We start from the raw sequence: 72,089 nt of genomic DNA, 5'->3' as shown, positions 1-72,089 counted from the left end.
TTCTCATGCAATTTTCAACCTGGCTCCATCCCAAAGAGATTAAGGCCATGTCTACACTACAGAGGTCAGTCAACGTAAGTTACATCGATGATCATAAGCCGCTTTAATTACAGAAGTTACTAGATCGCAGGCCCTGGTTCTCATGGGGGACTTCAATCACCCCGATATCTGCTGGGAGAGCAATACAGTGGTGTACAGACAATCCAGGAAGCTTTTCATAGAATCATAGAATATCAGGGTTGGAAGGGACCTCAGGAGGTCATCTAGTCCAACCCCCTGCTCAAAGCAGGATCAATCCCCAACTAAATCATCACAGCCAGGGCTTTGTCAAGCCTCACCTTAAAAACCTATAAGGAAGGAGATTCCACCACCTCCCTAGGTAACCCATTCCAGTACTTCGCCACCCTCCTAGTGAAAAAGTGTTTCCTAATATCCAACCTAGACCTCCCACACTGCAACTTGAGGCCATTACTCCTTGTTCTGTCATCTGGTACCACCGAGAACAGTCTAGATCCATCCTCTTTGGAACCCCCTTTCAGGTAGTTGAAAGCAGCTATCAAATCCCCCCTCATTCTTCTCTTCTGGAGACTAAACAATCCCAGGTCCCTCAGCCTCTCCTCATAAGTCATGTGCTCCAGCCCCCTAATCATTTTTGTTGCCCTCCGCTGGACTCTTTCCAATATTTCCACATCTTTCTTGTAGTGTGGGGCCCAAAACTGGACACAGTACTCCAGATGAGGCCTCACCAGTGTCGAATAAAGAGGAATGATCACGTTCCTCGATCTGCTGGCAATGCCCCTACTTATACAGCCCAAAATGCCGTTAGCCTTCTTGGCAACAAGAGCACACTGTTGACTCATATCCAGCTTCTCGTCCACTGTGACCCCTAGGTCCTTTTCTGCAGAACTGCTACCTAGCCATTCGGTCCCTAGTCTGTAGCAGTGCATAGGATTCTTCCGTCCTAAGTGCAGGACTCTGCGCTTGTCCTTGTTGAACCTCATCAGGTTTCTTTTGGCCCAATCCTTTAATTTGTCTAGGTCCCTCTGTATCTGATCCCTACCCTCCAGCGTATCTACCACGCCTCCCAGTTTAGTGTCATCTGCAAACTTGCTGAGAGTGCAGTCCACACCATCCTCCAGATCATTAATAAAGATATTAAACAAAACTGGCCCCAGGACCGACCCTTGGGGCACTCCGCTTGAAACCGGCTGCCAACTAGACATGGAGCCATTGATCACTACCCGTTGAGCCCGACGATCTAGCTAGCTTTCTATCCACCTTACAGTCCAATCATCCAGCCCATACTTCTTTAACTTGGCGGCAAGAATACTGTGGGAGACCGTATCAAAAGCTTTGCTAAAATCAAGGAATAACACATCCACTGCTTTCCCCTCATCCACAGAGCCAGTTATCTCATCATAGAAGGCAATTAGGTTAGTCAGGCACGACTTCCCCTTGGTGAATCCATGCTGACTGTTCCTGATCAATTTCCTCTCCTCTAAGTGTTTCATAATTGATTCCTTGAGGACCTGCTCCATAATTTTTCCAGGGACTGAGGTGAGGCTGACTGGCCTGTAGTTCCCCGGATCCTCCTTCTTCCCTTTTTAAAAGATGGGCACTACATTAGCCTTTTTCCAGTCATCCGGGACCTCTCCTGATCGCCATGAGTTTTCAAAGATGATGGCCAATGGCTCTGCAATCACATCCGCCAACTCCTTTAGCACCCTCGGATGCAGCGCATCCAGCCCCATGGATTTGTGCTCATCCAGTTTTTCTAAATAGTCCCAAACCACTTCTTTCTCCACGGAGGGCTGGTCACCTCCTCCCCATACTGTGCTGCCCAGTCCAGCAGTCTGGGAGCGGACCTTGTTTGTGAAGACAGAGGCAAAAAAAGCATTGAGTACATTAGCTTTTTCCACATCCTCTGTCACTAGGTTGCCTCCCTCATTCAGTAAGGGGCCCACACTTTCCTTGACTTTCTTCTTGTTGCTAACATACCTGAAGAAACCCTTCTTGTTACTCTTAACATCTCTTGCTAGCTGCAACTCCAAGTGCGATTTGGCCTTCCGGATTTCACTCTTGCATGCCTGAGCGATATTTTTATACTCCTCCCTGGTCATTTGTCCAATCTTCCACTTCTTGTAAGCTTGTTTTTTGTGTTTAAGGTCAGCAAGGATTGCACTGTTAAGCCAAACTGGTCGCCTGCCATATTTACTATTCTTTCTACACGTCGGGATGGTTTGTTCCTGCAACCGCAATAAGGATTCTTTAAAATACAGCCAGCTCTCCTGGACCCCTCTGCCTTTCATGTTATTCTCCCAGGGGATCCTGCCCATCATAGTTCCCTGACTGTGCCAGGACTTCCAGTTCTCCCTGCTTGTTTCCCAGGCTTCTTGCATTTGTGTATAGGCACTTAAGATAACTCATCGATCGTCCCTCTTTCTCAGTATGAGACAGGAGTCCTCCCCTCTTGCGCTCTCCTGCTCTTGCTTCCTCCCAGGATCCCATTTCCCCACTTACCTCAGGGCTTTGGTCTCCTTCCCCCAGTGAACCTAGTTTAAAGCCCTCCTCACTAGGTTAGCCAGCCTGCTTGTGAAGATGCTCTTCCCTCTCTTCGTTAGGTGGAGCCCGTCTCTGCCTAGCACTCCTCCTTCTTGGAACACCATCCAATTTGGAAAGTGTAGGGGACAATTTCCTGGTGCAAGTGCTGGAGGAACCAACTAGGAGCAGAGCTCTTCTTGACCTGCTGCTCACAAACAGGGAAGAATTAGTAGGGGAAGCAAAAGTGGATGGGAACCTGGGAGCAGGGCCATCCCTAGCTATTCTGGGGCCATACGCAGCCCCCCTGCGGGGGGGGGAGGCAGGCTGGCCTCTGTGGGGAAGATCGGGGGGGGGCTGACCCCAGGCCTCCACGGGAGGGGGCCGGGCGAGAAGCGGGCCCCAGGCCTCTGTGGGGGGGGAGTGGGCTGGCTTGGGGGGCAAGGGGGAACCACCCCCCAGCACTCACCAGCGGCATGGCTAGGGCCGGGTCGCTGCACTCCCACTGCCAGTGAGTGCAGTCCCGGCCCTGCTGCAGAGCTCAGGGGAGTGGGGGCAGGGCTGGGCAGGGGTGGGAAGAGGTGGGGGTGGGGCTGGGGCAGGGAAGGGGTGGGGGCGGAGCAGGGGCAGGGACCCTGTGGAAGAGCCGGGGCAGGGGCTGGAGCAGCACGTAGCTGTGCAGGGCACCAGGAAATTTGATTCCCCAAATTTCCTGGTGCCTAAGCAGCTGCGTACTTTGCGTATGGGTAAGGACGGCCCTGCCTGGGAGGCAGTGACCATGAGATGGTCGAGTTCAGGATCCTGACACAAGGAAGAAAGGACAGCAGCAGAATACAGACCCTGGACTTCAGAAAAGCATACTTTGACTCCCTCAAGGAACCGATGGGCAGGATCCCCTGGGAGAATAACATGAGGGGGAAAGGAGTCCAGGAGAGCTGGCTGTATTTTAAAGAATCCTTATTGAGGTTGCAGGAACAAACCATCCCGATGTGTAGAAAGAATAGTAAATATGGCAGGTGACCAGCTTGGCTTAACGGTGAAATCCTTAGAGTAACAAAAAGGGTTTCTTCAGGTATGTTAGCAACAAGAAGAAAGTCAAGGAAAGTGTGGGCCCCTTACTGAATGAGGGAGGCAACCTAGTGACAGAGGATGTGGAAAAAGCTAATGTACTCAATGCTTTTTTTGCCTTTGTCTTCACGAACAAGGTCAGCTCCCAGACTACTGCACTGGGCAGCACAGCATGGGGAGGAGGTAACCAGCCTTCTGTGGAGAAAGAAGTGGTTCAGGAATATTTAGAAAAGCTGGACAAGCACAAGTCCATGGGGCCGGATGCACTGCATCCTAGGGTGCTAAAGGAGTTGGCGGATGTGATTGCAGAGCCAGTGGCCATTATCTTTGAAAACTCATGGTGATCGGGGGAGGTCCCAGAGGACTGGAAAAAGGCTAATGTTGTGCCCATCTTTAAAAAAAGGGAAGGAGGAGGATCCAGGGAACTAGAGGCCAGTCAGCCTCACCTCAGTCCCTGGAAAAATCATGGAGCAGGTCCTCAAGAATCAATTCTGAAGCACTTAGAGGAGAGGAAAGTGATCAGGAACAGTCAGCATGGATTTACCAATGGCAAGTCATGCCTGACTAACCTAATTGCCTTCTATGACAAGATAACTGGCTCTGTGGATGAGGGGAAAGCAGTGGACGTGCTAGTCCTTGACTTTAGCAAAGCTTTTGATACGGTCTCCCACAGTATTCTTGCCAGCAAGTTAAAGAAGTATGGGCTGGATGAATGGACTATAAGGTGGATAGAAAGCTGGCTAGATCATCAGGCTCAATGGGTAGTGATCAATGGCTTCATGTCTAATTGGCAGCCAGTATCAAGCGGAGTGCCCCAAGGGTCAGTCCTGGGGCTGGTTTTGTTCAATATCTTCATTAATGATCTGGAGGGTGGCGTGGACTACACCCTCAGCAAGTTTGCAGATGACACTAAACTGGGAGTAGTAGTAGATACCCTGGAGGGTAGGGATAGGATACAGAGGGACCTAAACAAATTAGAGGATTGGGCCAAAAGAAACCTGATGAGGTTCAACAAGGACAAGTGCAGAGTCCTGCACTTAGGACGGAATAATCCCATGCACTGCTACAGACTAGGGACCGAGTGGCTAGGCAGCAGTTCTGCAGAAAAGGACATAGGGGTTACAGTGGACGAGAAGCTGGATACAAGTCAACAGTGTGCCCTTGTTGCCAAGAAGGCTAACGACATTTTGGGCTGTATAAGTAGGGGCATTGCCAGCAGATTGAGGGACGTGATCATTCGCCTGTATTCGACCTTGGTGAGGCCTCATCTGGAGTACTGTGTCCAGATTTGGACCCCACATTACAAGGAGGATGTGGAAAAATTGGAAAGAGTCCAGCGGAGGGCAACAAAAATGATTAGGGGGCTGGAGCACATGACTTCTGAGGAGAGGCTGAGGGAACTGGGATTGTTTAGTCTGCAGAAGAGAAGACTGAGGGGGGATTTGATAGCTGCTTTCAACTACCTGAAAGGGGGTTCCAAAGAGGATGGATCTAGACTGTTCTCGGTGGTACCAGATGACAGAACAAGGAGTAATGGCCTCAAGTTGCAGTGGGGAAGGTTTAGGTCGGATATTAGGAAAAACTTTTTCACTAGGAGGGTGGCGAAGCACTGGAATGGGTTACCTAGGGAGGTGGTGGAATCTCCTTCCTTATAGGTTTTTAAGGTGAGGCTTGACAAAGCCCTGGCTGGGATGATTTAGTTGGGGATTGATCCTGCTTTGAGCAGGGGGTTGGACTAGATGACCTCCTGAGGTCCCTTCCAACCCCGATATTCTATGATATTGGTTGTGCACGTCAACACAATGCAGCCTTGGTTGGTGCTCTTGTATCAATAGAGTGTTGCATCATGGGAAGCTATCCTACTGTGCAACTCACCACCCTCTGCTACTGGGAGCCTTGGGAACAGATTGCGGTGAATCATGGGGGCCTGCTCACTTCCCCATGATGCAGTGCTTTCTGTCCCATTATCCCATGGGCTTCCAACTTCGTTTCGCACCATTTTTATCAGCCTCTGGAAACCGTGTGCCCGCCCTCTCTCCCTAAAAGCATGGCTCCTGAACTGCTTCCCTAGTCTGGTTATGTGTGTTAGGAACACAACGCGGCTGGTCCTGCAGTATTTCATGAGCTGCGAAACAGAAAGTGAATCCATGGTGCCTGCCCTGCTGTGTGCCATGGAAAGAAACAATTCAAGATTGCTGCTGGTATTCATAGAGCAGCTGCACAAGGTGGACCAACAGTACTGGGCTCAGGAAACAAAGCACTGATTAGTGGGATCACATTGTGATGCATGTATGGGATGACGAGCAGTGGCTGCAGAACTTCTAGATGCACAAAGCCACCTTCCTGGCGGCACAAGGACACCAGAATGAGAGCTTTCCTCACAGTTGAAAAGCGAGTAGCAATCACTGTGTGGCAGCTGGAAACTCCAGACAGCTACCGGTCAGTTGCAAATCAGTTTGGAGATGGAAAATCCACCGGGGGGTTGCAGTGATGCAAGTGTGCAGGGCCATTAATCACCTCCTCCTGTGAAGGACTGTGACTCTTGGTATTGTGCAGGAAATACTTGATGGCTTCAAGGCAATGTGATTCCCTAACTGTGGCGGGCGATAGATGGAATGTATATCCCTGCTCTCATTCCTTCTCTTCCTCCCCCCTCCCCCACCCTTTGTCCCCTCACTATGCACTCATTTTCAGAGCCATCTCATTTCATGAGCAAATTAATGTACAGTGCCTTGCATGATGAACAATTTTAACTTCATCCCCTTGGGACCAGCCCTAGGTTGATAGCTCCTTGATAGTAGTGTGTTTTTCACATTAACAGAGCATGTCAGTAAATTCCGATTACCAAGCTTAAGGGGTTAACAAAAATGATGGAAGTGATAGCAGCTTAATTCCCCGAGGACAATAAGTCATATCACAATTTGGCTACACAACAGAAAAGAACTTATGTTCTCTTTCAGGGAAGCTCTAGGACTCAGCTGGCATAAGGACACAATTACCAGCTTTTAGCCCAGTGAAAAGAAAAATATCTCCCCAAACTGAATAGTGCACTTTATCACTCTTGGGAATACAGGACTTCACTTTCCAGACAAAAGCAAAATGTGATACTTAGTCCAAACAGACAGTGCTATGAAGATGGAAGAATATGGATCAAACTAATGGAAGATTTTCTTTTTAAATTAGGTTCTTGCTGTATTATACTCTTATTATTTAGAAGTTCTTTAAAAACTTTATTCCTGGTTAAATTGTATGCTCTTTGGAACAGGGACTGTTGGGCCAGATACAGCACCAAGAACTTTGTTGGTACTTACTGAATAAAAGCATTCAGAGATGGAAGATGACTTTATATGGCTATCTTGAAACAAAGGAAGGTGAGAAAGAAATTTATAGACAGGCAAAGACCCCAATAAGAAAACTAAAGACAAAGGTGACATCAAATTCATTAAAGATGAAAGTGGAAATACATCAAACAATTAAAACAGTGGAGAAATTACTTTGAAAGACTTACGAATGAAGAGAATTCAAGAGAACTATGCTGTATGATAAAACCAAACCAAGGTCTGGTGCACTAGTCTGAAAGAAGCTGCAGAAGCATTGAGCAACATGAAAAATAAGAAAGCTCTCAGTTTCTATGGCATACCTGCAGAAGTATGGAAGTGCCTCAGACAAGAATGCATGAACATATTGATAACTGCGTAATTGCATCACGGGGATTGAGATGATGCCTGGAGAAAGAGCATATTACTCCTGAGGGAATTCTGGGTAAAAAAACCCTAAAAATTCTCAGCCAAAAAATTAAAAATTCTGCATACTATATTTTAAAATTTGGCAAAAATCTGCATATTTTGTCAAAATAACACAATTTAATCATGCCAGTTTCAATTATTTTGGTAACTTATTTCAAAATACCTGTCAACAAGTATGTCTGTAACAATACAGACAACAAGAGAGATTCAGGAAATGTTTTTTGACAAATAGATTCCTTACTACACATATTAATACAGAACTCTGAGTAATAATTCATTTAAACTACAATACAGAAGCAGGGTCAGCAAATTATATGGGCCCATGGTGCCCAGGCTCCAGGAATATTCAGGGCATGGGGGCCTGGCTCCACCAATTTTCCGGGCCGGGTCTTTCCCCCGGCCCCACCTGCCAGCCTCATGCGCCTACCCCGGAGCGGCCCTGCCTGTGCAGCAGGCGGTTGCCATTCTGCTCCACGCTGCGCTCCCTTGCCAGCCACTGCTGGCTACAAAAGGGAGTGGTGCCAGTGGCAGGCTGAGGAGGGAGGAGGCGCACACGTGATGGCAGCCTGCTCCCCCCCGGCACCCACCACAGGGGAGGCAAGGGGGCTTCCTGGACCTGAGAGGGGCCCGGCCCCTAGGAGCACATGCAGTGACGGTGCCAAGTGACAGTGCGGTGCTGTTGGGCGGGGAGGGGGGCCCCTCCCCCAGAGCTTGCTGCTGCCAGCGGCGAGAGGGCTGGGGGGACTGTGGAGTCCTCCTCTCTGCCCCAGCCCCAGGGCAGCCTGCCTGCACCCCAAACTCCTCATCCCCAGCCTTGCTCCACCAGCACCTCAACCCTTTGCCATAGCCCTGGCCCCACCTTGCAGCCCTCACACCCAAACCCCAACCCTCTGCCCTAGCCCTGAGCCCCTCCCACACCCCAAGCCCCTCAGCCCCAGTCCTCAGCCCCCAGCACACCAACCCTCTGCCCCAGCCCTGAGCCCCTCCCACACCCCTCATTCCCAGCCAGAGCCCTCACCCCCCCACACACACCTCAACCCTCTGCTCCAGCCCTGAGCCCCCTTCCACACTCCAAACCCCTCAGCCCCGCCCCATTAATTTTGTTATGTGCACCAATATGCAGGTGGGGTGGGGTGGGACTTGGACCCATTCTGGGCACCACCAAAAATTATACAAACATGTACAGAAGCATATTTCCTGCACCCCTCAAAAGCAACGCAATGGCTTAGGAGGAGTCCGAGGTAATGGAGGAGCTGAGGGAGAGGAAAGTAATTGCTGTGAAGGAGCCTGGGTGTGAACTTGGAGGGTTGTTGGGTGTGGGTGGGAGAAGTATGGAACGGGGGGGTTGGGCAGGGAGGGATTGATAAGGAACCTCCACCAGACCCTGGCTGACCCCTAGCTTCTCTCATTCAGTCAGGCACATCTTCCCCTGTCCCCGTGTGTCCTTGCACCCCCACTCAGTTACCCCTCCTCCCCCTCACCTGGAGAAAAGTGAGCAGAGTATGTGTAACAGAAGAATGCCTATCAAATTGAAAAGTGAAATCTACACTATGGTAGCTAGACCTGCAATTTTATACAGCTTTGAATTCTGGGCACCGAGGAAGAAATGGGAGCAGAACTTGAATATGGTGGAAATGAAAATGTTAAAATAGATGCTTGAAGTTACAAGGATGTACCATGTTCAGAACAAACAAATTATGGGAAGTGTGAAGGTGGAAGGAAAGCAGAAGGAATCCAGGCTTAGATGGTTTTGGCATGTGAAAAGATCAGAAGAATATATAGAAACAAGGGTGCTAAACTTAGAAGAAGTGGAGGGTAAGGGAAGGGTTGGAAAACCCAAAATTAGATGAATACAAAAAGGATTTGATCAGCTGTGTTGTTCCCAAGCAACTGCTTCAAGACAGACTGGAATGGAGAAGAAGGACTCAAAGGGCTGACCTGAGCTAGGACTAAGGCTAGAAGAAGGAAGGAAGGAGCGGGAGGAAGACCTAGCAGTTAGGACATTGGAAAGAGTTTCAGGAGAACTAGGTTCAATCCCCAATCTCTGTCAGAATCTTTGGCCTTGGGCAACTAACAACTTCACTTTGTCTCAAGTTCCCCCTCAGTAAAACATGAATAATATTTCCTACCTTTTGTCTTTGCTATTTAGATTGTTAGATCTTCAAGATTCTGGGTATATGTGGAGCATCTACCATAATCAAGCCCTGATCTTGACCGCGACCATAATACAAATTATAATTAAGATTGCAACCATAATTGCTTCCTATCTGTTTCCATTTGAATTCTCTGTTTTGTTTTCTTATGCTCATAATTTCCTAAAATATTTTCCTTTCGGGCTGATTTTCCAGGACTTTTCAGCTCAAATAGGGATTTTTGTGAATATGAACAATTTGATGAAAATCCCTGTAGCCAATTTGGAATTATGACTTTTTATTCACACAAAGCAGCATAACTTTTAAAAATTCAGAATTAGCATTAGAGTTGATCAAAATTCATTGAGCAAAAACAATTGTCACCCTTTTTTCTCCCTCCCCTGTAGGTCTTTCTTTTGTTTCAATATGAGATCATTCAAATATACAGTCAATTTTGAAAATTTCCCAGGCCTTGCCACTAGCACCCAAGATACTTTCAGATAGACTTTGAGGGTACCATTATGATTCTGATGAGCCATACTGTGTGTACAGTTGAAGGAATGTATACGTCACAGAAACACCATTATGATATTTTCAAGAACTGTATCATTGCCTCCAGGAAATGAGAACTAAAGAGATTTTCTGAGAGGGGAGAGAGAGAGAGAGAGACCTACAATTTCTTTGCATTACAATTACATGGGTATCCCAGATTATTTTGGTTCAGGCTATGAAGCTGAGTGAATCAAACTTAGAGTTCCTTTCTAAGCACCAAAAGATATAATACAATGAAAAAATGCTGTACAGGGCTTCATCTCTCCCTCACTATAACCTTAAAATTAGGATAGTCCCATTAGCTAAGCAGTGAATGATAGTTGCACATGAGCTATACAGAAATAGACCAAGGTCTTCTGATGATATAAAAAACCCCACAAGATCTTGAAGTGTTAGTCCATTTTGATATTGGCAGAACCCTGAGGTGTAGTTTCCCTTCTACCTGGGTCACATTTATCCATTCTCTGTAATATAGGGAAACTCACCACCTCCACACCTCAGGTATCTTCTGAATTATTTCTGTTTTCCCTGGACCTTTTCTCATGCTCCTGATACAACAGTCTTTCAAAGTTGTGCTCTTTTTCCATTCATACTTTAAACAGATCCTCTTGGAACTGCACTATTCTCACACCCCAAATTACCTCTTCTTGCAAGATTTTTTGTTTTGTTTCTGCCAACGCTCCCCCCACAAAGTACAGTATGTCTACACAGCAAAGGAACACCCACAGCTGGCTCATGCCAGCCAATTCAGGCTCGCGGGGCTCGGGCTGAAGGGCTGTTTCATTGTGGTGTATACTTCTGCGCTTGGGCTGGAGCCCAAGCTCTGGGACACTCGCATCCCACAGTGTCCTAGAGCCCAGGCTTCAGCCCCAGGCTAGAAGTATACACCACAATGAAACAGCTCTGCAGCCCGAGCCCGCGAGCCCAAAGCCAGCTGGCACGGGCCAACCGTGGGTTTTTCTGTGCTGTGTCGACATACCCACACACTCAGCAATAAAAATTTAGTCTGACAATTCCATAACTCCACTTGCAGAAGCTATTGCTGTCTACATAGATTTGATTTAAGGAACTTATTTAGAAGCTTTGTGATTTTTTTATAGTGTGCAGAGCTGTTGCTCATGATAAAAGACTACTTGATGTTTACTGTTTTTCAAACATCAATTAATGTTCACATCCTCGCTGGGAGGTAAAGAGTTTTTTTCTCAATTTTACAGATGGAGAAATGGAGGCAGAGACGTTAAGGCCCAGATCCTCATAGGTAGTTAAGTGCCGAACTCCTATAGATTTCAATGAGAGTTAGATGCCTAATTACCACCTTTGAAGATCTGGGCATATGTGACTTGTCCAGGCCACAGAACAAGTCAGCATTCGAGCCAAGAATTAGAATTCAGAAGTTCTTGGTTCCCAACCTAAACACTATGTGATGTTACACCCCATATTCTTTATGGAAATATGCTTATGATATGGTTATGGCATAACAGATATATTTTATGCAAGATGGGTCTTGTTGGGTATCATCCAAAGGTTATAATTTACTGAAAGTGATTATCCAGTTTGTATGCCTGTATCATTTCTGTATCTAAAGTTAGGAATATTGACTACGTAACAATTACAACTACATGTGTATTTGGGAGACACCCACCAGACAACAGGCCATCAGCTTTGATGGGCCATTAGGAAGAAACAATAAGACTTTGAAGATACTAATCTCTCTCCTTCCTGAGAGGCGTCCTGGGATGTAGCTGTGACACTACTAGGTCAGGTGGTCCTGTCACTTGGTACTAAACACCATCTTGGACTTCTAATAATTTTCCACTAAAAGAAAGGGGAGGTCAAGACTGGGAAACAAAAAATTCCCACCTTATGTAAATTCTATTTAAGGTTGGGGAGTAAAGCAAACAGGACTCCTCTCCATTGTCTTCCTGCCCAAAAAGACTGTGAAAGTACCTGAAGAGACAAAGGAACTGAGCGGTGGGAAAGGCAAGGGTTGAGTCCAGACTGAGACAGGAGTCTAGTCTGTAAAGTGAAATAACTGGAACTCTAAGCTACAGAAACTCTGCAACTTGCCTAAAACAACATTGAGGGTGAGAAATTATTTCTTGAAACCAGTCTCTTTAAGATCTTAAGCTCAGTATTCGTGTTTTGTTTTATGTGCTTGGTAATCGGCTTTGTTCTGTTTGCTATCCCTTATAATCAGTTAACATCTGCCTTTTATAGTTAATAAACGTGTTTTGTTGATTATTAAACCCAATTTGTGCAATTTCTAACTGGGGGGGGGGGGGTGGAACAAGAAGTTGTGCCTATCTTCCTCCACATTGAGGGAGGGAATGTATGAGCTTACGTTGTATAGATTTCTCTACAGCGCAAGACATTATTATTTTGGGTGTACTTTCCAGAGTGGAGCTGCACTTGAGTGCTGGGCCATTTCCTAGCTGAGTCTTCTCATAGAGATCTGTTTGCAGACTCTGTGTGATCCTACAGCTGGTGCATCCCTACGTGTGTGTGTGTGCGCGCGCGTGCTGCCAGAGATCCTAATTCAGCAAAACAGGGAGAGGGAGCCCAGGCTAGTGGAGCAGGCAGGCTCAGTGAAATCCCAGTACATCAGGTGGCATCCCAGACGGGGTGGGGGGGTGAGGCGGAGGGGGGGTCCAACCAGTCATACACTAGATGTTAGTGAGGACGCTAGAGCCAGGCATTAACAATGGGTATTAAGTAAGCTTTCCTGCACAGTTCTGCTAATGGAATTCTGCTCTAACCTGTAACAGTCATTAGTTTCAATGCCAGGCCTCTCTGGAGGGCAGACTGCTTATCGTGCCCTACTACAATGTTGTTTTGTGATGTAGGGTGTCTCCTAAATAGCAGGAACTAGGATGAGATTTTCCACTTGCATCCTAAAACAGCTCTGTATTGAGATCTATTGTGATTTAAGGGCAAAATGTTCAGAACTCCCAAGTGACCTCCATTTTCTCTTTGAATCTGGCTATCCATAAACAGGTCAGCAGGTGACTTAAAGGGCCTACTTAATAATTTACCCTAGTCTGCTGCAGAAGACAGGATGACCAAGGCCTGGACTACACTTAAAAGTTTTGCTGGCATATATATGTGTCAGCTGTGGGTAGGGGAAATCGTATCCCTTAACTTACCTAGCTATGCCAACAAAAACCCTAGTGTGGATGCAGTTATACTGGCGAAAGAGGCCTTTTGCCCCTATAGATTATTTCATTCTAGTGTATTGGGTCTAGTATAAGATATACCAGCAAAAGACTCTTGTTGGTATAATTTGCATCTCCACTAGGAGGGTTTGCCAGTATAGCTAAGTAGACAAGGCCCAATTCTGCCTGCATTCTCTTGCCAATGAGGAGTACCTGCTCTTGCAAGATGTAGGAAGAGGGACAGCTGTACTGCCTGTAGGAGAAGTCAGGCAAATTACAAAGGACACTTATCTCCATTTTATGGATGGGCAACTGAGGCACAAAGAGATTAAGTGACTAGTCCAAAGCCTCACAGGAAGTCTGTGGCAGAGCCAGGAATTGAACCCACATCTCCTAAGTCCCAGGCCACTGCCTTAGCCACAAGATCCTTCCACTGCTCAGCACATTAAAAGACACCCTACAACCAAGTGCTTGGAAACATCTTTTACTGTTGTCACAGCAACAGATGACATCAGATTCAGATGCACACGGTAAAAATGTATTCAGACCAATTTCATAACACTCCTATATCTCTATCCTTATTTAAGAACCAATGAAAGAGTACACCTTTGATAATACCTGGCTTTTCTGCTAAGTGCAGCCATTTCACTGACTTTTTGCACTGAAAGACAAGCTCTACGGATCGACTAACAATGATTATAACACAAATAAACAAGTAAACAGATAAATTAGGAATTTCACTTCAGAATGGATTTTTGTCTACAGGTAGACAGACTTATCAATTCTCAAGAAAGCACTAATAGCACAAATATATCAACACTCCCGGACAAGGAATGCAACTGGACAAATGAATTTGTATGTATATTATTGTCTGGGACTGCAAGTAGTATTTCAGTTAAGAGTTCCTTTCAAAGAAAATAGACAAGAAAATTAGTACTGAATTTGGTGACATATGTAGAAAATCTAAAGATCCAATTAGGATGCCTTAAGGGGAAAAGTTGATGGGTCTTATAAGGCATTATGCATAATCTACCAGCCACTGAGATATTTCATGCATTGAATAGTGGTCTCATCATTTTCTGCTTTCACATTTATTAGATTAAGTTTTTAGCCCTTTTGGTTGCAAAAACCTTCCAACAACGGATTTATGTTGCTGAATGACTGTGTTCAGTTACGTGATGTCTGTCAGATGAGATATGGGAGACAAGGTGTGGTACTTCACCTAAACTCTGCCCACATTCCCAGCATATCTGAGTGTTTCTGCTACAATGACCAGCAGTCAAATAGTTAACTCTGACATTTAAATAACCACAAAGCCTCAGAAGTGACACTCCGCTGGGATGAACCAGGGAGTTTTTACTACTCAGTCATTTCTGAGTCATATCTACAGACTCTGTCTGCAGTTTCAATAAGGTAACACTGCACTAGTCCAGTTTCTGCTGTTTAGAAAGGCAAACCATATGAAAACAAAGACTGTATGCAAATAAATCAATAAGCCTACATGGTATCTATGTGAAGTAATGTTGCCAGTATATGAATTACTGCACAGAAAAAAGCACAGGTCCAGAAAAAAATTCAGGAATGTCTCAGACTCAATAAATCATTAAAACATTCAAAAAGTAAATTCCACCAACGTATAAAACCAAAGCATGTTATTCCCCTTCCTGTCCCATTGACAACCAAGAGTGAAATCCTGCCCCATTGAAGTCAATGGCACAGGATTTCATCCCAAACCTCCACACCTCCATCTTCCGAAGCAATCATGTCCCCTTGAAATCGCCAGCAAGAAGATATCATGTATATTGCTGTAATATTTGGGGAAATTGCTAAAAAAAACAACTTCATTGTATCCCTATTTTATGATTTGTTGTCTCTAATTTTACATTTGCTTCAATTTTCCCATCTGTGTTCGAACCTCTCTGTTTTCCCTCCAATTAACTTTTTCACCCCTTCACCATCTAGGTCTCTCCCCTCTTATCTACTCCTGGACTGGGCCCAGGTTATACCTTGTAAGACGTCGTCTTAAACTCATTGGTAAAGAGAAGAGGATTTTGTCCTGTAAACCACTGTCTTAGTACAATATTGTTCCTCTTTTGTGAAACTGAACAAACGCTGCAAAATTAAACATATTAAAAAAAGACCCCGTCTGGAGAAAGGCAAGGGAGAATTGTGGGATAACACTTTGATGAGTTTAGGATGGCTGCATGCGGTAGCTCCCAAGTGACAGAGCAAGTCTCAGCCATAAGCCACTTACGGTAGGCCATCCCAAATGAATGAAGATTAAAAGCTGCATTCTGCTCCCCACATGTACCGCCGAACAATCTTAAAAAATCCACTTCAAGCCACGATTACTTTGTTTTTTAAAGGCTGTCTCTGCTAGTAACCGCAGTGAAAATAACATCCTAACAGTGACAATAGCATATCATTTTCACAATCCTATTATTTTCACACTTTAAAGAAAGTGATGTTTTTATTGGATGCTTATTTCCACTTAAGTAAAACTCAGAGCCTGTTTTCATTTGTGGTATTGAGGCTTGGGTTTGGTGTCATCAGAAGCTTAGCAATTATTTACAACAGCAGCTACTGCCTTATTTATGTAAAGGAAGCATTTACCACTACAATAAGCACCCCCTCCAAACCTAAATTAAGTTGGTGTTTTCCTAGAAAGTTGTCCTTAGAAGAAATATACAATAGACCTATCACCCACAAAAGTTTATTATAGCTTGCAGAATACACATGTATTCTCTTAAAGACTCCTTTCCAGGAAATAGTCTAGTTTTGGGTTTCATTATTTGTTACCAACAGTTTTCATATGTAATGGCTACAGAGCAGTGGCTGGTGCTGTACAATAGCTAAGCTTCCCACCACATTGAATTGAGTTTTAAATACAACATTCAAGCTCCTTATTAGAATATGAGAAGGCTTTGACTAGACGAACTGTTTAGAGGAGGTAAGTCTGTAGTGTAGAGAGATCTGCAAATCTATTCCTGAGTTTTTATCTCCCATCCCCTTACACCTCTCACAAGCAGATAGATGTTCTCTCCACAACTTTTCTAATCTTTTCATTCTATTCACTTCTGAAATAGATTTTTATTAGGAGCATTTAACCTTCTTACTAAAATTTACTGCATGTCTTTTTATCGCATCTGGAAAAAAAACCCAAAAACTTTAGAAAACCTATACAAGCAGATGTTGAAAGCAGTATGAAGAGACAATGCCATATCATCGTATTGTTCTGTATGTATAAAATATTTTAATGTTTTAAATAACATTTGCCACAGCACTGGACATTGCAAATAATTTTAGTTGTGCAGCACTCCACTCTCCTAGTTTAGTATTATTTACTTGCAGTCTAAATAGACTTCCCCAATCTCTTTTATTCCCTTCCCCAGTAGTTTGGTCCCAAATACTCCAATCTGGCTCCTTATGGCTCATCTAGTGAGGAATTTTATTACTAATAAAAAGCTACCAAAATCCTTGTGGAGGGCTAAAGAACGGAGTTCTGACAAATTCTGTTTATACTGATTATGGGATCTACTTTTGATAGTTAGGCCATAGGTATTCATTTATAACCAATACTTCACCTATGGTCTTTGTATTTGTTTACACCCTGTGTTTTCCTTTTCGAGACTCAAAAATAATTTTTAAAAATTACAACTGATATATGGAGTGTAATTTGATTTTATATAGACCCTTTCACAGTCCAGCTGTCCCTAAGTGCTTTATAAGACATGTATGCAGTGTAGTTGTAGCCGTGTCAGTCACAATATATTAGAGACAAGGTAGGTGAAGTAATATCTTTTATTGGACCAACTTCTGTGGGTGAGAGAGACAAGCTTTTGAGCAACACAGAGCTCTGCGTGACCTGAAGAAGTGTGTGGCTTGAAAGCTTGTCTCTGACCAACAGAAGCTGGTCCAATAAAAGATATTACTTCACTCACCTTATAAGACCATGTCAGATACTGTTACAGCCACGGGTAGGCTACAATAGCTCACCTATAGCAAATGGTTTTACATTAAGAGGAGGAATGTGGGCCCAGGATACTGGAATGAACATGTTATTTTCAAACAGTGGCCACTGAATATATAGGTCTAACACATTCTGCTACAAGATCCCTGAATAATTGACCATACTGGAGTTCCTGTATAAGAATGTGTCAGATGCAATATGCCTTAACAATGAAAAAGCTTTATGTAAGACATGCTAATGATAATATTACCTAGCTCTTATACTGCACTTTTCATCAGTAGATCTTAAAAAGAGTTTTACCACAGAGGACAGTCTGATTATCTCCCATTTTCCAGATGGGGAAACTGAGGCACAGGGGTGACCCATCAGGCCAGTGGCAGGCCCAGGAATAGAAGCCAGGTTTACTGAGTCCCAGTCAAGCACTATCTACTAGGCCACACCACTAAAATGATTTTAAGCCAATGAAATGACTCTTTGCAATCAGAATTTGCTGAGTAACAAGGGATAATATAAATCTACCTCATCCTTTATATTAGCACCACTGTCTCGCAGGCTGTGTCTACACTAGCAATTTTCTGTAAGTTTCACCCTCTTCCCCTAGCATCAATGCAACTTCAGCAAATGGTGGCAACCGGAGGAGTGCTAATGTTGCCACTGTTTTAATCACTGTGCCCTCTAACCCTTTTCACAGTAGGTCTCAATGACACGGTGGTTAAAACACCAGTAGTTTGTCTACATAGCACTCCTTCCGTTCCACCAGTGGAGATACAATGATAGGAATTTTTTTTTAGAAAAAATGCTAGTATGCTGTACATGGCCTTGCCTATTGAAGCAGGAAATCTGGCAGGTATTTTTACCCTAACAAAGATACAAGGCTTAATTCCACAAATTTTACCAATCTTGCCCCATTGGATAATGAAGCATTAAAAGCCTCCCAACCATGAACAATTCTAAACAGAAAAGTTTGCCAAGAGGTAAAAATCCTTCCTGGAGGATCAAGTTCAAAAATGATCAAAACAGGATGTACTATACTCCACAGAACACACGTTTGCACATCCTTGCTGTGCTTCATCATGGAATTTGCACTTCCTAATTCAATTAATTTTCTGAAGTGCTGTTATTTTCATCTTTTTTTTTTTTTTTTTTTAAATAAGCAAATATGCTGCACCCAAACTAGGTGAAACTTGCAAATAGGAAATTGTGGATGTGAACACATTATGGGCATGATCTGTTGCATATTTGCATAGACATTTAGCCCAGTGTAGGCGATACTGTCTATTTACAAGGGATCACGGCCAGGACATCCCTATACCCTTGTTACCCCTGGTTGCCAGAGCAGCCCCTTGAGGGCCATGAGCAGCTGGCTTATGTTAGAGCAGTTTGAGGGCTGCTCTAATGTTCAGCTGTATATCAGACCATCCCAAATCAACCTCTACATCTGTAGGATGTAAATGTGTACAGGTTGGATGGATAGAAGGAACCACAGAGTTTTCAAGAGTAGAAACAAACAAAACTCCACACAAAGAAACACGCAGAAAGGAAACAATTTAAAAATATCAGTTTATTTACATGATAGAGGGTTTTTGTTACTTGAAAAGTTGTTCCAACAGGAACCCAGCAATTAGGAACCAAGCCTGTCTTCAAAACTCAGGAAAAAAGGGATGATTTAAGATTTGATGATGTGACTTCAGAACATTCCGATGATCACTTGTTAAGAAAGTGCCACACATCAACTAAAACAAAAATACACGTCAAGAATAGTATTAATTCTACATGGATAACCAGATGCAAACACTTGGAAATGCAGTAGTCTACACTTTCAGCTTCTTTCGTATCCTCCCTTTCCAAACACATACAGTTCCTTGAACCATATCACCAATCCATGAAAAGAGTGCCCCCAAAGTAAACATTTTATTTTATGATACAACTTTGTTGAAAATTACATCCTGCAACAGTGTACAGCCCTGATGTATTGCACACATCAAAGATGAGGCAGACTGTGGCCAGTTCTGTGTCAGAGGCTTGAGATGGAATATTTTAGTAAATAAATGCTATTTATTGGCATACCATATAAGGGCAAAAGGAATGCAACTTGCTTTCCCATGAAATTGATTACACAGAAGTTATTTTGTGAAGAATTTGGAACTAGACTCAAGATTTTAAGTTCCTTCTTGTCTTTCCCTTCCCCCCTCCAATTTGTAGTAGTGCATGTTCCTCTCTCATACAGTGCTTTTGGCATTAAAAAGTCAACGGCTTTTTTTTTTTTTTTTTTTTTTTTTTAGTAAACCAAGCATATTGAACAAACTTAGTTCAGAGTCCTGTACTTCAACTAAAACTATCATTTTTGTTAACTTGAAAACCAGTTCCACAAGAATGGGGAAAGTCAATTTTGCTTTAATTAACACTGAAAAAGTAAGTTTGGCTTAGTTTTGTTGGATAGTTTGTTTTGTTTCATTTTTAAAGTTACCACAAGGAAGAAATCAAAGCAACATTTCTTAAAAGGATAAATATGGCCTTCCATAATTTCTGAAACAGAAAAATATTAGTATGACTGCTCATCTAATTCTAGACTGACACAGGCTAGACTACCCTTATCGACACCAAGTAGGTATTAGTACTTTATGCCACTTGACTAGTAGTCCCTTTGACTTTAGTAGAACTACTCATTGTCTAAGGTACTATTCAAAAGAAGTGAGGGAAGCATAATCTGGCCCTATATAAGCATTTTTATCAGTTCTCATGCTTAGTATGTTTAGTTCACAAAAACTTTTTCAACTGATCTATTTTTGTCTCATTTTTTTTCCAGCAAATGAAACAAAAATACATGTTGCCATTTGGAGTAAAAATAAACTGTACCTTCTGCAGAAACAGAATCTCCACTCGCAGGAGGTGGTGCCTACAGAAAAAAAACACAATATTAGTAACACTCCATATGTAGTGTGTCCAAACTCTAGGTTATTTTATTGTGAAAGTCAACAGATGATAGCACAAAAGAAACATACCACTGGCACCGTAAGACAATACTCCTCCCTCTCACACCTCCATTTTTCTTACTACCTATATAAGTATCTGTCTCACTCAAACGCAGGCACAGACCTACCAGTAGCAGATGAATACCTGTTTAGAATAAAGATGATTTACTCTTGTAGGATAAAGAGGATTTTTTGATTTGCAAACAGCAAAGATGAAAACATCTTTGCAGCAATGTTACTAAATGATTAAGTTTCTTATTAAATTTCCACAACTATGTTTTTTTTGGGGGGGGGGAGGGGAGGGGGGGAAACAATCTCTATAACAGGGGAGTCAAACTCATTCTGTAGAAGGGATACATTCTATATTTAACTGTGGTCCATGGGGCTTTGTATAACTTTAAAGCTACATATATCCCTCAGCCCACACTGAATCTCCCATTTACGTTGGTTCCACAAAGATCAATGCTAGGAAATATAGCTTAGTGCAACTAAACTTGGTTGTTAATTTTATTTGTCCACCTATTGTCACATCTAGCAGCACTCAGCGAGAAATATTTTCACATTTAGGACCAGTATTATTTCTGTCCTTAGTCTCACTTCCTTTCCCATCCTTCTATTTCTCTCCTCTTTTCTATTTCCTACCCTCTGAAATTCCTTCTCTCCAGCAAATCTCAATTCCATGTGGGCTTCACTCCCATCCCATCTGCTAAAATTATCAGCAATTAAATACTGACATTTAAAGTATCAGCATCTGGCTGTAGAGTTAACACCCCATGAGATTAATAGGGAAGGGGAAGGGAGGTCACCACTCTTAGGGCTCTTACCTGGGTTTTAGCCATAACCCTCCTACTGTCCACACGCAACATCATCAACATAACAACCTGGTATATTTTCTGTAATTTTGTTTGGTTGGGTTTTTTAAGTTCTCAGGGGAAGACTGCCCCTCTTCCTCTCTCTTTTAAAAGATACTTCTGCCTGGAAAGTATTCCTACCAAAGTACTTTTATCAGATACCCCTCCCAGCAAAGCCCTTCTACCACATTTTCTTTCCAGTTTTCTAAGGGAAGAATAATGTCATAAGTCTGAGAAAAACTGTTCTGCAAGCTATTTATAGTTCATCTTGGAGCTTTTCCAACTTTATAAAAACATTTTAAGCAGCTTCCTTGTAGAGTGAGTGAGCAAGCAGTTCTTGGGATTAATGTTAAACAAAGGCTTGGCTGCCCAGGTCAGTTTTATAGATGGCAACACTTACTGTAAAGTAAATGGTAGATTTTAACATTGACATATCCAGCAACATGTTCTGGTGTTTCCAGAATCTAATTTTCAGTGTGCACCAACATTGGTGCTGAGAAAGAGACAGCACAAGATATCAGGAAACACCAGAAACTTTCACCATCTACAGACAGTTATAAACTCTGGTGTATGTCTGGCTACAGATGCCAGGGTAATTTTGGGTATTTCAAACGTTCAGTACCTACTGCTGTCAGACACAGACTACCTCTTCTGATCTCTCTGATTGTACCAATTTTACTCGGGGGTAATGCCATCAACCGCAGTGGAACACTCCTGACTTTCACTAATGTCAGAGCACAGTTAGGCCAACTGTCCTGAAACTCAGCTGGGAGAGAAGAGTAAAGTGAGACAAGGAGGAAAGATCAACAACATAAAACACACTTAAGAGACAGAGGACGCAGAAACACACTCTTACAAAGTGGTCAACGCTGGATACTTAAAAGGAAGGCAGAAACCAGCCAAACGTGCACCCATTAGGGTAACAGAGCAGAAATTAATTCCCAATACTGACAAGTCATTTGCGTCTCAAATATAACACTTGTCAAATCATAAAGGCCCAGATGCCAACACCCTAAATCTGTTGAAGTCAACAGGTCTACCCATGGAGTAAGGTGTCACCCAACAACAATAGGGGTATTAGAAAGTGGCCCAGCCATAACTATATATGCAGAAGCAGTGCAATAAAGACTTCTTTATCATTTGCTTTTTACTTTGTTCTTAGGCATGGAAATTCTAGGCATTCTACTCTCCGTAAAAATACATGAGTTATAGCAACAGAGTATGCCTTTTATTTTTGCAGTTAATATATCTCATGAAAATAAAAGGTATATACCACTCATCCAATACAAAAATCTTCTCTCTAAAATGGGTTAGAAACAAGATGGCAGCTGTTCCAAAGAGTGCAGGTGACTCAGGAATATGGAAATATGTTTCCAATTATACTTGTAAGTCAACACTCCACTATAGCATTGATTTCTCTTGTGCCTATCCATAAGCCAATGGAAGGAAGTAAAAGAAACCACAGAAAACATTTTTTTTTTAAATTTCCAGGTACATGTGAAAACCTCACAGCCATTAAGACTTTGCAGTTGATCTCTGTATACTGTCAGTTCAGCTTGCAAGAGCTGAATGTCTGACAACTGAATTTGGCAATGCAAGACTGTGGAAAAGACACCGGTTTAAAATTTAATATCTAGAATTTGACGTTCTGCTCTCAAGAGAATATTAAAGGCTGTACTGTTTCCACTTCAAGTTACTTTTGATTGGAAATTAAATACATTAAAAATACCAATTAAAACATATTGTGCATTTTACTCAAGGATAAATACGTTAAGAGTAATTGGACTACCTAGATACACAAAAAAATAAGGACTGTCGATTAATCGCAATTAACTCGCGTTATTAACTCAAAAAAATGAACCGCGATTAAAAAAATGAATCACGACTAATTGCAGTTTTAATCGCACTGTTAAACAATACTAATTGCAATTTATTAAATATTTTGGATGTTTTTCTACATTTTCACATTTATTGTATTCACTGTTGTAATGGAAATATTTTTGATTGCAAATATTTGCACTGTAAAAATGATAAACCAAAGAAATAGTATTTTTCAATTCACCTCATACAAGTACTGTAGTGCAATCTTTGTCGTGAAAGTGCAACTTACAAATGGAGATTTATTTTTTGTTACATAACTGCACTCAAACAAAACAATGTAAACGTCAGAGTCTACAAGTCCACTCAGTCCTACTTCTTGTTCAGCCAATCACTAAGACAAACAAGTTTGTTTAAATTTACAGGAGATAATGCTGCCCTCTTCTTATTTACAATGTCACTAGAAAGTGGGAACAGGCATTTGCATGGCACTTTTGTAGCCGGTATTGCAAGGTATTTACGTGCCAGATATGCTAAACATTCGTATGCCCCTTCATACTTTGGCCACCATTCCAGGGACATGCTTCCATGCTGATGATGCTCATTAAAAAAAATGCGTTAATTAAATTTGTGACAGAACTCCTTGGAGGAGAATTGTTTTACCCACATTCTGCCATATATTTCATGTTATAGAAGTCTCAGATGATGACCGAACACAAGTTCATTTTAAGAACACTTTCACTGCAGATTTGACAAAACGCAAAGAAGGTACCAATGTGAGATTTCTAAGGATAGCAACAGTACTTGACCCAAGGTTTAAGAATCTGAAGTACCTTCCAAAATCTGAGAGAAACAAGGTGTGGAGCATGCTTTTAGAAATCTTTAAAGAGCAACACTCGGATGCGAAAACTACAGAACCCAAACCACCAAAAAAGAAAATCAACCTTCTGCTGGTGGCATCTGACTCAGATAATTAAAATGAACATGCATTGGTGAGCACTGCTTTGGATTATTATCAAGCAGAACCCATCATCAGCATGGATGCATGTCCTTTGGAATGGTGGCTGAAGCATGAAGGGACATATGAATCTTTAGTACATCTGGCACGTAAATATCTTGCAACGCCAGCTACAACAATGCCATGAGAATGCCTGTTCTCACTTTCAGGTGACATTATAAACAAGAAGCTAGCAGCATTATTTCCTGCAAATGTAAACAAACTTGGGACTTGCAGGCTCTAAAATTTTACATTGTTTTATTTTTGAATGCAGGGTTTTTTTTGTTTTGTTTTTTTGTTTTTTTTACATAATTCTACATTTGTAAGTTCAACTTTCATAATAAAAAGATTGCACTACAGTACTTGTATTAGGTGAATTGAAAAATACTATTTATTTTGTTTTTTACAGTGCAAATACTTGTAATCAAAAATAAAAATAAAGTGAGCACTGTACACTTTGTATTCTGTGGTGTAACTGAAATCAATATATTTGAAAATGTAGACATCGAAAATATTTAAATAAATGGTATTCTATAATTGTTTAATCATGTGATTAATCGCGATTAATTTTTTTAATCACTTGACAGCCCTAAAAAATTAAAGAAGAAAAATCTGTAAAAGCAACAGAAGCAGGGGAGGGTCATGGATGATTGGGGTTTAGTAAAATACTACAAAGAAATAGTGAAACCATTCAAGGAAAAGAAAGTGAGGAATGGGAGCAGGAAGAAAAAAAAGTTTAAAACATTGGTGGCTACTATAAGACAATACCATGGAACACCAATACAAATGAGATTTAAAATTTTTGATTTTGTAAACACTGCAGTAGAAATATTTCCACTGGAATTTTTGTTTTAAAAAAAACACACAAACAGTTGTTTTAAAACAAACAAATTGACCTGGAATGTTTCAAATGCAAACAGTGCAGCGTAGAGGACTTGAAACTGACAATTATTTCATTGATTTTCATTGTCCAAGCTGATGGTATGTCTGAACTTGAATATTTAGTTGTGTTTTTAATACATGTTTATGAAAAATGATTGTAAATTCTAGCACAGACAAAACACAAATGTTTGCTGATAGTTGCATTTAATCAGATAAATGTGACTAGGAATGAATATGTGAGTACTGAAACAAACATTTCTTTATTTCTACATTAAAATTTTACAACTGTGTTAATTAACGTGTTAAAAAAACATGCCTAAGAATTCATGTGTAGACATACTTTGAGACAAATGCAGAAAGAAACTGAACAGAATCAAGACTGAAAAGTTTGATTTTGAAATTTCTTTCAGTTTAACCAGCTTTGTTGTGAGTAACAAAGACTTATTAGCTTAAAATACAACATTTTAAAGAAGACAGTAACCCTTTTACAGTAATGTTAGTTAAGACTTTAAATGCACAGAAATGGGAAATTCAGTTCTAAGCTTCCCCTAGATAGAAGGTATAACTGACACCTTACTATATTTAATCTTCTGGCAACACTTTTTAAGGGAATTCACTTTTAACTGCTTATTGCAGATACAATTTCATAAGCACCCATCACAGGGAAATTTATTAGTCCTCAACTAGCTAAAATAAACAGGAGTATTTGAATCACTATCCCAATACATAAAAGGTCCTGGATTTTGCATCACTGATATATTACTGGTGTAGCTACTCAAGATTTTAGCCTGTATCTTACAAGTAAACAATGAAAAAGTGAGGCAACTAGGAAAGAAGCCTCCAAATATGTATATGGTCTGTATGTCTGGTTTTTGAAAGTAAAAACATTAGTTTTTTTCAGAGCTTAGTTTTAAGAGGCCTGAGGTCTCATTTGACACTTACACTTGCACAATTGCTATAACTGTGCGCACAAATCAAGCAATTGAGAGAGTTTGAGTTAAGGCTAGTTAGTTGCCTATATAGCCACATCCAAGTGCAAAACACCCGATATGCTCATGGCGAAAGCAAATACATGTGAGAAATGTTTGGGTTTTTTTTTGTTAAATCAGGCACTTTACATTGCTTTTTTGTTGTTGTTGCTTAAGTTGTGGTCTCCAAAATATAACATTTAAATGGAATAACTTCTCCTCCAATTACATTTGCACATGTAAGTATAAAACCTGCAGGACATTTTTCTAGTTTAAACAGAGAACCCGTGTATTTGAATTTTACATTAATTTGTATTTGAATTTTACATTAATTTGCAGAACAAGGCGCTATTCTTTAACAAGCAGTTAGAAAAACATTTCTCCCTTCCTTGTACAGCGATGCATTTAATTATGCAAGTAGGCAAACAAAGGATCCCCTTAGTGATTAGAGAGTACAGTCAGCTAGTCAATGAGTTTTAGCACTGGGTGGTAACTCATGGCAACAGGGCAGACAGAGAAGACAGCATGCTAGATACACATAGTCAGTCTTGCTATTTAGCATCAGAAGAAATAGCACCATAGAAAATCAGCAAAACGGTAATGAACCTGCCAGAAAACACAGTTATTATACTGCAGCAAAAAAGGTTTATATTATAATAGTTATATGTCCTCCATAATCTCTGTATTCTACATTTTATTTTTTTTAAACCTCACATCTTTGTTTAATGCAAGGATGCACTTTGTTTACCTATTTTATTTCAATGCTGGATTTTTGGATCTTTTGCTAGCATTAGTAACAATTTTTAAAAATAAAAAAGTTCTATTAAAAGCGTTTTGCCCTTACTGATTGCACAATTAACCTGGCATCCTCTTCACTGCAACAAAAGGGGCTGTCATGCACCAAAACATTCGTACTGAAAAATAAAAATTAATAAGATAGTTAACAATAAAAAAAATGGAACAGAATAAAACCTACCTATGATAAACAGCCTCTGCAAAGAGCCTAAATGTTCATATCTACCAAGAAGTGAGTCAGTCAAAAATGAAGCAACAATAACCAGCATTTTATACATTTAATATTTTACGTTTATATAGTGCCTTTCGTCCTTAAAAGGATCCCAAAGTTCTCTATAAATATAGACACAATGGCATGGAGACAACCCTTGGGTAAGGAATCCAATAAACTGACTTCACAGCACACTGGTGGCAAAGGAGAAATATTGATCAAAGACCTGGGGAAAACCTCTGCTCTTTCAAAAAGCGTCCAAGATCTTTAATGCTCATGGACAGCAGACGAAAACATGGAGCCAAATCCTCTGCTAGTGTAAATGGCTGAAGTTCCACTGAAGTTAGTGCAGCTGCATCCATTCATACCAAGACTGAATTTGGACTTTGGTTTGTAAGGTCTCATCTAAATTATCCGATAGGATAAACTGCATAGTATTCGATTCCTCAAAGTAAGGCTGGGATTGATTTATAAATTATACCAACATGTAGCCTAAGTGCTTTGGAATCAAAAAATATGAAGCTCAATATTACCAACTTGGGACTTGCAGTCCAATAAGAATGCTGGCTAGGAGAATTGGGGTCAATTTCTGGCTCTGCCACAGACTTGCAGTGTGACTTTGGGCAAATCACTTAATCTCAATGTGCCTCAGATACCCCATCTATAAAACAGAGATAACAATACACTTGTTCTCCAACTCTTTGACTGTGTCCTATTTAGACTGTTAAGCTCTTTGGGACAGGGATTGTCTCTCTCACTATGTGTTTGTGCAGTATCTAGCACATTGGGGCCCCAATCTCAGTTGGGGACTCCTGGTGCTACTGCAAAACAAACAACAACAACAGTATGGAATAAATGATAGGCAGAGGATTCATTAGGGCTTTGTATGGAATATGGAGGCTCTCAGGAAAATCCCAAACAGTATTATGGGGGACAGGGAAATTCATAGTTGAGGACTAACTTGACAACTTAATTCCTTTGTTGTATTTAAATACTGCAGGAATTTTAGAATAGAAGCTGATCATAAATTCATGTGCAGTGATACACAATGGGGTGGTAAGGACAAAATGACAGCAATAACTCTGCTTTTCCTTAGGTTAGATTAGGTTACTATCTTTAACATTTTAAAGAATTCATAAATTTCATTTTACAGTGTAACTGTATAATGTCACCATAATAAATCGCTAATACAATCCTAACCTTCTTTCTCTAGTTCAAAGTGAATACTTTTAATTAAGTAATTCCTAAATATTAACAAGCTACACTTGGCTATATTATCAAATTACATAACAGGACACGTTCAAAGAAATTAAAAGTTATCAGTATTGTGCAAAAAGCAGCAGATTACACAATAACTGGTTTTTGAGCGGTTACTAAAGTTTACTTATAAATAATCTGCAGGACTCACATGATCAATATATATTTTCTAAGTAATTTCCAGTAAACCCTGTGTAGTTACCATGCAAGAGCAATTATCTATCGGGATGCTGTAAAAACAGAAATGTTACTGCCACCTCAAAGCAACAAATGTAAGTGGTTCATACACAGCTGCCACACTGACAGAATGAATACAATACAAATAGGAATAGCTTTGAATGGACACTTACCATTCTATAGCACCTCGGTCAGCCTTTTTATGAAGCAAAGCTTTCCAGTATTCATGGGTGGATTTAATAATTCCAACAGCAAAATCCTAGTTTATATCAAGAGATATAAAAAGCTATTAACTAAATTCCAAAGAATTAATTTATTAAAAATGCAATTTCACATGGTATATTTTCCAAAATTTTTAATAAGGCTTCACAGGAGGCTTCCTACAATCACACTTTTCTAAGGTGAGAAACAGGCCTCACTACCCACCAAGTACATTGGCATCATACTGAGGATACTTTTGGTTGGTGGCCAGACACAATAAGGAGGATTCATGAAAAAAGGCATCAGTGTATGTGTACAGGAATAAATCATCATACAGGATTCTACATGTGTAACTACAGATGTAGTAACATTGTATGATGCATTATTATTTGAGAAACAACACATGACCCTTATTAAAGATTGTATTATAACACATATACACAAGGGTCAAAGTTAATGTTGCTCACACAGCAATATATTGGCATTTCCTGATTTGACTGCTTAACCATCCAACCTCAGTGTTACATTAAAACGGTATATTAATTGCCTAGTTTTGTTTGGTGGGAATTTAATTTCGTGTTGGTTTTTGTTGTTGTTGTTAAAAAAGGAAATACAGGGAGGAAATTAAAGAGCTCCAAAAAGTTTTAAAGTTTTGGGCATCACAGCTCTATGGGCTAACACACACTTGCAGACAGAGCATGCACATTTCATAATTGGACTAGGTGGCTAGATACCACTGAGATGTTGCCACCCTTCACCAGTGCCACTGGAACATTTCGGGGAAGAGTAACTCTCTTACATCCTGGGTCTCTAGAAACAAATGAAGCATGTCCAAGTTGGTCAGGGGGTAAGGTATTTAGTGCAAACTCTGACCCAAAATTCCAGCAGTTTTAGCTGCAGCTTTCTTCAAGCCTCACTGAATATGCTTTGCAAAGTACAAATTTAACAAAGGCAGACGGTGGAGGAGCTGGCAATAGAGCTTCAGGTTGTCTGGCCTTGCAACACTGGGTATTTTCCACCAGGCTAATGATTCATTTGAGGGAGCAGAGTAATAAGAGGATCTTTACACCCAGACAACATTGGAAAGTTTGTTTGGGTTGGTTAGTAGGCATTTTATAGCTTAGACAGTTTATAGCCAATTTGTGTACGGGCATCATTTCTCTGGAACCCGTTTATAATGCTTAGGGGGAAAATCCCTCTATAGATTGTACATAATGTGTGATTTTCAAAATATTTTAAACTCAAATCAAACCCAATTTCACCTGGAAAATGGCCACTGTGAGCACTACAGTGAGCACAGTCTCTACAGGGAGCACTATTCCCATGTCCACTGCACTTCCAATCACCAGCTATTTTAGCCACAGGTTGTCAAAAACTCATGAGAATTTTTCTTAAGATGGGAAAAGATCTTTAGTCTTGAAGACAAAAACTGCTGAAACATTTTTACTCAAAATTACCCCAAAAAAATCACCTCTGAGCAAAGACCAAGCATGGAAAAGTCTGCAACCTACCATACTGCTTCTTTTAAAACATACAGTCTTGCAAAACTGTCATGAAGATTTGCCAGTCTATGCACAAAATCTATTCCCCATTACTTTCCTATGATGACAAAGATATTGAAAAAAAACCCCACCCCTGATCCTGCAAAAACCATATGCATGTGTGTAAATCTCCACAGGAGTGGGACCTAATATTTTACCCACTTGTTCAAAAACCATTATTTTCTTGAGATACATTTAATCTTGCAAGTTTTCCTAATTATCTACACAGACAAAAATACAGCTATTCAAAATTCTCTATATGGATTAAGGTTTTCATTTTACAAACACATGAAAATAAGCCAAATAAAGTTCTGATGTTTGATAATATATTCCTACCCCCTCCATATTGCATTTAAAGAATGCTGACATAGCTTTATTCCATTATGATGGACCAACCACTTCCTTGCAAGCAATTCCAAAAAATCTAGGATAGATCATCCCAAAAACCACATATGCCAGCAAGATGCATCTTTAAATCCATATCATCTTCACCTTGTCTTTAAACTCTCCATTAAAAGCAAACTGATTTTCCGGTTTGTCATCTGGGACCTTATATAATCGGAACCACTCAGCTGTAGCCTCAAGATAACCCGGTTTGTGTTTCTTGACATCATCAATATCTGTAGATATATATAAAAAAAAAGTATCACCTTTTTACTCACAGTTTTGGTAACATCAGTTTTTAGAAGTCTTGTAAAATATTTGCAAGCAATTTGATTTCAGTGAATTCTTTCAAAGTCATCAGGGAATTTCAGTTTCTTCCTCAGTTGCCCATAGTTGATATTTTAGGATTTCACCACCACACTAAAACAGATAAGCCAGTCACCTCCTGGTCTTCATTAATTAAGACCCAAAGGGCCAATGAATAAAATGACCATCTTTATAGCAGGTGGGGAAGAAAATTCCATATTTATAGGCTTTTATCTCACTAGATACCTCATATGAGACTTGGATTACTTTATACATTTTATTTCCCAGCAACTGTGCCAATGCGTCTTTTTGATAATGGAAAAATAACTGGCAAAAACAATTTTAGCTCATGGATTTTAAACTAAAACCTGAAAACAAAGTATAAACTTGGTGTAGCAAAGGAAAACCTAAAATGTATATTAAAAACACACCTGACAGCACATATGTCTGAGTTTGGCCCATTAGATACAGAAAAGATAAATGATACTAGCATTAAGTTCTCTAACACCTACTGCTAGTTACTTGCACTAACCACATTCTACCCTAACCTCTGCAGGTGCAGAGCACCTGGCAGCAGAATGAGAAAGTTCCTGCCGCATAAGTATAGGACAGGGCATGAAGAGGGATGCATGCCGTTGGCAGAGCATGATGAATTTGGAAAATGGCTGTACAACTTATGAATTCTGGTTGCTATTGTGAAATTGAAAAATTTCCATAACATGAGTGCCTGTATATATATATGGACTCGTCACTGCTGATAGGTCCTGTAGCAGGTACAATGGGAAATACTTAGCAGACCTGAGGAAGATCTCTATGTAAGCTTGAAAGCTCAATTCTCTCTCACCAGATGAAGTTGGTCCAATAAAAGATATTACCTCACTCCCCTTCTCTCTCTAACATTAACAATGGTACTTAGACCTCACAAAAGTTATACTAAAGACAGCTGCGTCCATAAAAAAACAGTTTTAGTTTAACTCCTCAAAGGAGACGGGTGAGGTCAGAGCAGTGGAAAGTTACCTGAAAGATAGAATAAAGGAAGCCAGATGGGTTTATAGCAAGCCAGACAAGAAGCAGCCGCTTGGGCAGGAGAGGAAAAGGTCACACAGCATGTGGTGGCCTCATGTGGCAGAAGGGCCCTTCCTGCTTTCTTGAGTCCTAATGGCCCCAAGTCCTCTGAACAACCCAGCCAGGTCCAACTAGGTCAAATTACGAAGAATGACTATAAACAAACACCACAAACATGTAGGGACAAAATTAGAAGGCCAAGGCACAAACCGAGATTAAACAAGCTAGAGGCATAAAAGGTAACAAGAAAACGTTCTACAAATACATTAGAAACAAGAGGAAGATCAGGGACAAGGCAGGCCCATTGCTCAACGAGAGGGGAAAGATAACAGAAAATGTGGAAATGGTAGAAGTGCTAAATGACTTTTTTGTTTCAGTATTCACCAGAAAGGTTAGTAGTGAATGGACGTCTAACATAGTGAATGCTAGTGAAAATGAGGTAGGATCTGAGGCTAATAGGGAAAGAACAAGTTAAAAAAGTACTTAGACAAGTCAGATGTCTTCAAGTCGCCAGGCAAGAGAGAGATTTCCTGGGGAAATATATGAGCCATTAGTGATTATCTTCAAAAACTCATGGAAGATGGGAAACATCCCAGAGGACTGGAAGAGGGCAAATATCATGCCAATCTATAAAAAGAGAAATTAGGACAACCTGGGAAATTACAGGCATCATTGAATTTCATGGCCCATGACCTTCAGTAAAGGCATCTGGGCTAGCTTGGCTTTTCCTCCTTGTTTCCACTTTCTCTAATAGGCTCCAGAAGCAGTTGGAACAGAACAGGAACATTAGCACCATGTGATTATCCAGCTTTTTAAAAAAAATTATTATGTTTTTCTTCTTAATTTGGGGGAAGTGTTACAACCGTAAAGTCCTGTTGTTGTGAAGCCAGCACTCAGCCACAGGAAACGGGGAAAAGAGGGCCTCATCACTCAACAGCGACCCACCCCAGTCACTTAAGAGACATCAGGGACAAGCTGGAAAGACAACTTGTTCAGTCCACTGAACACTAAGAAAATGACAGCTTCCACACAGGACTTGGGAGGTGGATGTAAAGTCGGGGGGAGGGCAGGGAAAGGAGGAGGAATTTCCAGGGTTCTGATAAGGGAGCAGAAAAATAGGAAGAAAGGATAGCAGGTGCAGTGATTTAATACACTACTCTCTAGAAGCTGGGTTTCACATCTGTATTAGAATCAAACAAATAGGAGTCGGCTGATTTCTGCCTTCCCCGCATCACAGTCATTCGGTGCCATACTCTGGTACTCGATATGTACACGTTGTCTCCATTGAAACTATGTATTCAGACTGAAGTCAAAGGGAACTAAACATGTATAGAATAGCAAATGTATTGCCCAATATAATTTGGTCCTATTTATCTATATTGTCAATCTCTGCTCAGAAGAGGCTCAGGATGTGAATGCCAGGAGCCTTGCAGGTCAGACAGTATTAACATGATTAACACAGGTATGGGGGTGTGATTTCTGCATATTGCTGGTATGCATTTTCCAGTTCCACTTTTATAAGCATCGAAGTTAACCCCAGGGTTAAAAAGCAGATGAAATAAAGTTAGCTGTTATAACAGCGAGTGTAAGCAGCTTGGTTTGAATAAGGAAAATCTCTAGAGGCTGGCACGAATGATTATGGCTTGCTTTTTGTCAAAGGAAAGAACCAATGAAAATGCAGCTCCCAAATCTATTGGGCCTTACAAAAGGAAGCGATAAAAACATTTGTACAAAACTACCATTTTTAGTACAACAGATGCTGTTTCTTGCAAGCAAAGCTAAAACAACATGCTTGCAACAAGCTTTCTAAACAAGGTCTGTGGGAAGAGAAGACATATGTTTTTAATAACATCTTATAAACATTTACAGGAAGCAGCAGCTACATTCCATATAAAGGCATTTGTTGTATTTTCTGCAGCAAGGGGGGAAAAAAGCACTAGTACAGACAATTAATTTCTTTATGTTGAATGCTTACACAAATTCCCAACAAAAGCTTTCATGGGCCTCTTCTGCTGTTCTGCATATAAATATACCCATGCATAGAGAAAGGGAATATACAGGGTACATGATACCAAGTAGTGCAATATACTGTACTTCACCATTCAGCAACTGACCACATAACTCAAAACTAGCTTAAAGCCACCACATATGGTCATCATCTATAATGAATAAAAACAACCCAAGACACTGCCCATTGCTATGTATTATGTTTATAAACAGCAGAGAGCATTTTGTTTGGGGAGAGGAGAAGGGTGCTGATATTGTACAGTAACTATATAATAAGTTATATACCAACATTGATAGAAATTATTTACAGATATGTATATATACAGGCATCATTCTAATGACCAACAGAATAAAACCAACTGGCCAAGATTTCCAAAAATGACCAGTGGTTTTGAGTTCCTTGGTTTTTATGTGCCAACCTTGAGACACCTTTAAGGGGCCTGGATTTTAGAGGGGAAGTGCTCAATACTTTCTGAGAGCAACTTTAAGACACCTCAAACCCAGCACCCCAAATCACTAGTCACTTTTAAAACACTTGGCCAATATGAATCTCATTTTAGGCCTTTGTAATTGGGGCTAAACATAATCATGCCCAAATATTTCTCTGAGTTTGCAGGAAAGGTTAATTGGTCCTGATCTGTATTTGAACTTCAATACATAAATTAAATCCCACTATGAGACAAGTGGTCAAAAAAAATTTCCATTTCAAGAATTTGACTCTCTTCTTGGCCAAGATATTACACAAAGCTCAGGCCTAGTTTAGAGATTCAAGAGTGGGGAAAACAAATTTTAGATCCACACCAGACCCACTTCCTTGTTTTTAAATTGCTTCACTGAGTCCAGTGATGGTTATCTGGCTAGCAGCTGCCTGGACAGAAAATGGCGCTCAGGTATGTAAAGGGCAGAGTTAAACCAAAGCTGATTGTATTAAAACAGGTTCTTCCCTTGCACCAATGAAAATTTCCAGGTTAAACTTTTTAATTTACGCGCACACTTAAGAAGCCGGTGTCTGAACTGCAGCTCGATTTGAAACAGGGTTTGTCCCCACCCCTTCCAATATTAAAAGTTGTAATTTTATAACCCCAACATAATACATAAGGCCCAGCCCTTTGAAACTGTGTCTCCTTAATCCCCAATGAAGTCAATGGGAGTTGATGCCAAGCACCTCTCAAACCCCAGATCATGTCATTCAGGTATTGCAAATACAAATTACAGCTTTTTCATTGCTCTATATGAGAGAGTTCTAGGCAGAGTTTCCAGTTTAAGCAGTACTTATCAATAAATGCCTCCAGAATTGGAGGCCTATATATTGGGAGGACTCTGTATAAACAATGGGAAATGCTCTGCTTTAAATTGTGTTTTGGAAATCAATTGCAGTTATGAGAATGATCAAAAACCCAGAATGGGGAAATATGATGTACCTGGTGTGTGTTTAAATCAGTAAGAAAAAATTAATATATAACACAAGCCCAGGACAGGATTTTCAAGCATTTATGACATTACTGTCCCCAAATTATTTTTTCCAGATTTACCATAACTAATCTTCATCAGAAACTATGATGCACATGCCTAGTTTGAAATTTTAACACAAAGTGGCCTGAGTCACCCAAGCAAAAAAAATAATTAAACACTTTTCACAAACGTTAGCGTAACAAAAAAGACTGACCAGATGTTGTTCAGACTTCTGAAGGGGACAAAGGAAACAGGAAAGGTCTTTGCTGGGCAGAGACCAAACATAAGAACTCTACACCCAATCAGAAATATTAAGTGAATAGTACAAAGTGAACAATGCCAATAGCATAATTCAATGATATCAGCTTGTCAGTTATTAGAAGAGGTTTCTTAGTTTTATCCACAGCTACCGTCCATCTGAATAAAAAAAAAAGTCTCATGGGGAGGAAGGAAAAACAAGTATGAAGGGACATATTGTACTGCACATTCCACCAGATTTGTTTATTTTCAAAACGAAGAGGGATTCCTGTTAACCACTGCAAGCAACAGTTATGTTTTGTTGAACCAGATGGGGGACATCCTCTCCCCTCCAAACCTTGGACTACTCAGACAATCTCTGAAGTGACCATTTCTTATATTTAAGAAATGTTTTCCGCTTCACCCTCCGATTGTTAGACGGACGCTTCTCAGGGTATGTCGCCACAGCAACCAGACACCCGCAACTGGCCCGTGCCAGCCAACTCAGGCTCATGGGCTCGGGCTGCAGGGCTGTTTCTGTTGTAGCCCAACCTCTGGAACCCTTCCACCTTTCAGGGTTGCAATGGACCAGGCGCCAGCCTGAGCCCAGAAGCCTACACAGCAATGCAACAACCCCAGAGCCCAAGGCCCGCGAGCCAGAGTCAGCTGGCATGGGCCAGACACGGGTGTCTGGTTGCTGTGGCGACATACCCTCAGAGTTGTGTATTTCCCATCTGTCAAGCTGCCCTGCAGTGGCTCAAGAGTGAGAGACCCAACCTCAGGGCAGACTGTTAGGAACCAGGGCACAAACCCCCAATTGGTTGTGAGTTCTATACTTAAATTTCACCAACCAACCAATCATCAAGCGTGAACTCCTCAGACACTATAACAATCTTAACATGGAGTCACAGACATTCCTCTTGAGTACTCTCTGTCTTGCCACCCAGGTTAGCCTACCTTTGTGACAGATGGACCCTTACCCCAAGGATCACAGCAATATTCAATATCAGAGGGGTAGCCGGGTTAGTCTGGATCTGTAAAAAGCAACAAAAAGTCCTGTGGCACCTTATAGACTAACAAATGTATTGGAGCATAAGCTTTCGTGGGTGAATACCCACTTCGTCAGTCATGCGTCTGACGAAGTGGGTATTCACCCACGAAAGCTTATGCTCCAATACATTTGTTAATCTATAAGGTGCCACAGGACTCTTTGTAGCAATATTCAGGTTACTTTGAGTCCCAAAAGACCAGGCACTTAGCCCAGGTCAATTGCACATTGGATCTCACACCAAAGGCAGTTTATTAAAGGACTGGCTACAAGCTATCTAAAGATTTATTTATATGGGACAAGGAAACGAGAGTGTTATTTAGAAGGTCAGAACAGGTAAACATATATACACACACATGAATTCCAATCTTAAGTTTCAAAATGTGATAGAAGCTTGTATAATAAACAAGCGCTATATGTCCTGTATAGCTAATCCAGGCTAAGCACTGGGGATCTTTTGCTTATGCCTAGTAATTCTTGCCCCCCACAGTCCAAGAAGCATAAAGATACAGTTCCTCTTTGTTAGGGGTTTTTATTCCCCCCACCCTTCTACTCTGAGCTTCAAACTCAGATGATGGGAACAATTCACTTGCAAGACTCATCTTCATGGGGAATAAACAAAGAAATATTTTGTTCTCTTTAATGTTCCACTGTAGTCTGTCTGGTGTCAATGGGCCTTCCTTGTCGGGCAGGACATAACAGCTTCTGTTGGAGATTAGCACTTCATACTAGTTAATGCCTCTCTTCTGTCAGGTTATTTACACATAGAGGCTTACAATGCGAATGCTCAAATGTTACCTTACAACATCGGACACAGATGTTATAAGTGAGATTAATGCATGCATCAACTCACAAGCATTCAATGAAGTCTAAGCACTCAACACATTATTATAATTCTAATACCTATTTTAACAATCCGTACACAGAGGTGAGCCAGAGAGTCATTTCAACTCTGTATTTGTCAGTAGTCAACTGAGGCAGGGGGACCCTGGCATGAGCTGACACCTGCTTGGCCAGCGTCACATTATCAGACAATTATGCTTGCTAGATTAGGTTCCTTCTTGTGGACAAGAAAAAATGGATGCATGAGATTAAACTTGAGGGTTTAAGAAATACAACTAGAAAACCATGGCTATTCATGCAAATATATTCTCAAATGAAAAATTGTGTGCGCGCGCACACATCACATGCCACAGTTCATATTTTTTGTTTTTAAAAAAAAGAGATAAATATATTTCCAAATAAATTGGAGTTTTGTCACCAAAGCACCCAATCCTTTAGGGCAAGAATGTTACTCAATAAAACAAAACCAGATTTAAGACAGCACTAGTGCACTAAGTGTTAAACAGTGGCTCAGTTTTTTTCCATATTTTACTTTTGTCATACTAAACTATTTCTTAATCAGTTTAAGTTATGGTTAAAAAAAAAAAGTATAGGAGATTAAAAAAGAAAAAACATTGTCTAAAAATATATCACTAATTGCTTGTCAAAATCACTTAGCCACCCACCAAGTGGTTCTTATTTATTACAAAACGTATATTGATACCCATTGAACATTATGGAACGTTGTAAACTTGGGTGCAAACATTGAGGGCAATTCCACAGATCTTAGTTCCTGTGAGAAGGAGGAGGGGAAGAAGACAGAGAGATGCTCTCAGATAAGGGCTAAATAATTTGAGATTCAGTTCTTACAAGTTGTGCCTTTCCATTTACAAGCAACTACACTGTGGCTAGCTGAAGCTTCAGAGTCATTTCTAAGGGCTGTCAGATGTTCTGATCATGGGGGCAAGGTCCATGGCAAAAAGCCAGGTGTCACAGCCTCCAAACCAAAAGTAGATGGAAAGAGGATCTATGTGCTACAGCTGTCACCTGAAAATCCAGGGCTAGTGATGAATCCAAGATGACCCAGTGACTATGAACCATACCAGCAAGCCCCTTAGACAGAAGGCACTAACATCACCTATCCATTCATGTAGATGCTTCCTTATGCCATTAGCATCAGTTCTATCTCATCCTGGTTTTGATGAAAAAAAGAGTCATAGATCTGAGTGACATCTTCGCACTGATGAAGCTGCAGGCTGAGACATCTCACTGCTTCTCTAAACTAAGCTTCAGGATCTCTGTAACAAACACACAGTATAAGAAAGCAAAAACATTCTGCTGCAATTGATCTGCCTCGGTGATTTTACCAGCCTAAGAGCTTCCTTATCCCTTCATCACAGGTAATCTGTCATGGTGACCTGTGGAAACAATAAAAAGGGGAGGGCCATCTAGGTAGCAGCCCACTGATGCAGATAACAACTTGCCTTAATATTGCATTCAGCCGCCAGGAAAATGGTTCAATGGCTGAGCAGCATAATTCCTCAGACATCTGGAACGCTATTGGACACATCCGTTACTACAGACAGACCATTAAAACAGGTACTATCCCAACAAAAGGATAAGTCCTGACCTTGTGTACTTGAGAGTACATAGGATATTTAGCCTCAGAACATAATTATTACCTTGACAAAGATTGTCCAAGACTTGCACATGATTTTAGCCCTTGGATTCCCAATGATTTTATTTTTAAGAATGAAGCCCTGTTAGCTACAGGAAAGGTAGAGCACAAGCACAGTGTGAAACACTGACAACACACCCTTAACTCTTCTGAAGGGAACACCTGCAGGAATGGGAAGGTAATCTAGTTACCATGCCACTTTAAAGCAACCCTGCCAAGCTGAAATCTAGTCAATTTTTAAAAAATAAGTTAAAGGTCATTTCAGGCGCTAGACCTGCCTTGGAGTCCTGCCACCCATTTTTTGTGGCTACACAAATCACACTTTTTTTGTATTTTTTTTTCTTCTCTATTACTGTGCAAAGGACCCAAACAAAACAAACTAGTGGATGAATGGCTGTTGGGGAAACAAACTAACAATACTGAAAGTAAACACTTAAAAAGCTATTTTTTTCTTTTTGTTTCTTTCAGCAATAGTACAAACTATTTCACAGTTGCAAGTAAAAGCTTTTCAGACAAATGTGATTTTATTTTTTAAGTTAGATGTGTTCCTTTAATCTCTACCTTCTCTCTGCTGACACTAACATCAAGGCTTCTGTTAGAGTCAACTGTGATCATGATTTTGCAATGTGAACTACAAAAAGCTAAAATGAGCCCACCAACTAATTTCACATGTGCAAAAATTCTCAATTACTTGGGAATCATGTTGTCAAAACCCTGCAGGACACTTTAAAAATGTAGGGGCATCTTCAGAGTGCAAAACTATACCTACCCAAATACCATGAACAAAAAACACCTCATACAGCCAATGGAAATTAGGGCTGTTCAAAGTAAATTACATTTGCAAGTGTTTAAACTTTACAATTCTCCCAACTACTTACAAAGGCAGTCATGTTTCAAAGATCATGTTCTCTCACACAAGGTTCTCTGTGTGACAGGTCATCTGAGGAAGTCCGGAGATAGCTGCTAGCCTTCCTAAAGCTTAGCGTGAGATACGTACGTGCATTCCCTAAAGAAGACGTTTAAGTGCAGACAACAGCAAATAGATGAATACATGCTCCCTTTTCTTTAGGCTGTCTGCCTTGCCTCATCCTTTGTGCGTCAATGTCAAACACCACTCTACTGACCATGCAATTAAAAGCAAGGTGCAAATATTTAAATCTGGAGCTGCGCAGTTAGTAATCTAGGTGACATTTCTGTATTACCAATTCCAAATTCTAAGTTTATCCTGTTCCTCAAAGTTCACTTGCTGAAATGGATGTTTGAGGACAGGTAAAGATACTTGCCATGAATTTTCTGGGCTTCTGGGTCATCCACATTGATGGCAATAATCTTCCAATCTGTCTCTCCTTCATCAATAAGAGCCATAACTCCAAGAACCTTTACCTGAATGATCTCACCAGGAGAGTGAACCTGAAAGCACAGCAGCACAATTTCTGTCTCAGAAAGGTACAGAAAAGGCTACACAGTCGCAACCTCTTTGTTTTCCTCTAACAGACCAAAAAGTTGTTCTCCTCGTTCAACTCTTCCACATTCCTGTCCAGAGTTTTACTTCCAGTCCCTAATAGATTCCCAGGTCTACTTCCCCCTCTCCAGTCTTTTCTCACCTTTGATTCTCTCCTTCCACCTCTCTGTACAGGATCTCAGTAATTTCTTCAAGGAGAAAACTGACATGTTCTAGCAAGAATTTTCTTCCCTCCCCTCTATATTTACCCCAATCTGTGATCCAGAGGCACCACTCATTCATCTTCTAATCCCTTCTACCTATCCTTCCTGTCCCCATCCCAAGTCCTCATCTCTTCTCTCACTCTCCTGGCTCCTTTCTCCTAGCCTTCAAACATACACCTATCCCCACACTCTAAATTCACCCTGGCTTCTCCAAATAACACCTCATCTCTCTCCTCTTCTTTTCCTCCAAGCCCCAGGAGTGTGAGGTTTCTTCCTGCTGCAGCAATTTCCTCTCCTCCAATTCCTTCTTGGATCCCTTGTCATCCAAATTCAGGTTCCTCCTTTCCACTGCCACAGCCTTTACTTAGGTCACTAGCAATCAGTCTCCTTCTGGCATAATCCGAGGGGCATCTTCTGCAAACTCATTCTCCTTAATATATTCACCACCTTTAGCACAACTGATGATTGCTACCTCCCTTCCTAACTCTGTGGACTTTCAGAATTTTTCTCCCTCCATGTTGTTACCACCTTACCACTCCAAATGAGCCTTCGGAGTCTCCTTCTCCTCACATCTCAGTCAACATCCCATAAGCGCTATACTAGACCCTCTTTCCTTTCTCTATCTCATCTCTGGGTGGCCTCAATCTACCACCTCTAAACAGGTAACTCCCAAATCTGCCTTTTCACCTAATCTATCCCCCTCACTCCAGTCTCACACGTTTATTTTTCTGATTCGTGTTCCTAGATTTCCCCACTGGCAATTCAAGCTCAACATGGCAAAAAAAATAAGTTCTCTCTCTTTTTTCTATTGCCGTTAAGAATTGCACTGCCCTTGTGAGTTATTCTAGCCATAAAACCTGCCATTTTTATCTCCTCTTGTCTCTCTCACTCAATACCCAAGCTTTTGTGAAATCCTGCTGGTTCTTTCTTCCCTCTCCAAAATCCACCATTTCACTGAGTTTAAGGCCAGAATGGACCACAAAGTCATACAGAAGGTCAGACTAGATATCACAGGCCATCACTACCTGCATACAAAACCCAACAACTGAAATTAGGCCAAAGTATTACAGGAGACTAGATTATTGTGTGCCAAATACAAGGGACCAAGGTACACCAGTGCCCAACGCCCCCACAATGGCAGTGAAATGATTAAGTGAGATATAACCTTATAATCCAGGCAAGTGAGTTACACCCACTCACTGCAGAGGAAGGTGAGCCCGCCGCCCTCCCCTCCCCCCCCCAAGATCAATGCCAATCTGAAAATTTCTTCTCAACCCCACATCAGTTAGACCCTCAGCATGTGAGCAAGAAATAACCAGTCAAGAACTGAGAGAGAGAGAGAGAGAGAGAGAGAGAATCATTGGTGCCACCTCAAAGTTCTGGCCTTCCCCATCCAAGGTGCCATCTCCAGCCATGGCCATCCCTGATTATTCAGAAAAAGAAGATAAAAACACTTCCAGAATATTTGGGAGGCAGTGGGGGGAATCCCTTCCTGACCCCCTGCCAGTGGCTGGTTGAAACCCTGAAGCATGAGCTTTTAGGAACATAAGACATAAACCTGAAGTGAGCCCCAGGGTTTTTAAACCCTTCCCCTACCAACACAAGCAACCCTCAGTTTCCTCTCAGTTCTAACAACAGAACCTTGCCCATACATTGGCAGGGCTGGCCTTTGGGGTGGGCTGTCCAGGCCCCCGCCCAGGGTGGCCCACCAAAGAGGGCGACGTGTGCAGGGTTTGGATTCCCACCTGACCTGCTGAGGGCCAGCTGGGCTGACAGAGGCGGCAACCAGGCAGGCAGCAGCGCTGGAGAGGGGGTAGGGGGGGAGAGACCCAAGCTGCAGGGGGCAGTTGGACGACCAACCACGAGCCAGGTGATCAGATGACTCCCCCGGAGCAGGGGTTCCCTTCCTCTCCCCCCCCACCCCCCGCTCCACGTGTGCAGCCGCTGCTGTTCCTGTCCCCCCACTCCTCCTCCTCCTCCCTGGAGCCGCCCCTGGCCACTCCAGACTGGGAGCATCCTCCTGTCTGCTGGGGTGGGGGGGGTGGGGGCTGATGGCAGGGTGTCCCCCTGACCCATGCACCCGATTTCCATTGAGCTTGGGTGATGGGACAGGGGGAAATCTGTGTGTGTGCTGCTGCCTCTCTGGGTCCAGAGCTGCTGGCGGCTTGTGTCTGAACACAAGCCTTCAGGTTCCTGACCCTGAGTGCTTTCTTAAAGAGACAGCGCACTCATACACTCAGGCAACACACACAACACCAGGGCTCCCTGCATTCAGGTCACTTCCCCACCTGGGCTGTGCTGAGGCATCAGCAGCTGCTGCTCTCCTGCCCTCTCCTTACGCAGCCCAGAGGGTGCATGGGGCAGAGGAGCAGCAGTCCAGTAAGGGAGCAAGCAGCAATGCCAGCTGCTATGTGCATCCAGGTCAATTTCCCAACGTGGGTGCAGGAGGGGGATGAAAGGGTTAGGGGCACGGGGGCACAGTGTAGGGGTTAGGGGTTCAGGAAGGAGGTGCAGGGGGTAGGAGTGAAGGGGGCACAGTGCAAGGGGCAGGTGTTGGGGTGCAGGGCTATGCACTGTGCAGGGGTTGGGGTACAGGAAGGGCAGGGGTTGGGATGAAGGGGACACACTGCAGGGGTTAGGGGAACAAGAGAGGGCAGGTGTTGGGGTGAGGAGGCGTGCACAGTGCAGGGTTAGGGGCTCAGGAGGGAGGTGCAGGGGGTAGGAGTGAAGGGGTACAGGGATTAGGGCACAGAAGGGGAGTGCAGGGGTTGGGGTGAAGGAGGAACAGTGCAGGAGGTAGGGGCACAGGAGGGGGCAGGTGCTGGGGTGCAGAAGGGGGAAGAGGTTGGGAGTGAAGGGGGAGAAGGAATTGGGGTGAAGGAGGGGGAGCAGGCATTGGGGTGAAGGTGGCACAGTGCAGGGGTTAGGGGCACAGGAGGGGAATGCAAGTGTTGGGGTGAGGGGGCATGCCAGTGCAGGGGTTGGGGTGCAGGCATTGAGGTGAAGGTGGCACAAGTGCAGGGGTTTGGGGGGAAGGCAGGGTGGGAAGCCCATGGGGGACCAGGGGCAATGAGGGGGCACCACACCCACAAGGCCAGGGGCACCAAAATGCAAGTTCGCCCAGGGTACCATTTTCCCTAAGGCCGGCCCTGTACTTTGGTCATCCCCCAACCGCAAATAAATAGTGTAACCTCTTCCCTCTGGTCAGTTGCTTCCACCTTGCCCCTCTCCATTCTACCAAAATATTAAAATAACCGTGTTTATTAAGACAAACCTTTGTGCCTATTTCACACACATCAATGGGATCATTATCACCACAGCATCCTGTATCCTTATCTTTATGGTGTGGATCTTCCCAAGTCTGTTAAACACAATAATTAAACTCCAATCACAATTCCTTAGTTTACCTATAAATTACAGAGATTAATAAAACACCAGTAAATAAAGTTACAGCCTCTCCTTTTTCTGGCAATAGGCATGCTTAGCTCAAGAAAGATGGTAGATTTTATGAGCCCAGATAAAATAGCTGGTAGACCAGCCTTTTAATCTGAGGGTCTGGGATTTAAGTCCTTCTTCAGGTACAAATGCTAAGTCAAAACTGGATGTGTTTCTAAAGATATGCTCAACATTTTGTTGGTGGGTTTTCTTAATTAAAGGGGATTGTTTTAAAACTTAGTTATTTCCACTTTTAGAAAAAGTTTGCCATCAGTAGCTATTTTCCTGCTATAAGTGACTTTGTTTTTTGTGACTTTTATATACTCTGAAGTAGGTAATTGTTTCACTTTGGGGATTTTTCTTTTCCCTGTTTGAAGTAATGAATCTACTAGAAATGAGAGGGAAAAAACACGCCCACACCCACCCACCAAAAAATATGGATTTTGGGAAGAGGTAAAAGAGCCTTGTGGTGAAATTTCTTCCAAGGCACCCTCAAGTACTTCCCCACTGGTTGCTGATGAGCAAACATCTAAATCGTGAGCAAACATCTAAATCCTTATTGTCACCAAATATGGAATTTCAGCCACTGTTTATAAACACAAAACAAAATTTTAAATGAAATATGATCAAACAAGTCTGAAGATTCAAAGTGAAATGAATCAAAGTAACTAACCCAAAAACAAAACTAGTTTAACCCAAAAACAAAAGTCACTATATTTTTTTCCTTTGTCAAAGAGATTAAGAGATTCCAATTACACCTCTACCCCGATATAACGCTGTCCTCGGGAGCCAAAAAATCTTACCACGTTATAGATGAAACCGTGTTATATTGAACTTGCTTTGATCCACCGGAGTGCGCAGCCCCGCCCCCCCGACGGAGCGCTGCTTTACCGCGTTATGTCTGAATTTGTGTTATATCAGGTCACGTTATATCGGGGTAGAGGTGTATTATTTACACTGCCAAATATGAATGGCCTACATGAATTTACTACCTCAACTTTGTGTAAGGGGAAAAAATGTTACTACTACTTGGTTTAAGTACTTTTGAATGACAGGAAGATGACAGCATAATCCTGTCACATAGTACAGGGAAGTAAAAAAATATAAATTCAAGGTTCCTTAAATACTTAACTCCTTCCTGAAATAGCACACACATTTATACATACGCCCCAATTCTGATAAAAATTTATGGACACACTAAAGCTCTGCATAAAAAATTCCTAATTTACAAATCTATCAAACAAAAACGTCGTTCTTGCAACTTATTTGCATTCAGGCAATGCTCAGGATTTATAAGGCAATTTACTCAGAAGACAGGAAGGTTTCACCATTATAACAAAAATGTTACCTGAGGGAGGGCACCATAATTCCATATATAACCCTTGTGAGGAAAGATATTGGCCACATATCGAAGCTTGCCTCTCTTTATATCTTGTTTAATGGGATTCAATGGTTCCTTGGTGGCAATCTAAGCAGATTGTGAAAGAGAGAGAGTGAGAAAAGAATTCTAAAATGCACAGCAATTAATCCTGTACCCAACTGGGTAAGAAGTTGCATTTTGGGCAGTGAGGAGAGGATGCTTGAGGTTTGGAAAGTGTGATAGCCTCACTAACTCTCCAGGGTCACGTTCAAAAATCTGACTTGCTATTAATGTTTTAAGCTTTGGTGTGAAGTATTCATGGCAAAAAAAAAAAAAAAAAAAGCTGGACCCAGACAAGCAAAGGCGTATCATTATAAGGAGTCTGTCATGGTCAGCTACAAATACTGAAGGGGACCTAGGTTTGAAGCTCTGCACTTTATGGGCCAAATTCGGCAGTAACATAAAAAGGGGCCCAAGCTGATCAGACAACAGGGGGTTGACAATGATGGGAAAACTGCTTTAACTGTTAGTTGTTTTCCTCCATCTGTTTTCTCTACCCATAGTATAGAAGTTACACTTGTTCTGTACACTCATTCTGCACACCCAATGAACACCAAATTGGTGCAAGATTGGAAGCAGATTAAGTTAAATCAGAAAAAGGCACTCTTGTTCTGAAATAAGTGTCTCCGCATGGGGATCTATTGCAAAATAGCTTATTCCACAAGAGCTATTCTGGCCAGTTTCCCCAAGTAGACGAGTCTGACTTTACCACCTACACATGTTCTCTAAGCATGTGACATACACCACCATTTAAATCACCACTGAAATTGGCCCATAGATTTCCAAAGGGGTTGCACCCATTTACACCAGGTCAGAGCTGGACATTGTGCCTCTAATTATAGGTCTGCTTCTTGTATATACCCAAAGCATGCTCCAAAAGTTGTGACTGATTGTGCAATTCTGGTTTCAGTCAGGATTTTACCCTGCATTTGGCCAAATCCTACCGGTGAAAATATGGAGTAACACCACCGAGATTGGTGATGTTTCTCCAGATGTACAGCGATGTAACTGAGCAAAATAATTTGGCCCCTGCCTGATGTTGCCAGAGTGTCTTGGAAGAGGCTGCTGGCAATGCAAAAACGAGAATGACCTCAAGGAAGTCAAGGAAGGCCAACAGGAAACTATGTGAACTGTTGGGGCAGAGTGACATGCAGGAAATGTGGTCTAGTAAGATGGAGCAGGGGAGGCAAGTTTCAATAACTTTGTTTCTTAAATTCTTTAGATCAGATAAGAAAATCTTCCCATGAAGGGAGGAGCAGTCCAGGAGTCACAAATGTCTGGTGATCTATGTCTAATTTTGGCTTCCTACCATGGTCCAATCTGAAGGATGGTGTCTGGGACCAGGGAAGGGGTTAGGAAAGGAGTGGGCAAACTTTTTGGCCCGAGGGCCACATCTGGGTATGGAAATTGTATGGCGGGCCATGAATTCTCATGAAATTGGGGGTTGGGGTGTGGGAGGGGGTGAGGGCTCTGGTTGGGGGTGCGGGCTCTGGGGTGGGGCTGGGGATGAAGGGTTCGGGGTGCAGGAGGGTGCTCCAGGCTGGGACCGAGAGGTTTGGCGGGTGGGAAGGGGATCAGGGCTGGGGCACGGGAGGGGGTCAGAGGTGCAGGCTCCAAGCGGCGTTTACCTCAAGCAGCTCCCAGAAGTAGCGGCATGCCCCCCCTCCGGCTCCTACACGGAGGCGCGGCCAGGCAGCTCTGTGCACTGCCTTGTCCGCAGGCGCTGCCCTGCAGCTCCCATTGGCCGTGGTTCCTGGGTGCGGAGCCCTCTGGCTGCCCCTACGTGTAGAAGCCGGAAGGGGGACATGCTGCTGCTTCCAGGAGCCTCATGGAGTGGGGCAAGCCCTGGACCCCGCTCCCCGGCGGGAGCTTGAGGGCCAGATTAAAACGTCTGGAGGGCCGTAATTTGCCCACAGCTGGGTTAGGACAGAAATCTGGTGGGCACCAATATAATCTCTGCCAATGTGGTGTTCTAAGAATTTCCATATCCTAGCAGTTATTTGATCAGCTGGCATGGCAAAGTAAAGGCAGCTATTTCTTGTCTCTTGCAAGAAGTCAGAGGTGGAGAAGCCAGACAAGGATGTCAAGCCACATTGGAACCTGATTCTAATGGGATGGCAGGTGTCTCTTTACCACCGGAGGTCAAGTGAAGTGTTAGGTAAGAAAATAAAGTATGTTTAAAAACAACCCAGATTTCAAGTTAAGCCTTTAAATGGTGCAGTGAAATTAGAACATTTGGCAAGTGGACTCAACCTTCCCCTGACATCATCTTAAAATGTAAGGTGATTTGACAGAAGAAAAAAAAAATAGCAGCATTATTCCTACAAGTATGAACTGTCATAGTGAACATAGTTTATAATCCAACTTTCGAAGTCATTTCAGGATCAGGAAAAAAATTAGGTTCTGGACAGGGCACCAGCACAGGTAAGACTTAACAGCTTACCCCCAAACTTTCATAAAACCTTGGGGAAGGGAGCCCTGAAATTAATATATTACCAAGGGAACAAGCTAGTTCCTGTACAATCTAGGAAATGTTTTACCTACACTACAAATAAAGCACGCCTAAGCCTTTGTATTGTCACACCGCAGAGGAATGCTCCAATCAGGCTCTACTTTTAAAATTTCAAAAGCTCATTTCCAAGGAAGAAAAAAAAACTTCAAAAGTAACTAAGTGCCAACAACTACTCTTAGATTAAATATGATGCTTTTCGATCACCAATACAGAGAGGTCAAGATTAGGACTGGCACACTATAATTTATTCACCAGTAAAGCTCATGGAGGGATTAAATCCAAAATTAAATAAATTACGGTACCTGTGTGTTTGAGAGGAAGATTGAGTTCAGGACACTATCCTGCAACTATCCTGTTCTGCCCCTCTTATTCATGTTGAATAGCACCGTACTCTGCGCCTTGAAATCAATGGGGTTATTGAGGAATAAGGAAATACTCAATGCGAGTAAGGGAGACAAAACTAGGCCCCTAATTTTTTTTAGCTACAAGAAAAACGTCAGCATGAATAACCACAAAAGAACATTCTAGTAGTAAGAATTTTACTTATAAGGATACAACTGAATAAACTGACTTTCTAAAATGTTGGAAACCATTACATCACCATCAATTCTGCAAATATCTATATATTTAATAAACCAAGGTTGTTTTTTTAATTACCTCCATTTTAGCATTTGACCAGCGAGGCACTTCTACAACCATGTTAAACACTACCTAAAAAGAAAAAAAATTCAAGTATTTAAAATAAAGCTAAGTTGGTGATAAACATTTTGTGTGATAAGTTATTTCTTCTGTATCTGACAGCAATACTTGCAGACACTGACAACTCAGACATTTAATTTTCTAGATGCAACATATTTACAACACTATGGTTTCCTCACATTATTCCATCTTCCCCAAAAGTAGAAGACAGGGTAACTATTAAGGAAGACTTAGAAATCTCCATGATGCTTTTCAGTCTGGTCTATGATATATTTCTTCACACAATGCTCAATTTGCCTGTGGAACCCATGGCCACAGAATATCATTGAAGCCCACAGCTTAGCAGGATTCAAAAAGGATTGGACATTTTAGATAAAATGGATATTTAAAAAATAAACAGGCGTTTTGGAAGGAATATAAACTCAAGCATAAACACAGAACAAAATAACCCCACATACTCTGTCAAGACACTACAGTGCAAACGCTTCGCCCTCTGGGGAGAGGGTAGGAGAACAAACAACACGTGACAGATGGGTAGTTACAGTGCTAAATGCACTACTGGAAGATGCTCATATCACACTCATCTCCGTAGTATCTAAGCTCCAACAGAGAATAGAATAGGGCAAAATTTAACCTCTAATTAATGCAGGTTAAGAGGAAATTATCCCTGGGGGCAGGTTATCACATAATTGCTTACTGCGGGGTTTCTTGCGCTTTGCTTTGAAGCAGCTGGTACCAGCCAGTGTTGAGTGTAGGATACTGGGCAAAACTGCTCTGATCCATATGGCAATTCCTGTGTTCCTATGCCTTATTTTCTGTGTGACAAGGTGGGTGAGGCAATATCTTTTATTGAACCAACTTCTGTTGGTGGGACAGACAAGCTTTCAAGCTTACACAGAGCTCTTCTTCAGGTCTGGGAAACTAAGGCCAGGTCACACTACAAACTTACATTGGGATAAATACGTCACTCAGAGGTGTGAAAATCCCCAACCCTAATTGACACAGTTATACCAACCCAACCCCTGGTGTAGACAGTCGATGGGAGGGCTTCTCCTGTCAACACAGTAACCGGCTCTTGCGGAGGTGGATTAACTATGCCAACAGGAGAAGCTCTCCCATCAGCATAGTATTGTCTTCACTGAAACGCTACAGCAGCACCGCTTCAATTTAAGTGTAGAATCATAGAACTGGAAGGGACCTCGAGAGGTCATCTAGTCCAGTCCCCTGCACTCGTGGCAGGACTAAGTATTATCTAGACCATCCCTGACAGGTGTTTGTCCAATCTGCTCTTAAAAATCCCCAATGATGTAGATTCCACAACCTCCCTAGGCAATTTATTCCAGCGCTTAACCACTCTGACAGTTACAAAGTTTTTCCTAATGTCCAACCTAAATCTCCCTTGCTGCGAGACCTGTAGACCTGCCCTATCTCAAAGTGTCACTGCTAAATATAAGGCCTGAATTGATTGTTTAGCATAAGTAGTTAATATATATCTCAAGGGATGATTCAAAGTGAAGTGGCCCAATTACACCCCTCTAGTCATAAGGAGAGAAAAGGTGGAGGGGGAGGGGAGAGCAGCAGAGGAAGGACTGTTAGTGGGTGATAGAGTGTTATAATATACCATAAATCCAGTGTCTCTATTAAGACCATGATTTTTAGTGTCGACCAAAGTTATGAATTTAAGCTCCCAGGCTCGTCTTTTGAAAGTGTTGTGCAGGTTTCTTTTGAGGATGAGGACTGACAGGTCAGGTAGAGAACAATCACTTTGTGAGAAGTGTTCACCCACGGGTGATGTGGTGTTTTTGTCTTTTAATCATTTTCCGTGTGAGTTCATTCATTCTGCGTAACAGAAATGTCAGAAAACATAAAGCAACGGCAAAAATAAAAATATTTATTCATGGTGTATTATTGATTATAACATTTCTGTTTACATTAAAGATGCATCACAGTGCTACTGCTCCACTCAACGACAGACACACCACTCCTTTGCAGAAACTAAGATTATGTCTACACAACGCACCTTACAACGGCATGGCTGTGCTGCTGCAGCCGTGCCGTTGTAAGGTGCACTGTGTAGCTGCTCTTAAATTGCCAGGAGAGAGCTCTCCTGGCAACAAAATAAAACCACCTCCAACGGGGGGCAGTAGCTTCCTCATCGGGAGCGCGGCTCCCGCCGATGAAGCACTGTCCACAACAGTGCTTTTCATCGTTAAAACTTTTGTTGTTCAGGGGGGGTGTTTTTTCACACCCCTGAGCGACACAAGTTTTAACGACGAAAGTACCCGTGTAGACAAAGCCTAACATGATTTCTTAAAAAGAAAGATGAACCACCAAACTGACTTCATTGGAGTTGCACCAGGCTTGAATTTGTCCCAAAATGTCACCTTGCCTAGGACCCTAAGAGACACTTCTTACATGAATGTAAAATGTGTAATAGATATTGCAACCTCATGCAATATCTTTGGGTACCACATTGTATTGAGTTGAGGTATGGTTTTTGTATCATTGTGGGCCAAGGGCTGTATTCAACTCCAGGGGGATGGGCTACCACAGTTCCTCCAGGAAATAAAAACAGTGGGGTTGGTGATTAAGGTGAATCACTCAGGTTGTAAACACCTCCAGAAAGATACCTCTCCCTGAGAAGGTTTGCATTTACCAGTTCAAACTGCTTTTTCCAGAGACCAACAGACAAAGAAAGGGCTTTTGGTACAAAAAAGGCTGAGTTTAAACTAATGCATGGCTTTCTTTTGATTCAGCAAACAGACAGGACCTTGGATCCTAGGAGAACCCAACCCCTGGAAGGATTGCAAAGACTGACATCTACTAGAGCTCTATGCTGGAGTTGGAGTGATCTCTGATAAGCATGTAGGAACTTTGATTGTTTTTATATGTTTCCTCTGTGACGCTTTTACCTTAAGAATAGCTGTGCTTACTTAGAAAGAGCTGTGAGATAACTTAACTGCTGGCAATATGCTGTTCATAGCCTTTGGACAGAAAGCAACACAGGTTCTGGCTGTGAGCCAGACTGGCTTGCTGGGGATATCACAGTGAGGTGTAGAGGGACTGCAAGCCTAACCCCCAGTCTGGACGGAGAGACACACGGGTCTCCACACAAGAGAGGTGATTGCTGGGAGCCTAAACCTTAAGTGGGTGCTTCAGGAAGACTGGGTTGGCGGGGGGAAATAGTATCAAAGGTGCAGTTAACCCTGAAACTGACATGAAGCACCCGGATTTTTGCTCCTAGTGATCTGCTATATTAACGAACAAATACATTTCCAGAGCTGGTACAATAGTCTGACCAACGCCAGCCTCTGCAGTCCCAAATGTGCACCCTCTTCCCCAAATTTGAGAGATGAACTAAAAAGTGCAAGAGGGAATCTCAACAGTCACCTCTCACTGATTTTTCCTCAAGGTCACAAGTAATTCACAGTCCTCCCATAGCCAGAAGATCCCAAAACACATTCTATATTAATTTGTATAATGGACATGCCCACAATGTGCTGTCCAAATTGATAAGACAGAATCCATCTCCTGAAAAGTCCACAACCTAAGCTAATAAGCAAGGAAGAAAGCACAGAGTCCTTAAGAATCAGTTCAGTGAGAATATTCCCTGGGTAAAGAGCATCTTGAAGAAAGAGAACATAGTTATGAAAGAAGTTAAAAAAGAACATAGTTCAAACCTGGCAGCACTGAAGGAGACAAAATTGGGATGGAAGTGTGATAAGAGACAAAAGCAGATAAGGACAGGAATGCAAGGAGTCAGTTATGGGGGAGTGTCTGACAACCATCTCTAACTCTCCCCCAGAACCATTGGGCTTACTGCGTAGCATTGCGATCATGGTGGACAGGCTCTCGCAGTTGGGGAGAGATGGCAAAACGCTGTTTAAGGGGCCCACTCCAAAAATATTAAGGCCAATTCTGGTGTGGAGCTCTTAAAAAAAAAAAAAAAACAATACTAAACAAATAATCATTTTGACTTTCATAATTACAACAGGAAAAGGACCTATAAAGTCTTGCTGAAATATTACAGGATAAACTTTCATTGCCACCAGAACCTTATTTTTGTTGTGAAGGAGACTGCAGGAGATTTATCCGTACACCTGTGTTGTAACTGCGCATTTTCCTGACTCCATCTGTAACTGTGGCATCTGGAGAATATAGAGATTTTTTAAAAACCTAAATTGATCAAGAACTACTTCAGGCCTGCAGTGAGTCAAGGAAGACTCTCAGGGCCAGAGCCTCAGCTAGCGTAAATTGGTGTAGCACAAGTTATTTCAGTGAAGCTACATTGATTTATTGCAGACAAGAATCTGGCCCTCAGGATTTCTGATATCGGTTGAACACAAATGGTCAAGAGCACTAAATATAACAAACTTAATAGATTAATTCATATGCCAAAAAAAAAAAAAAAAAATCAAAAGGCCTCAGAGGTTGAGCTGCCCAAGTTTCAGCTGCTGCGGATGTTTACAAGAGTTTAATAGCTTCATGCAATCCTTATGTTTAAAAATAAAAACAGTTTGTTTATGGGACAATCAATTTTTTCCAGGGATGAACCAGAGCCCTTGCCCTGGGTGCAGAGGGTTCATGAGGGGATGGTTTTAGTGGGGATTAGGGAGGTATGTACAGGAGGATTTGACAGCTGGAGATGAAAGGGAAGAGAGAAAAGGCTGCTCATTCCTCCCTCATATATTCTATGTTATGTCTTCTCTTCATTTCCCTCACTTTCTCTTCTCCATTCTCCTCTCCCTTCCCTTCCTAGATTTCACCCTTATATCTTCCCAGCATCCCCTCTTATTCTCTCCATCACAGACTCAGTCCTGCCTTTCCACCCATGACTATCTCTTGCTTCCACCATCCGTTATGGCTTGCCACAACGTGCTGCCCCCCACTGTTACAGGGGAAGCAAGCAGAAGTACAGATGCCAACCCTGGTCTGACGGGTGCCTCCTGTACATGGTGAGCACCCTCTAGGCTCGCCACTTGGTGCAATGCCCCAAATTCCACATGGTGCAGACTCTCATACGTGTGTGTGAGGGGCTTCGTGGAGGGCAGGCTGTATGATAGACCTGGATGGAGGTGGCCCCTGAGGTGCATATTTGTTCACACCGCCTACTTACAGTTTCACCAGCTCTGCTGGGTGGTGGCTTCTTTGGAAGACCAGTCTGCTGGGGCGTAGGGAAAAAACAGGACAAAACATTTTTTTGTAATACAGACAGGGACAGCCCATGTTAGCTGGATCCTCTCAGTTCTCAGGGACACACAGATTCTCTAAAAAAATAACAGGAGTACTTGTGGCACCTTAGAGACTAACAAATTTATTAGAGCATAAGCTTTCGTGGGCTACAACCCACTTCTTCGGATGCATATAGAGTGAACCATATATTGAGGAGATATATATACACACACATACAGAGAGCATGAACTCATGCTCTCTGTATGTGTGTGTATATATATCTCCTCAATATATGGTTCACTCTATATGCATCCGAAGAAGTGGGTTGTAGCCCACGAAAGCTTATGCTCTAATAAATTTGTTAGTCTCTAAGGTGCCACAAGTACTCCTGTTATTTTTGCGGATACAGACTAACACGGCTGCTACTCTGAAACAGATTCTCTACTTATATATAAGAACCGAGACTGTATTGTTCATTCACGTTACTATAGAGTACAGTCATTTTCGCTTATGCTCCATTAAATACCCTGGGAGCTGAGAGGGGGAATCATTGGTTGCCAAGTGGGGAAAAATTAAAGCATTACATTTTCTAGTTTCTAAGATACAATATGCCAACAGGAAGAAAACAATTTAAAAAATATTTAGTAGTATCCCTTAAATTACAATCTTTTGTCTATGACATATAAGAGCAACCCATAGCCAAAGGAGCAGTTTCAGGAAGGGCAGGAGAAGGAGGAAACAGGGCTGCAAATAGTTTACTTGAAGAAATCTGTTTCTGGCTCCTTTCCTGGACCACCTCCCTACAAGCTGCCTTCTCACAAACAACCCTCCTCTCCTCTTGGTAAATCACCCTTTCCCTGCTGAGCTGCTCACTTCCTTCCCCAGTCCTGCTGAGCTCCTGATCCTGTGACCAGTGGATGCGGGGCAGGGATTAGAACCTCTTTTGAATGGGGGGGGGGGGGGGGGAAGAGAGGTGAAGAAATTTGATTTTTGCCTGGGGTATGGGAAATTGAGAGTTTAGTGGCTGCTGCAGAACTTTTTAAGGGATAAACCAATTTTGAGTAGAAGAGGAAGCAGAACGCAGGGCAGCCTGTGCCGAGAATGAGGAAGAGAACAAAACCGATGGGAAGAGGAGGAGATAAAATGAGGAACAAAAAGGATGGTGAGTTTTTCCAGAAAAAGTCTGCAGTTACTCTAGCCACTTGTACAGCAAAGTGCTTTTGGAAAATATAATTTAAAAAAAAAAAAAAAAAAGCATTCTGGACCTGCTGACATACCTCACTTAAGCTTTGTAACATGACAAGGGCAGAGATAGAAGACACCAGCTATACTTCAACTGCTTCTCTTCTGTGACTATTTAATGCAGCTGCTGTTCATTTGTGATTTTACCAACTCTCATCACAGGCCTGAGCCAAAGTTCTAAGGGAGAGTGAACAGAGCAAGCCACAGCCCAGTGCCTTCAACTACAGAAGAGAAAAGAGGGATGAAAAGAAGGACTATCATGAAACATGATCACAGATATATGGATATGTGCTTACTATGGACTTGTTCACAATATAAGCCCCATCCCCAATGTATCACTTGCTATGAGGTGCTGGCCAATGAAAATCAAACCAACAATCTCCAGCTATATCTAGAGACTAAACACTCTGGCCTGAAAAACAAGCCTCTGGAGTTTTTCCAGTATAAGTTAACAAAGCTACATGGCCAAAAAAGTACAATGTCCACTCTGAAGTCAACAGGCAGGCAGACATCTCATCTTGTGAGTCTTTGCACTGAAAAGCGAAGGGGAGTCTGATAGCACAAGGGAAGAGTTTTTACTTCAAGCTGTACAAAGAATTGGTTTCAGTGATGTTCAGTGACAAGATAAGCACCTAATTGGACACTTTAAAATTGTGAAAGATCCAGGACCAAGAAGAATCTCTGCGATTGGTGAAAATGTAGCATCAATCTTCTCAAGCTTGAAGCAACTATTTCTTTGCAGTTAAGTCTAATTAATTCACTGATGTGGCGTCCTTTGCAAACTCTCTCTCCTAGGTTAGATATTAATCTGGTGGCTGAGTGCAAGATGACTTTCTTTGTTCTCCGTCTCTGCTAACCTGCACAACTGCAGGGGAAGTTTTTCAAATATTGTACGGAAAGCGTTCCTGAGTGGGAACATTGTGATGGTCTCCACAGATGGAGCACAAGCAATGGCATCACAGAGGTCTGGTTACACATAGCTGCTTTGTAGCACCAATGGCTCCTTGTATAGACCAGGAGGCCCTAATCACGAGGAAATCACCAGCACATCTGAAAAACATGAAGGATGCTGCTGGGAAGACAGTTAACTTCCTTAGAGCTTATCCCATGAATCCTAATGTTTTTGCTGTGCTGAGTGATCAACGCTGCCAAGTTCCTCCTTCACACTGGTATGTCTTGGCTTTATCATGAGAAAGCACCGACACACCTTTTTGAACTCCCTCCCAAAGTGCCAGTCTCTCTGTCAAGTCACTCACTTGCCTCGCCCGCCTGTTTTGATGACCCCTTATGGCTCACCCAGCTGGCTTATTTACCAGAAGTTTTCACTTGACAGAGGGAACTCAGCTTGAGTTTGCAAGGACAGCCTGTGATGCTATTTAACAGAGAGAACATGTCTGATGCCCTGATTTAAGAAAAAAAACAAACTTAGGGGACTCTGCAAGTAAATAAGGATAATCTTGACGTGCCTAGATAATTTTCTCACTGAAGCCAAAAAACATCTTCCCATTTGAAGTAAAAGAATGTATTCAAGAACACCTGACTCATCTGAAAACAGAACATCTGTGAATAAAACATCAAAGACACATACAACGATGAGCTGGTTAGAAGCCCTTTCACTGCAGCAGGGAGCGACATTTCAGATTTGTCTTTAAAAGACAACTATGGCCCCTAGGAACTTGCCCGCAACAAGACACTAAGGGAATGTCTACACTTCAATCAGACAACCTCAGCTGGCCTGGGCCAGCTGACCCCTCACGGGGTCCTAGAGTCCTGGCTCCAGCCCAAGCCCAAATGTCTACACCGCAATTAAACAGCCCCTTAGCCCAAGCCCTGTGAACCTGAGTCACCTGGCACAGGCCAGCTAGGGGGTTTTAATTGCAGTGTAGATATACCCTGAAGACCACAGAACCAGCCCCTGACAGAATTGTGACTGCAACTATAGGAAGAACATCCAGCATTCACAGATGGAGATTTGAAACTTTTGATGCTTTTCATATCTACTTACCTGGGCGAGAGTGAATTTTCAGTGCTTGTAGTACTTAAAACAAAGCACAGGTTCAGATTACAAGATGGTAATGATCTGAGACGAAAGGTAATTATCTTCCCTAACATCTGGAAAGCAGCCATACCCAACTCATTAAGTAGTTCAAATATATAAATAGTTTCTTTATTCTCTTTTCCATGCTACCAATTACAGTAGTTACACAGGGTTGACGTGATTGCAAATCTGAGAGTAAATCAGAGTTTGGAAAGGAAGGTGGCCCATGATATGGCCTCACTACTAAAAGACGCCCCATACCAGGAAAAAGTTGGGGAAACCTTTTATACTGCTAAGATGTATGTCCATACTTCAGTGAAGAACTGAATTAAGCATATCAAAAGATAGACCAATATTTTGTAGTCCCCTTTTCAATATCACAAGTGCTCAGAACAATTTTAAATAAATCTGATAAACTGAGGAGACTTATGCCAAATTATTTCTATTTTCTATATCTAAACTGCCATTGGATGTACATTATTTACCAGAGAAACACTTGACTAGTATAATTTAACATATGGTTTTAGGAGGCACCGTACTGCTGGAAGTGCCAACAAATAAGCAAGATCCTGAGTACATGTGCTTATTAAAAAAAGCTATGCCACTTTTCATGGGATTAGGAAAAGTAGCCAGGTTGGTTATCTATTGTACAATTTGCATCCATAATGTCTCTTGCCATTTCAACTGAATATAGTATTCCTGTCCTAAACTGCTGTGTACTATTATTGGGTGGTGTTAAAAAGTTTCTATGCTTCATCTTAGACATGGCTATGTTTTAAAAAGGTGAACAAAGTAATTATTTTATTGCTATCTATCTCTGAGTGAGTGAATTACATACTGTACTCATAATTTGTAATATACCCACTTTTGTGAAGCATTTTGAGATCCTTTTGGATGAAAGAAAACATATGTAAGATTTGCAAAAACAACACTCAATGAAGTTAAACTTCTAACTAAGCCCTATATTAGACTGATCCTCCGAGGACATCTGTAGGATCAGGGCTATAGATAGAACATAGCATGTAGGAAATAATGATGTTGTTTTAGTCAAGTTTAAGAAGATTTCCACTAAATGAGAAAAATATTAAAGTATAAATATTAAAGTTACAGCTCAGAAGTTTCATATAGTTTTAACCATTTTGTAGAACAGGCTCTGCAAGATGATCAGGATCAGATATTGTCACACACTGCTTAGACAGATAAGAAACAGAATACATGACTGCCTGCTAGAGTTATAATTCATAGCCTCATCACCCGTTTTCAACAGCCATATAACTCCTCCTTATGTTTTATCTTTTATTCGCATTTATAAATGACTGTGTACCTTCCTAAATAATTCTTAAGTCAGCATTAGAAAAAAAGCCTGAAATCTAAATAGTACATATAACTGGTATTTGTGGGTTAAAAGAATTATGAGTGGGAGAGAATTAATGTGTATGTGTGAGCGGATGGACGTGTAAGGATGGTACACAGAACCATACCAGTGGCAGGAAATAATATTTCAAGTGCTGCTAGAAACCAGACCATGAGAGTGGCTCTGTCTAGTTAAAATGCCATTTAGCAGTATTTGAAATACAATTGATTGGTCACATAGATATTGCCTAATAATTGCTGGTTACTCAGAACTTATTTCAGTGCCTAAATAGGGATTTAAGAGCCCATCTTTAAGAACCCATATTTGAAAATCTGGGCCTTAAAATATGAATTGTTTCTTTCGCATTCAACTCAATACTTAAAATGATTCCATGCCCCCACTTAGGTCCCAAGACAACTGTCAAGGCTGCTTCCCCACTCTGAACTTTAGGGTACAAATGTGGGGGCCTGCATGAAAACTTCTAAGCTTAACTACCAGCTTAGATCTGGTCCGCTGCCACCATTCCCAAAGCTAATTCCCTTCTCTGGGAAGCCTTGAGAAACTCTTCACCAATTCCCTGGTGAATACAGATCCAAACCCCTCGGATCTTAAAACAAGGAGAAATTAACCATCCCCCCTCCTTCCTCCCACCAACTCCTGGTGGATCAAGATCCAACCCCCTTGGATCTAAAAACAAGGAAAAATCAATCAGGTTCTTAAAAAGAAGGCTTTTAATTAAAGAAAAAGGTAAAAATCATCTCTGTAAAATCAGGATGGAAAAAACTTTACAGGGTAATCAAACTTAAAGAGCTCAGAGGACCCCCCTCTAGCCTTAGGTTCAAAGTACAGCAAACAGAGATAAACACTCTAGTAAAAGGTACATTTACAAGTTGAGAAAACAAAGATAAACTAACACGCCTTGCCTGGCTGTTTACTTACAAGTTTGAAATATGAGAGACTTATTCAGAAAGATTTGGAGAACCTGGATTTATGTCTGGTCCCTCTCAGTCCCAAGAGCGAACAACCCCCAAAACAAAGAGCACAAACAAAAGCCTTTCCCCCCCTCAAGATTTGAAAGTATCTTGTCCCCTTATTGGTCCTTTGGGTCAGGTGTCAGCTAGGTTACCTGCGCTTCTTAACCCTTTACAGGTAAAAGGATTTTGGAGTCTCTGGCCAGGAGGGATTTTATAGTACTGTACACAGGAGAGCTGTTACCCTTCCCTTTATAGTTATGACAACAACCTTTATTAGAAATATCCAATTTAAAAGAAGACTCTTTCACAAACAAACCTTGGGTACTCATTCTCTCTCTAATCAGCAGCAACGCTGAGCACATGCACAGGGCACTTTCCTCTACTGTGCACATCTGCACATCCCAGAAAAGCACATGCCTTCAGTCCAAAACACAGCTGGAAAGTCTGGGTTTTGGCCCATCATACTTAATATCCCTTAACACAGTGGTTTTCAACCTTTGGTCTGCAGACCTCTGGGAGAGTCCGCAGACTATGTCTGTGATTTTCAAAGGGGTCCTCACCTCCATTAGAAATGTTTTGGGGTCTGCAAATGAAAAGAGGTTGAAAACCACTGCTCTAAAATAAAAGATTTATAATTGTTTTTATGTTACTCTGCAGTCAGAACACATAGGGAATATTTTACTAAGAGAGTTTACTTGAGCAGGCTTCTGTATGCAATAGGAGAAAATACAATGTATCAACTTTACAACTGTCAGAAAGAAGCTTCTACTGAAAAATATAAAAACACTTGTCTTTTAGAACATTTTGATTAATTAAAAAAATGACTTTTTTTTCCCATTTGAACAGGAGACTTTAAATCCCTTTGAGGTCCCTCATCCCATGGCATTTGTATTTGAAGATATCAGTTGTATTCAGTGAAAGATGCATGGTACTGAACAGCTCTCATTTTGCCCACCATGACTGAAAGCCCTATTCTAATGTGTCCATTACAACTAGAGCATAGCAAAATTACATTTAATGAAAAATAATTTCTAACTGTACCTCACTTCCATTAGTCTTTGATCTCTTCGCAGGAACCTCCTTATCCTATACAGAAAAAGAAAAATTTGCATTTAGAACGCTCACTTACAGGAGTCAAATCCAAAATATATTCATGTTAGAGAAAAGAATACCATGGTGTTTCTATAAATAATTACTACACTGTAGATTCTACACAGACTATACTAGTAGTTTTTAAAAGGGCTTGAAAAATCCACTCATGAGTGGCAAGCTAGTCCTTGAGAATACGAGGGGGAACCTAAGCCATCAATTTCTCTATAACTGTAACTTTCATTTTAAAAACATTAAATTTCCTAAGGGTTGAAAGGCTATAACCTTCCAAATGTGAACTGATGCATTTTCATCTTCCTGAATCAGAAATGGACAAATCTTGTTTCTTTGCCAAGCACCAGCTGAGTGAAATTAAGACCGGTCAGTTTCAGTGCTGCTTTACAGATCCCAGTAGACAGCCACAAAACTGTTAAGAACCAGGTCAGTTTCATCCTGCTGCTGCTTGCAAAAGCTGTGAATTGCATTATAAACAGCAGCAGGCATTGGAGTTATTCACAAGTGAGGAGGACCCTAAAGGCAGAGGCTGGAAGGGAGGAAGAGTAGCAGAGGCCTCTTCATTCTCCAATCCCCTTACAGCATCTAGGAGGCTGGGAGAGGGATCAAAGTGGAGACCCATGTCTCTCCCAGCAGCCTGGAGGCTCTGGAGGGACAGAAGAAACAGAAATTTCTTCCCTTGTCCAGCAGCCAGAATTGGAGGAGCTTCAAATTCATCAGACATCTGCTTGCCAGAGGCAAGTTTAAAAAAAGACTGAAAGGAGGATGCAGGGACAGCATCTTAGTGGAAATGTCAGCACCCTCCTCCCTCCCAGCAGCTAAGGATAGTAAGAGGTGCTAGTAAAGTTATGGCCCCTGGACCTCCCTTGTAAGGCCTTCCAACTCTTGTCTTTCCCATCAACCTCTCACCAACAGGTTTAGTCCTCCTACACAAAGGCATCAGGTACACTTTTCAAGCCCTGGTTTTAAATGATTAAACAGAACGATATTGATGTAGCATTTATCTGTTCAGGAAAACCCCTCTTGGCACATGATAGGGCTGCAGATTTTTCTCAGTGTTCCATCCTACAAATGAACTGAACAGTTGAGGCAACAAACCTTAAAGGCTGAAAATTTCCCAAGCTATTTTTTGGAACTAGTATGCCATAATAAGCAAACCTCTTCTCAGACTAAACTGAAGGCTGGCAGCTTTCACAGATGACGTAGAAAACAGGCATTTCACTATAGCAATAATGAAACTCCAGGGAATATGGCTAACAATACGTGAAAGTGCTTGGCTGCACCTCATGCCTTGTAATTCTCCAAAGGTGCGATTACCACTCCTCTCTTGGGCATTATTGCTGCCTTCAAATTACAACACATCTTTTGGGAATTAAAGAAATATACCATTCACACAAATATGTATTGTATAAGCCTCTTCTACTGCAAAGCTGCTGGTACTGTAGAAAAATAGCAATTTACATGGGTTTGGTGAAACAAAAAGTGATTTAGGAATAGTAACAGCAGAAACTGTATTCTAAATTAGCGCACATAAGCACAGAATTTTAACAGCCAGGGTAATTAACGACTGGAACACCTTACCAAAAGATATGGTGGACTTATCATTTGAAAGTCTTTAAATCAAAACTGCATATCTTTCTAATGCACACTCCAGTTCCACCACAAATTATTGAACTCAACACAGGAATTACTGGGTGAAATTCTATGGTCTGTACTATGGAGGAAGTCACCATAGATCATAAAGGTCCCTTCTGGTCCTAAAATATTTGAATCTATTGTAGTAATTGCTAAAAATACAACAAGATTTCTATTGAAAAGAAAAAAAAAATCAACCTGCTTTTGACCATTAGAGGACACAACATCCACCATTTCAAGAAATAATAACTGCATTTGAGTCTAACATATACCTCTTTAGATCCAGCAAACAGAGGAATGTCATGAAACGGGGAAATATATTTACCCTCCGCATTCTCTGCGAGACAAAAAAAAATTGTTACAAATCTAAACCAAACATGCTGAAAGATGTCCACATTACTAATAAATATGTCCCTATTGCTTCCATCATTATAGACAGACAAGGGTCTTTGAGTATTTTAAATTGAAACACTGCTTTGCCAGGGGATTTATGTTGTAACAAGTCTTCTCTGGAGTCAAACTCCAAATTTTACGATAAAATGGTCAATTTATACATCAACCCCTGCAATAGGGGGAAGGGATAGCTCAGTGGTTTGAGTATTGGCCCCCTAAACCCAGGGTTGTGAGTTCAATCGGGGGGGGGGGCACTTAGGGATCTGGGGCACAATCAGTACTTGGTCCTGCTAGTGAAGACAGGGGGCTGGACTCAATGACCTTTCAGAGTCCCTTCCAGCTCTATGAGATAGGTATATCACCATATATTATTATTAAGACAGAAACAATTGTTATGCAAATGTTGTACAAATATGGTGCTACATTCCAGCAAATAAAAGACTAAGTTTAGCCATAGGTAGGGCCCTACCAAATTTATGGCCATGAAAAATGCATCACGGACCATGAAATCTGGTCTCCCTCCGCAAAATCTGGTCTTTTTTGTGCTTTTACCCTCTACTGTACAGATTTCACAGGGGAGACAAGCATTTCTCAAACTGGGGGTCCTGACCCAATAGGGAGTTGCAGTTTCTATCAGTTGCTGATAAAAATCAGCTTATTTTAGGGAGGTTGTGGTATTGCCACCCTTACTTCTGCACTGCCTTCAGAGTTGGACGGCTGGAGAGCAGCGGCCGTTAGCCAGGCACCCAGCTCTGAAGGCAGCGCCCCACTAGCAGCAGTGCAGAAGTAAGGGTGGCAATACCATAAAATGCCACCCTTACTTCTGCTAATGGCAGCTTTGCTGTCAGAGTTGAGCTCCCAGCCAGCTGCCGCCGCTCCCCAGCTGCCCAGCTCCGAAGGCAGGGCCACTGCCAGCAGCAGTGCAGAAGTAAGGGTACTGCAACCCCCCCCTACAATAACCTTGCCACCCCCCTCCCCCCCCACAAACTCCTTTTGGGGTCAGGACCCCTACAATTACAACACCGTGAAATTTCAGATTTAAATAGCTGAAATCATGAAATTTACAATTTTTAAAATCTTCTGACTGTGAAATTGACCAAAATGGACAGTGAAATCGGTAGGGGCCTACTCATAGGCCACTGTTCAAACTGAAGTGACAGTCACTAGATCAAGCCTATCGCACCCAACCTCGATTGGAGTCAGCGTGACAGATTTCTGACAGGGTGCAACTGACCATTTACATCTGTCCATTTCTCTCACAGCAGTGTAAAACAGAAGTGACTCCACTGAACGTAATGGAATGACCGTGGTATAAAAATCAGTGTTAAGAGCAAAATCAGAAAGTGGCTTTTTAAAAATCTTCATAAATATTAAAAAAAGGAAGTGTGAAATTGAAAGTAACCACACTAGCTTTTTGTTTGCAATGTTGGTGTAACCATGTTGTCCCAGGGCATTAGGGAGACAAGACGAGTGAGGCAAAAGAAGCTGGTCCAAGAAAAGATATATTTCCTCACCCACCTTGTCACACTAGGTTTTTCTGTCTTGACAGGTCTGAGAGCTTCGTTCACACTTTCATACATGCTGACTGCTCAGCGGGCCCTCAGTAAAATAGCTCTCCTCATTTCAAATGCAAATTTCCCTTTACTACAAGCACATTTGGAGCACTCACTATCATTACATCAGGAGTGTGGACTCACAAGACAGAGTCTACACACTGTTATTCCTGCCAAAGTAATTAAACTCATGCACTGCTTAAAACGTTTCCTACACTTTTTTTTTTATTTGTAATTGTCTTCTCTTCTTCATTCTGGGTTGTGTGTTTTGGCCCATAGTGGGGCTGTTGGCGGCTGAAAGGCCCTCACTGCCACAAGTCTCACCCAGTGGGACACAAGAGACTCCTTTGTACTGGATTCATTTTAGTGTATATATATTTTGTTAATTTAAAGTCACCCTCTGGGGAGACAACCCTTCAGCTGTTTCTCTGGGACAATCAAATTCCCTGCAGGGCTGGAGACAGAGCCCTCTGCACAGGCCAACTCTCCAGGCCTTGGAGGGGCTAATGCATCTAGCCACATCCTACTCTTTATTCATTTGTAGCAAAAGCCTGTAGGTTTCAACCCAATGCTCCAGCGCCCCGGGGGGGGGGCAGGGGGCAGCAACAGGGGGTGCCTATGTTAACGCCCCCGGCCAAGTTTCCTAGTTAAGCTCTAAAGCATGTCCTGGAGAGGGGGGATCCTGGCTTTCGCCATTCGCCCCCCAATGACGGCTGGCAGGGGGCAGCGTCCCTGAGCTCGCAGCCAGCCCCGCGTTTCACCGCGCCCCCCGCACCTCCCCGGCCAGAGGCTGCGGCGCCTGGAGCCCCGGGGGGCTGCTACTTACTAAAGTAGAGGCGGTACTGGGGCGAGTGGGGCCGCCCCCGCTGCTCCGTGCTGCACTGGGCCATGGTGCTGAGCCAGCTGCAGCGCGGCAGCGGTTGCACCAGCCGCCTCCTCCTTCCTGCTCCGGAGCAGGAGCAGCTCCGAGCCGAGAGCAGCAGCAGCCCCCGCAAGGCCTGCCCGAGCCCCGCATGCATGCTTGTGCCTGCCACAGCTCCGTCCGGTTCCTGCGCCCGCCCGGCAGGGGGACAGTCTGAGCATGCTCGGTGGCCGCCGCTGAAGCCGCTGCCCTGGTTGGCTCTGCCCGGGCGCTGCTACGCCCTGGTGCAAAAGTGGGGTGCAGAGGGGCAGCATGAGGCGCAGGGAGGGGCAAAAACAGGGGCAGCCGGAGTGAGTAGTGGGAGCCAGGTCTCTCGCACCCCGTAGGAGCGATCAGCTAAGAATGTGCGAATGGCAGGATGGGCTCACCCCTCTGACACCTGTTGGAGGGGCTTCTGGGGCAGCTCGCGTACCCCTGCTGCTGGCCATGTCGTCAGCCCCAAGCGTGCCACATTTTTGGGTAGGCCTGTCCCCCAAATCATGAGATTGGCTTAAAAATAAGGCAATAAACGGGGAGTTTTTATTTGCTTTCTTGCTCTTGAGCCTTTGGAATATCAAACTTTTGATTTCAAGCCCTAGACACGTTTCCTAGTGAAAACCCAGAGTCTCGCGTAACCATGTGACTGCGGGGAGTGGAGTTCTAAGAACACTACATAGTGCAAACTTCGCAGCTAATGCGTGACTCATGAGAATTGCAAACACCGTTGATCTAGGTCAATGTCTATGTAGCTAATTTCTATTTAAAAAAACTGGATATAACTGGCCGCTAGGGAGGTGATTCAATATCCTCCTCCCACCTCTTCCTTGAAGGGTCAAACTTTTTCATACATGATGATGCTCTGCTTAGAAAAAATTCGTGGCCAACTTCATCAGTTTCAAGGACGGGGAAAAAAGATCATGAAACAAACAAACTAACCAAAAAAAATATTTCCCTACTAAATAAAGAACAAAGGCACAAAACCGGGGTGGGTAGTCAGCGGTTGTCAGAAATTGGAGCCTCTAGGCTAAGGAAAATATAGCTCCTTGTTTTTTAATTGGAAGCAAAAGATTATACATAACCCAAACCCAGGGGTGTGTACACCACCTACTGAATTAATAAATTAATAAACACCTAGCACTTCTGTAGTGCTTTTCTACCATAAATTTAAAAGCATTTTATAAAGAAGGGAAAGTCTCATTGCCCCATTTTACAGATGAGAAAACTGAGGCACAGCATAAGGAAGGTAAGGGTTGCCCAAGGTCACACCATCAGTCAGTAACATAGCTTAGAATAGGACCCAGGTCTCTTGAGTCCCTGTTTAGTATTGTAGCCGATTACTCTTGGGCTCAGATTTTTAGAGGCAGAACATTGCCTAGTGAAATTTTCAAGTTGGATAACTCCATGCCGCCTAGACTCCCTGTAGAGGGATATTAAAGTGCCTAAGGAAGGGACTTTTCGGAAGCCAGCAAGTTGAGTGGGGAGCCGCGTAAACCAGCCAGGAGGACAGGGAGACGAAAGGAGCATAAGTGCTCAAGTGACTGAGCTGGTATGCCTGGCCGATACAGAAATAAGCAGCTCCCTCCACTCAGGATCTTCAGCCATGAACCCTCTCCTGGAGTTAAGCACCTAAGCCAGCTCAGCCACTTAGCAAGCCCATGCCCTGGCACGTGAAAAACACACACTCACACTCAGTACCTCTCTCACACTCACCCAAAGTTTCCCTGTGCTCTCATCTGTCTTTTGCGCTGTGCTATTCTCCTACCTATTGGTGGCCTGCATCCAGCCCTCCTGCTGCAGCAACTGACACATATCAGGCAATGGACACATATTACAGCACACCTACAGGATTGGGATCTGCTTTCAAAATAGGCATTTTCCTACCTACTTTAAAAATCCCACTTTGGGGCCTCCAGGGCTTTGGCTGAAGGTAAGGCTGGGCACAGCTCCTTCACTGTGGGATGGCAGTAGCGCTTATGCTGTTTTGAAAATGCTGATCAGTGAAAACTGAGGCATCAGACAACACCAGCGCTGCAGTTTTGAAAATGTCAGGATACCAACATGGCGGACTTTGATGCCTATCCAGGTGTCTAAATCCCTTTAAAATGTGGCCCTTGATCCCCAAAAGTGATTTTGATCCCTAATCTGATACTGATCTCAAAAGCTGATCTCTATTAACCACTTATTACACTGGCTGTCATACACTGTACTACTCCATCTCAAACATTATGGGCAATGATTTATTTTCAGTGGAGAAGCCATGTCACTAGTTCTAAACATTCACTGATTTCCCAGACTCTTTGTTTCCTGCTCGATGTTGTGGTTCACATCTTAAAAGCAACAGGCCTGTCTGTTCTATATGGACACTAAAGGTTCCATGGAACTTTTTGTAAGAATAAGGGATTTTCCCAATGGCCTTGTCCAATATTTCCTACTGTTGTGCAGTAGTATGCTAATTAGCTGCCACCCTACACCTGGCTGTATTTTAGTAGTGCCTTATTTACTGTATGTAGTATGCAAAAACTTCTTGGAATTTTTCATGGCAAAAAGGGCTAGGCAGAAATAAAATATTTGTATTTTTCTGTGATTTTTCATGATCATTTACTAAGTATATTACAACAGAGTCTTCACAATGACATGGAGGCTCTATTGCAGGCCAAGGGACATTCATCTCCATCTCCATAAAAGCTGCTAAATCATACCCAGCACTTCACCAACCCAGCATGCCTGTATTCCACAGCAGGCCAGCAACATGAGTTGCAAGGAGTTGGCATCTTTCTTCACTGATATCAGCAGACCTCCTCTTTTCAGACACACCTCAGCTATAACTTTCTGAAATTTTTACATTTTAGGACTGAAACTCTCCATGCATAGTCTCTGCTTGGAGGTTGTTTATTTTTAAAGTTTAGGAAAAAAACATTTCTACAGTTTTTAAATGTGAAGAAAGTGAAAAAATATAGACTTCTCCCATTATAAAAAAGTATTGTAACCTTTCTTAGATTAGGTCTACAGCTGAAGTTGAATGCTAACATGTCATGGAAATAACTCTCACTGGGAAGTTCTTTCACTTGTTTCAAAGGAAGCTGGATTATATTTGACCAATTTGGGAGCCTTTGAAAGTCACCTACTGAGCACAGTCAGTTTTTTGCTAAACTTGTGAAGTTGACTGCTAAGGGAGGATCCCAGGACATATCATTCTGCTTGCCTAATTTAGCTATGTAGTGAAATTCAAAGCTGTGAATTGTTACCAATGCCTGGGGCTGGAGGAAGGGCCTTGTAAGAACCATAAATAAGGGTGGGTTTTTGTGCACTTTGTAAGGTAAGCATGGTGTTATCTAGGGACTTATCTTGTAATGTTCAGTCAGCAGCAAGCTTTCAACAAAATGTAGAGGGGTTCCAGGTTGTGTATAGTACCCTGCCTGTACTGTCAGGGGAGGCAGAGACCAAGGCTATTTTAGCACACTTTAGGTGCTATAGAAATAATAATAAAGCTCCAAATAGACTTCCTATCCATATATGTTAGTATTGTTATACACAAGATTCCTAAAGTCATATTTAGGTAAGGAACCTCCTCATTATTAGCATGAAGTTTCCCTCAGTTCTATGAGATGTTGAATCCTTAATGCAAAAGGGAGTTTCTGTTCTGCATTATATATTAAGCAAATGCGTTGGAAGTATTGAAGTACTTAAAAAAAAAGTAATTTCTTCTGAAATAACTTTCACCTAATTTTTATGCACACAATTTTTCTTAGGAGGGGATTGTCTACACGTAGAGCTGGAGGTGTAATTTTTAACTCACGGAATTACCTGGGAGGGTACTAAAAATAGAGTGTAGCTGCAGCAGTGGGAGGGGCTAGCTGTCCCAAGTATGTACCTAGTGTCACAGACAGATATGTACAATATTTGGGGTAGCTAGACCCTCCTACTGCTGCACCTACACTATTTCTAGGGTGCTTGATTAGAGCTAGCATAGGTATGTCTCTCCTCAAGCTGGAATTTACATCTCCAGCTTGAAGTACAGATATACCCAAAATCTTAAAAGCATTGCTCCATAGATGCTGGAACTACGGGTGCAGAGGGTGCTGCAGCCATAGGCATCGACTCCGTGGATGCTCCAGGGCTGGAGCATGGGGAAAAATTAGTGGGTGCTCTGCACCCACTGGCAGCCAAGATCCCCCCCCCCAAGCACGCCACGTCCCCTCTCCTCCGCCTCCCTCCCAGCACTTCCTGCCCAGCTGCCGCCAAACGGCTGGGAGGGAGGGGAAGGAGCAGGAACATGGTGCACTCAGGGGAAGAGGCGGGGCCAGGGCGAAGATTTGGGGAAGGAATTGGAATAGGGGCAGGGAGGGGGTGGAGTTGGGGCATGGCAGGGGTGGGAGGGGCGGGGCCTCGTGGAAGGGGTGGAGTGGGTTGAGGCCGGGGGCAGAGGGGGGTCGAGCACCCACCGGGGAGAGCAGAAGTCAGTGCCTATGGCTGCAGCACCCCCCAACTTGAAGTGGTTTCCATTATATACAGAATTTACAGTTTGGTTCAATGGCTTACAGCACCCCCACTATACAAATTGTTCCAGCACCCCTGCATTGCTCTGATTACTTCAGGTGAAAATACAGGGGTCCAGCACAAGGCCTGTGCAGCACTTAAGTCCTATTTACAGAGCTCAAGCTGGCTCCTACTGAAATTACTGAAGGTGTTGCCATTTATCTCAAAGGGAGCAGAATCCAGCCCACAAGACTTACAGGGGACTTACATGGTTCAGAAGGCTTTATGCTTGTCCTCAGCACAGACAGGGTGAATTTCACTCTACCAGAAAGTCACTGGAGCAAAGCAAAATTTCTACAGCTTTATAATCACCTAAATCTGAAGGACATCCTTGCTTTGACTTTATATACTGCAGTCATGTTTTTCTTTTGTATTTTACAAGAATACTAACAATACATTTTGCCCATGAACATTTTTTATCAGTTATCATGACAAGCAATTTAAATACCGAAAAAATATTTTGAAACATTTTATCACTAAAAAATCCCAAACACCACTCGGTGTCCCATTTTACCTTCCTTCTGGAGAAAATAATTGTTTTTATCTTTTCAGCTAATAAAAGCATTTCATTAATATGTTACGTGCTAGTTCAGTGCTTTTGCTCTCAACTTGCAGTCACACTGTCATCAACATTCACTGTAATGCTACTTCCATCTACAAGGCTGGCAGGACCACTAACCATTACAGACCAGATTCAGCCATTCTTGCACTTGCTGAGTGAAACTCATCCCTGTGTGGAAAGGGCCGGCACAAACTCTGAGCATCACTTTGTCCCATTCAAACTAGGGTTTAAATTTCACCAATTGATTTGTGATACTACCTTGTAGTAATAAGAAATTCTGTCATTAATTAAAGGGGGCAACATCTACAATAAGTAGAGTTGAGTTTATTTTATGATGTTATTTTAGGGGCTCTAATTCTAATAGTGCATACCTGCAATATTTGGAAACTTTTGTTTAATTTAAATAAATAATAGATATGATTTCATTTATTTATATTACAGCAGTGCCTAGAGGTCCCATTTTCTTCTCTTGATTTGTGAAGTTTTCAGACATCAAAACCTCACATCATTGTAATACAAACTCTCCATGCCTTTGGTGAAATTTTACACCTTTATTTTATTTATTTTTTAAATCAGGATTCGTCTCCCTGTATCTTTACCCGACTCATTTTCTTGCTTCCCCTGGTTAGCTTTGATTTCACAGTCCCAGCTACTTGGTCAATCAAGTCAGAATATTTTCTTGGGAAAAGAGTGCTGCTACTGCTGCTAGGACCCCCTAACAAAGAAAAAGCCAGATTAGCCCTTGCTTAGTAAATTTACCTTTTCTCCTCATTAAAAAGAAAAAAAAGTATAGAGATCAAAGTGAGCAAAATGCAAATTTGGGTCATGATTTCTCCCAACAGGAACAACGAGGTATTAGCATTTTATTTTTAATTTGAGAATTAATGTTTTAATTAAGAAAATAAAAAGAGAAGGAAGCTATTAAGAATGGTGAAAGCCTTTATAAATTACAGCACAGAAACCCTGGATTCCATACCTTCCAGTTTGTCCCTGCTCAGATTGGGCAGTGTCCCAAGCCATAATTAACAGTAGCTTTTAATATAGGTAGAGATAGTCTTCATCATTCTTCACTCCCAGTCCCTGGTCATTGGCTGAGATAACATCAGGGCCCGTACGTGGCCAGTCTGATTTAATGGTCAGATCCTAGAGTAGCTTCAGGGATCACACCAGGGGTTACAGCTAGAGTTAGAAGCCACATCACGGATCAAACCAGTGTCACACCATGGGTCAAACCAGAGTCAATAACTAGAGTTAGGGCAAGAGAGCAGGGGCAAGGCAAGGCAACAGGAACAAGGAGTGGGAACCAAAGGAGGAGGCAGGAAGACTCTGGCTGGCAGGAGGCCTAGCAACTAGTTGCTCAGACATGGGACGTGGAAACTTTATGCTAAGAAGTGACCAAGCAGCAGTCTGCTGGTCTCACTGAGTCAGGGTGTAGCCCCTGTTTGTGTGGTATCAACTGCTCTCACTTGGTAACCTCTGGGTTTGAGACTTGCACTGCATGGCAGGTCAATGCAGCAGTGGGAAATGGTCTAAGAGCTTTACCACAAGGAATTAGAAACACAGGTCCTTTTGCCACACCAATACCAGAAAGCCCACATACCCCAACCTGTATTTTTCTTTCTTCAGGCAGGCAAGGCCCTAAATGGGCTGGATCACAGACCAGAACAAATGTGGAGAATACCGAGGTAAGCCTTGGCAAGAATGGAAAGTGGTCACCAGGGGAAGCTCTAGGCACCAGCAAAGCAAGCAGGTACTTGGGACGGCAAATTTGCAGGGGCGCAAGAATCCAGCATGAGAGCTGAGAACCAACAGGGGGCCCTGGGAGCTGTAGTTCCTTGGTTAGCTCCATGCCTATAGAGCCAGCCCTGGAGCAGGGAAAGAACTACATTTCCCAGCATTCCCTTGGCCGCAATTAACAGGAAAGGGAGGGGGAAGGAGTGTGGAACTGAAACCTCATGCTGCAGCTTTCTGTGAATAGTAGGGACAGAGCCAGCTCTAGGTTTTTTGCCGCCCCCCCCCCCAGCCCTGGGCTCCCCCCGCACCCCCGTGTTGCCCCAGCCCTGGACT

At 42.3% G+C, this 72,089-nt stretch overlaps 1 protein-coding gene across 2 annotated transcripts; it reads right to left on the bottom strand.

The window, feature by feature from the left end:
* Window positions 1-18,711: 18,711 nt before the first annotated feature.
* On the bottom strand, window positions 18,712-65,042 carry PPA2 (inorganic pyrophosphatase 2). 2 transcript variants are annotated; one of them, XM_065405080.1, is made up of 12 exons: window positions 64,850-65,042; window positions 62,350-62,414; window positions 60,380-60,424; window positions 48,517-48,570; window positions 45,276-45,395; window positions 43,767-43,853; window positions 40,111-40,237; window positions 30,321-30,448; window positions 28,260-28,345; window positions 26,491-26,560; window positions 20,015-20,054; window positions 18,712-18,891 (listed from the first exon to the last, which is right to left on the bottom strand). In XM_065405080.1, exons 1-12 carry the CDS (start codon window positions 65,040-65,042, stop codon window positions 18,863-18,865), a joined length of 1,044 nt encoding a protein of 347 aa, XP_065261152.1. In that variant the 3' UTR covers window positions 18,712-18,862. The 2 variants fall into 2 exon arrangements, with proteins under 2 accessions (XP_065261152.1, XP_065261150.1); XM_065405078.1 differs by lacking the exon at window positions 18,712-18,891 and having other exon boundaries at window positions 19,920-20,054.
* Window positions 65,043-72,089: the final 7,047 nt, after the last annotated feature.

The sequence above is a fragment of the Emys orbicularis genome, chromosome 5, assembly GCF_028017835.1.
Source record: "Emys orbicularis isolate rEmyOrb1 chromosome 5, rEmyOrb1.hap1, whole genome shotgun sequence".
NCBI classification, from domain to species: domain Eukaryota; kingdom Metazoa; phylum Chordata; order Testudines; family Emydidae; genus Emys; species Emys orbicularis.
The sequence above is the reverse complement of the archived record's forward strand: the minus strand, read 5'-3'. Positions and strand labels throughout refer to the sequence as shown.

Excerpts from the sequence above, each read along its gene's own strand:
- PPA2 (XM_065405078.1), bottom strand. The coding sequence starts at position 65,042 with ATGCATGCGGGGCTCGGGCAGGCCTTGCGGGGGCTGCTGCTGCTCTCG. Across the intron at positions 26,561-28,259 it reads GACCGAGGTGCTATAGAATG|TACGAATGTTTTGGTGCATG; the intron begins GTAAGTGTCCAT and ends TTTATTTTTCAG. Across the intron at positions 20,055-26,490 it reads CCAGGTTAATTGTGCAATCA|GCACCACCTCCTGCGAGTGG; the intron begins GTAAGGGCAAAA and ends TTTTTTCTGTAG.